Raw genomic sequence first — 59322 nt, 5'->3', positions numbered from 1 at the left:
TAAGGCGATTCTAGCTATTAGATTTAAGATAGTAAAAGAGATTATTAAAGTTATAGTTATAAAGGCTATAGGAGAATTTAAGAAAAATATTATTAAAGCTAGAAAGAAGTTTAGAAAGATCTAGAAGGTTAAAGTTAAGATAAGGAGGAAACGACCTATTAGATTATATAATCCAAGAGTTAATACTCTCTTTAAAAGAAAAGTAAATAAGATTAACCTTATTAACGATACTTTATTAAATAGCTCGACGCTAAAAGGGGACCTTAACTAAAAGAAGATTAAATAGAATACCGTTAAAGATAAGATATAGCCTAGACCCTACCTAAAATACTTAATAGGAAAATTCTTAAGTATATAGAAAGGAAAGCGGCTAATATAAGAAAGACTTAAAGTAATTTACGAATAATTTAAGGGCTTTCTTATAAAGGTAGAAATCTAGATCTTTAATAGTATTTTATTTAATAAGGAAGTAGCGTTATCCTAGGACTTTATAGAAAGAGGTAGAGTCGACCTAGCTATAGCCCTACTATAGGTTATTAAGATAATAGAATATAAGGTATAGTAAGTAGCCTTAATCTTAATCTTAAAAGCAATAGAGTAGAAAGTTATTAATATCCTTAAAATTAAACTAGAAATAGGAGTCCTTAAAAAAGGGTATAGGCCTTATAGGAACCCTTTTTTCCTAGTAGTAAAGAAAGATAAAGGACTATACTTAATTAATTCCGCTATATATATAAATACTATTATAATAAGAGATATAAACCTACCGCTAAATATAAATAAGTTTAGCGACTACTTCTCGATATATAAGATCCTTTCCCTCTTAGACCTTTTTTTAGGCTATAATTAGATCCCTCTTAATATTAAAAGCTATAACTTAACGATATTCGCGATACTTACTAGCCTCTTATATATATATATATACTCCCTTAAGGGGCTATAAACTTAGTTAGCTAATTTATAAGGATAATATAAAGAATCCTATAAGACCTTATACTAAATATCTATAGGAATTTCCTCGATAATATAGGTATTAAGGGGCCTAATATAATATATAATAATAAAGAGGTAGCGCTAATAGTAAGGAGATTTATCTTTAAATACCTTATTAACCTTAATAAAGTCTTAGTTAACGTTAAACTCTTTAGTTATATAATTATAAGGGCTAAATCGAAATTCTATTAGTAAGTAACTAAAGTTATTAGTTATATCTATAAAATAAATAGAAAGTGCCTTATAAAAGCTAAAGTTATTAAAATTAAAGAATAGATAAGATACTTTAATATAATATATATTAAAGCTTTCCTTAGTATCGTAGGATACTATTAAATCTAAATTAAATAGTTTACTATCTTAGTAAAACCCTTTATAGACCTATTAAAGAAAGAAGTTTATTAGGAATAAGGAGATAAATAAATAAAAGCGATAGCTACCCTTAAGGAAGCTATTACTAATCTAGTCTTTTTAGTATCCCTTAACGTTAGCTTAAGAACAGGAGATATTATTCTAATATATAATACTAGTTCGCTCGGCTAAGGGGCAGTCTTAATATAAATCGTCGACGGAAAGAGGCGCCCTATAAGGTTCGAAAGTAAAACGTAGTTACTAGTAGAAACTAAATATAATATAATAAAGAGGGAGTATAGGGCTATATTAAGTACGCTTAAGAGACTAAGAATATACCTATATAGCGTATATTTTATCCTAGAAACTAACGTATAGGTCTTAGTTAATTAATTAAAAGGTGCCCTTAAAGACGTCCTTAGAGCTATAGTAACTTACTAAATAAGCTATATTTTCCTCTTTAACTTTATTATATAATATATCGAAGGTAAGAAAAATAGTATAGCCGATAGACTCTTAAGAAAGCCTAAAGGACCTTCTAACATATTAGATAGGGAAATAAATGGCGATATTAAAGAATTTATAGACTTTTACTTAAACGTAGTATAAGGGACTAAGCTATAAGGGGACTACTTAAAGGAATCGAGGATAATTATAGACTTCCTTTAAACGTTAAAATAGCTAAAGGGCCTTTCTAAATAAGACTATAGGAAGCTACGTTTAAAGAGTCTAAATTTCTACGTTAAAGATTAAAAGCTTTAGCGACTCCCTAAGAAGGAAGAAAGGGGACCTATACTAGTTATAGATAACTTAAAAGAATAGAAAAGGATTATCGTAAAGTACTACGCGTAAATAGGATATAAAGGACAATAAGTTAAAAATATATTTATAAAGAATAGGTATTAGTAGGCTAGCCTTTAAAATAATATTTATAGCGTAATCTCTTCCTATAAAGAATACTAATACTTTATAACTAAGAGACCCTAGGAAGTTATAACTATAACCGCGCCTAGCTACCCTATAAGTAAGATTTACTTCGATAGCTAGTATATACTATTTAATTATAAGTATTTATACCTTATAAAAGTATAAGACGACCTTACTAAATAAGTAAAAGTAACCTTAGTTAAAGAAATTACCGCGGGAGCTATAACTAAATTTATACTCTTTATTATTTATAAGTATAGCGTAATACTATATAATATAATTAATAGAGGGCCTAAAATAAAGAAAGACTTTAAATATATCTTAAAAGATATAGGTATTAAAGTTATTTAAACTTTAGTATATAATCTAAAGGTAAATATAGTAGTAGAATAAGGGTACTAAAGGTTAATAATAATACTTATAAAAATAGCGGAGAAAAAAGGTAAGTAGATTAGATACCTTAACTAAGTAATCCTTATAAATTAAATAGTAGTTAAAGAGTCTTATAGAATATTAGCTTTCTACTTACTATATAGATAAGAACTAGTACTACCTCTTAAGGTAGAATACTTAACTTAGCGACTAATTAACTAAGATAAAGTAAAGATAAAAGAAGAATTATTTAAAGTATAAGTATAAGTTTTAAAAAAGAAAGAAAAAGATATAGAAGAAGCTAAGAAAAGAGTAATAAGATATTAAAATCGATTAATAGAGAGGATAAATAAAGCTAATAAGTATATAATAAGGAAAGAAAGCTTATAACTTAGAGACCTTATTTTACTATTTAACGTAAGATAATTAAATAATCTAAGAAGGTAAGCTAAGTATTAAATAAGGTAGAACGGTCCCTTTTAAGTAGTATTACGCTTAGAGTAGTCTAAGGCGTATAAGATTAAGACTTTAAATAGAATCGTACTTAATAAGATAATCTTAAGAGAGTATTTAAAGAAGTTTAAAAAGGATAAGGAAGGTTAATAGTACTTTACTAAGGACGATTAGTTACTTTAGGATAAGATTACTCTTAATAAGAGGAGGAAGGAGGAAATAATAAATAAAGTAAATAATTTACTACTCTTATTAAGTAGAGAAGCCTTAGATTAGATAATACTATAGTCGTAACGACTCCCTAATAAACCTTAGAAGGATTAAAGCTAAGAAGAGGAAGAAAAGTAACTATAGATACCTAAGAAAGGCCTAAGGCATATAATCGAGGTTCGGCTACTATAACTTAGTAAAGTAAAAAAGGACCTTTATATAAGAGCCCTAAAAACGCTAATTTAACGAGAAAAGGAGGAGGTAAAAAGAAGCTAGGGAGGAAAAAGTAGTAAAGATAAAAATCTATAACTATCGTAAGAAGCACGCTAGAACCTAACTAATAACTAGAGCACCGTCTAACTATTTAATCGAAGGATAACTATAGTAGCTAAGATATTTATAAGCGCTTTACCGACTACCTTATCGTTTTAAATTTTCTATTTAAAGCTCCTTAAGTAAATAAAGATAATATTTCCTACCCTTCCTTAATAATAACCTACCTTCTACTACCTTTAAGAAGATAAATAGAGATATAATTAAATAATAAAGTAAGAAAATAAATATTCTTACTACCTACCTCCTTTAAAAATAGGATTTTTTACTTTATAGATAGGAACGTCTATTCTTTATTATAAAGGGGGAGACCTACCGTAGTAAAAATAGACGTGCTTATAAAATAAATTTTAATATATTTTCGACTTACTAAATTAAACGTATATAACTTTAAGAGAAAAACTTTTACTACTAAAGATAGTAACTAAGCGAGACTACCTACTCTTAGTAAACCTACTATAGACTACTATAAAGTAAACTTAAAGACTATCTAATTATTACTTAAAAGAGAGCTTATTAAACTTATATAATCTCTTTTTAGGTAAAACGAGCGTAAGGTTAATTTCCTCCCTTTCCTTTAAATCCTTAGTAAGACTAAAGGGATTAGGGATATTATAAAGAAAATAAAGGGCGGTCTTATTACTAATATACTTATTATATAATTTATTAGTTTTAAGGTCGGTATAGAAATTATAACTATATATATAGTTAGCGAATCTATTAAGGTCGTAAGTAGCCCTATAGTATTTAGGGAAGTACTACTATTTATAAACGGGCGCCTTAATTAAATCCTAGACGTAGTTAGTATAAGAGCTACTAGTAGTACTTAAAAGAGAGATATACTTATAAAAAGGAAATATAACGTACTTATAAGCGGAAGTTATAGTTATTTAATAAGTTTAAATATACCCTTAATAAAGGCAAGGATTATAAGTTCTATATAAAGCAATTAAGATTACTTAAGAGTATTCTTACTATCTTAAACTAAGCTAAGAAAAAAAGTATCTACGTAGATAAGCGATTTCTATAAGGATATAAGTTACTAGCCGACGTTTATAATAAAAAGTATAAAAGATAATTTAATTATACCGACCTAGTATACTCTTAAGAAAGTAAGAGAGAGGAGAGCGACTACGCGCTTTAATCTTAATAATATTAAGAGCTTTTAATAGAATCTATAACTAAAAGGCAATTTCTACGTAAATTAAAAACCCTTAATAACTAATATTATTTTTACTATAGACCTAGGTCTTAAAGTAACTATAGATTTATAGAAAGAAGACGGTTAGAATAAGCTAAGTAAGATTAAATAAGTTAGATAGTTATTACTTAAAAGTACTCTATATAAAAAAGAAAGACCTTAGTACGATAATTCTAAGTAAGAAGAGTAGTAGTAATAAGGGAAGGTTATAGAAGAGTAGTTAAAGAGAGGTTAACGATATCTAATAGCTCTTTAGTTTTAAGTTTAGCGGTCTTATAAGATATAATAAGGAAGAAGAAGTAATCGTAAAAGGAGAAGATAAGAGGTAGTAGTCTAAAGAAATAAAGAAGAGAGAAGAGAGAAAAGGAGAAAAGAAGAAGAAGAAGAATAAAAAGAGTAAAAAAGAAAAGAAAAGAGCGGAGATTAAATAGCTCCTTAATTAATAACTAGTAAAAGAAGCTATTTAAGAATAACCCCTAAATACGCCTAAGACCTTACTATTATAGAGCCTAGCTAAAGTAACTAATAACTACGCGCTCTAATAACTATTTATTCCTCTTACTATACCTTCCTTCTTCCTTCCTTTTTCTTCCTTCTATATATATATATATACTCTATACGCTTCCTTACTTATAACGATCCCCTTTACTAATATAACTCCTATATATATATATAATACCCTTTTAGCCTTTTAGCGTTATAACTTAAAACTACTTACCCTAACTATTTAATCTTAGCTTCTCCCTCTCTTTTACTTACTTTACCCTTTCCTAAGATATAGCGGCGAACCTAAATAGTATCCTAGGCCTAGCTATAAACCTCCTTAAAAATACCGCTATCTTCTTTAGCGTACTACTATTTAAGAGTAAGAGCTCTATTTTACCTACTTACTACGGTAAAGTTAAAGTAAAAGGCGGCGAAGGGCGCTTTTACGCTAAAGATAAAGAAAGGTTTATAGACTAAGACCGATAAGACGTTTATAGGTAAAAGCAACCTCCTTAGTACGTTTATAGAGATCGTTAGTACCCGATACTAACGGGCCTTATTAAGAGGCGGGATATTACCCTCGAAGACACTTAGATAATATATAAAGGCGTTAAAAAGATAAACGGATTTACTAGGAATAAGGCCTACTAAGAAGAGTATATCGTTAATATATATAACTTTCTCTATAGAGCTATCGATAAACGATAGGCTATAAGCTTTAGCCTTAGCGTAATAATTAAAATCTTAATAAAAGGTATTAAGAATATAGTATACCCCTTACCTTACCCGCTATTAGTTTATACCGACTACTAAGGAGAACCTATTAAAGATATAAAAGATAGATATAAGAAGTACTATAAATACCTAAATAACGGGGAGTATTTAATTAAGTTTACCGCTCTTACCTTTAACCTTAGTTACTTTATATATAAATAAAAGTATATAACTAAAGTTATTAACTTTTTAGTAGGTATAAATAAAGGGGGACTTTACTAAGGGGCGTTCCTTTAAGACTATAGAGAAGGAAACCTAGTTATTTTTAATACTTAGAAAGAGGGACGATATACTAAACTCTATATATTCCTATAAGTATAGTAATAGTTTCTTTATATCCTTTAAGTTCCTTATAACTTTACCTATATACTAGTCCCTTATACCGCTTAGTAAGAAAGGTAGGAATATAGCTACTTAGCTTTAATAATAATCTAATACTAGGTTAAAGGTATAGTCGGGCTATACTTTAAGATAATTAAATAGTAATACCTAAAAGTTAGAGTAATCTTAGAGTAAAGGTATAGGGCAACGTAAGAAGCCCTATAAATAAATAAGATCTTATACTAAGACTAGTATTTCTTTAAGCTAAATAAGAGGATAAGTATAAAAGGCTATATTAATAGGCTAATATATAGAATCTAAGCTATTATAGCGAATAAGCTTAATTATATATAAGTAATATTATAGGGCGGTAGAGTTTCCTAGTAGTTTAATAGTAGGGTTAGATAACTATAAAGGATACTATTTAATTAAGGTTTAGCGACCTTTAGCGGAGTCTTTCTTACGAGGATTCTTAGGAGCAAGCGGATTTACTAATATAACCGTATTATCTTAGGAGACTAGGAAAAATAAGACCTCTAAGAAGTCCTAGAGGTAGTTAACCTCTTAGATAGGCTTATTAAATAGAGACTACCGCTCTAAAGAGATATAAAACTAGCTTATATAGTAAGGAAAGCGAGAAAGGAGCTATTTACGCTAGCTACCCTTATAGAGTAACTTAACCTAATCGCTTAAGCTACGCGCGGTTTCTTTATAAAACCCCTCCTTAAAAAGACCCTTAACTATTTAATTACGCTAATAGGAATCGAGAATAGACCTAGTCCTTTATTACCTTAAGCGTTAACCGAATTAAGCTCCTTATCTAAACTAAGTAGCCTCTCCTTAAGTAACCTTAAGATAGGATCCCTACCCTAGAGCCTATAAAGGAAAGAGCTAAGCGCCCTTACTAGTCTCTTTATCTATATAGAAATAATACCTTTATTCTCCCCCTTTAATATATAGCTAATTAAGCTTACTCCTTACCTACTACTAACGACTCCTTTAAACGTATAAAAGAGTAAAAGACTTATAACTATACCCCCGCTAATAACCTAATAAGGAGCTAGTAAGGAAGAAAGGTAGATAGCCCGACTACTAACTCGCCCTAGGACTCTAAAATTACTAAGCGCTCGGTTAATTACCCTAAGGCTAAAGACTTTAGTAATGCTTATAGTACGCCCTATTACTCCTTAGAAATAAAGTATAGTAATAGCCTCTCTAGCTATAGTCCCTATAAGTTTATACTAGGTTTTAAACCCTCTTACGTTAAAGGAGTTAAAAACCTAGGAATATATTAAAACTACCGCTAGGATATTAACGACTATAATTCTATATATTTATATAGGACTACTAGTAACGTAATAATAATTAGCCTATAAGACTTTATAGCTTATTTAATCTAGCTATACCTAAAGCTATAAACTAATAAAGACGCTAACTACTTTATTTCCTTAATACCCTTAGGAATAATAAGCGCGAATACTTAGGAGCGTATATAGGGGGTAGTAGATAATTATCTAAAGAAGAAAGTACGCGAGTAAAAATAAGAAAGAGCTAAATAAGTAGCTTATAAGTAAAGAGAGGAATAAAGGATATAAAGGGAAAGGATTATAATAAAGGAGAAAAGTTCTATCGATAGTTTATTTACTTACTTATATACTTAGGAAGAGAGCCTTACCTATTATTATCGTGCCCTTTCTATTAGTATCTTAGGTCGGAAAGTCGCTAAGGAGGAGTTTAATAAGTAAGATCGTACCCCTATAAATATTAGCCCGTTAAAAGGATAAGACCCTTAGTACTCCCCTTTTAACTTACTTCTAAGTATACTTAAAGGCGTTATAAAGACCTTAATTATCTAATTAGGTATCTTCCTTAATTATAGTTAATTTAAATTTTTATTTTTCCCCTTTAAAGTAAATACCGCTAGTTACGCGACTCTAGTAAAGATAAAGAGGTATAGAGTAAAGAAATCTCTAAGACTTATATTTATAACTTAAGGCCCTTAAAGCTATATATAGGACCGATAATTAGATAATTATATATTAATCCTTAGTTATATACTACGCGTGCTTTAGGTATATACCCTTATCCTTATTAAAGTAGCTACTTAGTATAGTATATTACCTATAGACTAATAAAGGGCCTAAAAGGGTTAACTAAGAGGTATAAGCTTACTTATAGGCTATTATAGCTTATAACTAAGTAAACTAAGACTAGTAGCTCCCTATAGCCTAACTTACTTTAAATAGTAAACTATATACCTCTATTAAGATAGCCCCTTTCTTTATAATATATAGCTTTAAACTACCCTTACTAGTTCCCTTTATTATAGATATAATAGCGGAGTAGTATAGTAATTTATTATTAAAGGGCCGCGCCTTTATATTTATATAAAAGCTATAAGAGACTATAGATTATTACTAATCTATAATAGCCGCCGCGGTATAAGATTAAGAGTAGTATACTAATAAGACTAAGGCCCTAGTAAATAGGTTTATAGTAAGAGATAAGGTATAGCTAGACCTTTATAACTATAGGTTAGTATAGCTAAAGAAGAAGCTTAACTAGCTATATATAAAGTTTATAGTATAAAGGGTTATTAGCCTATAAGTTATAAAGCTTAATAGTCTCTTTATAGGGGTCTATAATAAGATTAATATAGACCTCTTTTATAAAGCCTCCTTTAACCTACTACCTAGATAAGAAGTAGTAGATACTTAACCGCCTATAATTAAGGTAAAGGGAGAGGATAAGTTTAAGGTTAAAGAGATATAGGCCGCGCGCTAGAGAAAAGTTAGTAGGGGGAAACGCCGGGAGGTCTTTATTAAATAGTATAAGTATCTTAACCTTATATAAGAACTTATATATAAGTTTATAGGAACTATAGCCCTCGATAAGTTTAAAGCCTTATTTAGAATAGTAAATAAGAATAATAAACTAATAGACTATTAATAGTAGCTTAAGCTAAGACTATAAAGTAAGTAAAGTAAAGTAAGTAGTTATAATAACGTAAGTATAATAATATAAATAGAGATAAAAATAGCGTATATTTTAAGGTAAAGCCCTTAAACTACTTAGACCTACTCCTTATCCTTATTATTATTATTATCTTTATCCTCGTTATCCTCCTCTACCTTATTAGCGGCAGCGGCGCTTTCTTACCCCTTATACTAAAAAAGCTAATTTTTAATTAACTTTTCTACCCTTCCCTTATAATAATATTAAAAAATAACTCTACCGCCCTTATAGTTTATAAGACGATTCTTATAAAGCCTTAAGATTAAGATAAGTAGGTAAAGGAGTTATAAGCTTATATAAATAAAACTATTTATAATTTAGTTTTCTTTAATAAGTAGGACCTTCTTAAGCCCCTTTTTTATCTTAGGGTAACGGAAGTTATAAAAGGAGCTTCCCTCTTTTTTAAGCTAACCTCTATATAGTAAAAGGCTTTTTCTATTACCTTAGGTAACTATAAGAGTTACTATAAAAAATACCTTTAAAAGATAAAGCTACTAACTATTACTTATATAGTAATAATAGAATCCGTTAGTACTATAAAGCTAATCTCTTTTTAAGAGAAAGAGACCCTTAAGTAATAGCTTTTAAAGCTTAAGACCTTAATAGCTCCCTTAAAGGGCTATATAACTAACTATATTAAAAAGACTTATATAGTATACTTAGGAGCTTTTTCTACTAGGAATCTACTAGCTTCTTTATAGCTAGCTAAGTAAGAGGAAATCTTTAAGAAAGCTAACTAATACTTCTTAATAAAAGCTCTTTTTAGCTAGTAGCTATAAGATATATCTTTATTAATAAAGCCTATTAATAATAGTTACTTAACTATCTTTTAAGAAGCTAAATAAGAACTAAATAAAGAGGCTATTAAAGTATAATAATAAGTAGTCTTATTTCTTTATAGCTAGTACTTAACCTAGATAGCTAAACCTACTACCTTTATAGCTACTATAGCCCCTCTTACTATAGCCCTTACTACTATTACTACCTTAGCCCTAGCTCTACCTCTTACTCTAGGCCTAGCCTTAGTCTTATTAATTAGACCGGCCTAACTAGTCCCTTAATAGACCTTTTAGTTTATTAGTTAAAAAATTAAAGAACTAATTAAAATTAAACTATCGTAAAGCATAGCTTAATTTTATAGTTCTTAGAGATATCCCTTAGTAAGAGGGACTAAGGAAGCTAAAAAATAGGTTTTAAGGAAGGAGCTAAAAAGAGGTATAGAGAGGAGGGTAGGGGTAAGAGGGGAAGTAAAAGTAGCGATAGCTTCCTATAAAGGTAGCGAGAGATAAGATAGATATACTAGTAATAGCTATAAAAGAAGGGAAAAACTAGTAAAAAGCTTAGTAGTTAAAAGGATATTAATAGCTTCTTTAAGTAGGATCTTCTTTATTAATTAAGATACTAAATAAGTATAAAAAGAGGCGTTAGATAAAGGAAAGAAGGATAATTAAAGTAATATAATAATTACTCCCTTACTTTTATTACTACTCTTATAATAATTAAATCTCTCTACCTTACCTATTTAACCCCTTACTTTTAATTTTACCTTTATATATTTTTATATACTTCTTATATCTCTCTTTATAAGAGTTATAAGCCTAAAAGGAATAGTATTCCTATACCTTCTAGCTACTATAAGAGGCACCTTTCTTATATTCCTTATAGCTTCCTTTTACCCCTCTTACTAAAAAAGCCGATTTTTAACTAACTTTTCTACCCTTCCCCTATAATAATATTAAAAAACGACTCTACTACCCTTATAGTCTATAGGACGATTCTTATAGAGCCCTAAGATTAAGATAAGTAAGTAAAGGAGTTACGGGCTTATATAGATAGGACTATCTATAATTTAGTCTTCTTTAATAAGTAGGACCCTCTTAAGCCCCCTCTTTATCTTAAGGCAACGGAATTTATAAAGGGAGCTTCCCTTTTCTTTAAGCTAACCTCTATATAGTAAAAAGCTTTTTCTACTACCTTAAGTAACTATAAGAGTTACCGAAAGGAGTACCTTTATAAGATAAAGCTACTAACTACTATACGTATAGCGATAATAGAATCCGTTAGTATTATAAAGCTAATCTCTCTTTAAGAAAAAAAGACCCTTAAGTAGTAGCTTTTAAAGCTTAAGACCTTAATAGCTCCCTTAAGGGGCTATATAACTAATCGTATTAAGAAGACCTATATAGTATACTTAGGAGCCTTTTTAGCTAGGAACCTATTAGCTTCTTCGTAGCTAGCTAAGTAGGAAGAGATCCTTAAGGAAGCTAACTAATACTTCCTAATAGAAGCTCTTTCTAGCTAGTAGCTATAAGATATATCTCTGCTAATAAAGCCTATTAGTAACGGTTACTTAACTATCTTTCGAGAAGCTAGCTAAGAACTAAATAAAGAAGCTACTAAAGTATAAGAATAAGTAGTCTTATTCCTTTATAGCTAGTACTCGACTTAGATAGCTCGACCTATTACTATTATAGCTACTATAGCCCCTCCTATTACGGCTCCCGCTACTATTATAGCTATTACCCCTCTAGCTCTACCTCCCTTAAAAGCCTTAATACTATCTTTAACGGCTACCCTAGTCCCGGCCCTAGCTTTATATCTTACTCTAGGCCTAGCCCCGGCCCCGTTAGTCCGTTTAGCCTAACTAGTCCCTTAATAGACCTTTTAGTCTATTAGTCGAAAAATTAAGGAACTAGTTAAAATCGAACCTCTTTAATATTAGTAATAAGGTATAAAAAGGGGGGGTTTTTAAGTAGACCTTTTAAAAAGGGATAAGGATTCCTTAAAAAGATAACGTATAAAGAGGAATCGACCTACCTACTAAGTATATAAAAAGCCCTATTAGCTAGAAGACTACTAGTAGGTCTTTAAGGAAAACCGACCTAAAGGAGTTAACCCTTTAAAGAGGCTATAAGAAATAGTATAATAGTCTATTAAGGAGGACCCCTTATTATAGAAGAAGATAGACGAGATTTAGGTTACTAGGAAATAGTAACTAATACTACTACTATAAATTTAAGGAAAAATTATTAGTATAGTAAATCTAGTATTTATATTCCCTATAGATTAGTAAAACTAACCGTTAGGACCCTTTAACTATCCCCTACGAAAATTAGCTATCCTTAACTCTAGTACTTCTCTTAATATCTATAATATACTCTTATAATTCCGGTCCTTTAAAAAAGTATAAAGGGAACACCTTATTACTAGGGAGTTAATAGTATAGATAGAGGGATATAGAAGGGTGAATTTTACGATAAAATTACTTAATAGGTCTATATAAATTCTTCGACGAAAAAGGGTAGCTTTTTACCTTTAATTTTTAATAAGCTTAATTTCCTTCCGCTTTCTTTAAAAGGAAGGAATCTTTTAGGATATAAAGTCTAAGCCTATAAGGCTAGTCTAGAAGAATTAAACTATTAAGCTTATCGAGGAGAAATTCGGTTAATTTATTCTTAAATTCCGACCTATTCTTAAGAAGGAACCTATTAAGAAGTTAGCTTTCCCTACTAAGAGGAATAAGTCTATAATAAAGGACCCTCTTCTAGTAGCCTAAGGAGACAGCCTTTTTTAGTATATATAACTTAGTTACCTAGGCCCCCTAGCTTTATATAAGCTAGGCCTATAATAGGGCGTATAAATAAGGGGCCTAAAGACTATTAAATATAAATACTATAGCTAAGGAAAGACTAAGAGACGAATTTCTAAACGAACCCCTTTACGGCTAGACTAGCCGTATAAGGAAATTTAGGTCGACTAGACTAACGTCTCTAAGGACTAAGAAAGCTTTATTAAAGTAATGTTTTTTATAGACGCCTTTTTAAGGATAGTTTTCCCTTATTTCTTATAGACCTACCTAAGTAAGTATAACTAGTTTGCCCTCTAAGACTTCGTTAACTAGATAAAATCCTACTTTAGCTATAAGGTAAAGAAGATATAGTCTAACAGAGAGCTATTTATAAAGGATATCTTAAATTAGCTTCGAAAAAGGGGCATTTTACCCCTCCTATTAGCACCGAATACCTAGGCCTAGAATAAAGGGGTAGAAAGATTAGGGGGTACTATAATAGAAAGGGCCTATATAATAAGACTTACTATAAGGCTTCTATATAACTTTTAAAGAGAAGTCGTTAAGATTGCCTATTACCTTTAGAACTAGACCCTAAGGGACCCTAGGGGCCTAAGGGACTATAGAGACCTAGAGACCTTTATTAAGACCTAAGAAATAAACTAGAAATTACCCCTTAAGCTCTTTATAAAAAAGAGGGCCTCGCTAGCCTACCTTTATACCTATAGCTATAAGGTATACGCTATAACTACTAATATATAGCTAAAAAGGAAGAAGAAAAGAAAGCTTAATCTTAGAGCTTTTATTAGTTACCTTATTAGTTATAATTCTATAAATATCTTCTAGATCTAGATTCCTCTTTTATAGAAGGTTATTTTAACTAAGGATATAATTTTCGACGAATCTAGCTTTTTCGATAGAAAGAGGGATTAATAGCCCTTCTTACTCTTATAACGTTAGCTAATTTAAAAGATCTAAATCCCCCCTTCCTAATAGTTATAAGAAGAGGCCCTAGATAAGGAAACGGGAAAAGAAACTAATATCGAAGTAATTAAGGATAATACCGACTTTAAAGAAAAAAAGGAAGCTACTAGATTAAATAATCTAGACAAAGAAGGAGACTATAGGAAAGCGGTAGAGCTAGAATACGCCTACCTCCCTACGCCTCCTTCTATATAAGAAGAAGATCTAGAAGTAGCTTTCTTTATTAGTCTTCTTATCTTAACCCCTAAGGGGGTAGGAAAGGCACCTCTCTTAAAGGATTACCTAGCTACCTTTTTATCCCTACTTCGAGAAGTAAAGGAAGGTATAGGGCCCGATATAGTTACTAAAGAAGATTAACCTCTCTCCTATTTCGATTAGTTTTCTAACTTCTATTTAACGCTAATAAAAGACGGTTCCTATAGAGTATTTATAGTAAGCCGGCTTTTTAAGCTAATATTAGTAAGGAAGGTATATAAAAGAGACCTCCTAGACCTACTAGTAAACTAAAAGCAGCTAAAAAGACACCCTTTTAAAGACTAGTTTTACTAGGCCTAGAAAGATTACCTAGCTTTATATAAAGAGATAGGGTCTTTTAAAGAGGTCCTTAAGGAAAAAGTAAAAGGAAAATAGGTCCTTAGCTATAAGTAGGTCTTTATCTATAAGACTAATAAATATAGCTTCCTTTAAAAGTATAAGGCCTAGCTAGTTATCTATAAGAACTAGTAAGAAAAAGGGGATCTTCTTACTAAGGTAACTACCTTAATAGGGATATCTTTTTAGACCCTTATAGCTATAGTAGTAGAATTCGACCTCGAGCTTAATTAAATAGATATAGTTAACGCCTTTATTAACTACCTACTTAAGGAAGAAGAGGTTATCTATATACGCCTTCTACTAAGCTACTAATAGCTAGGAAAGGTTCTATAGCTTAGGAAAGCTCTATATAGACTATAAAGATTACCCCTTCTTTAGTAATAGTATTTAATAGGTTCCCTCGAAGCCCTAGGCTTTAAGAAAGTCCCTTAGGAACCGTGTATAATATAGAAGGGTAAAACCACGGTCTTCTTCTACGTCGACGATATTATCTAGGCCTACCTAAGAAAGGAAGAGGCTATTACTAGGGAGGCTATACGAGGCCTATAATAAAGGTATAAGATAACTAGGCTAGGGGAGCTAAAGTAGTTCCTAGGGATATAAATCCTTTAAAATAAGTCCTAATAGACTATCTAGCTTACCTAGGACGCTTATATTAATAAGGTTACTTATAAATTCCTCCTTAATTCCCTCGAAAAGAAGCTTCCCTCTACGCCTATATTAGATAAAGAGCTTTTGCCTAATCTATCCTTTTAAGCTAGGGAGTAAGAGAAACACTAATATTAATTAAAGGTAAGCTCCTTACTTTTTTTAGCTATTTCTACTAGACCGGATATCTCTTTTACGGTCTCTTAGCTAGCTAGGCATAACTAAAATCCTAGCCCTAGGTATTAAGAAGTAGTAGACCGAGCTATCCTTTATCTCTATTTAATAAGATTATATAGTCTACGCCTAGGAGGGTAGGGAAGGAAACTAGCTACTAAAATCTTCCTTATTTAAGCGATTCGTCCTTTATAGATAATTTATTAAATAGAAAGAGCTTATAAGGGTATATTATATCCCTTGTTAAAGGAACTATTACTTAAAGAGCTTTAAAGTAAGCTACTATTATAACTTTAAGTATAAAGGTAGAGCTACTAACTCTTTTAGAAGTATTAAAAGAAGCGATTTTCCTTAGCCGGCTACTAATATCTTTATAACTATAAATTCTATCCCTATTAGCTATAAAATATAATAATATATAAACTATACGAATTCTTATAGAAAACGTAAAGCTATTAACCTAGCTATAGTATATTAATATCTACTAGTATTAGTTATACTAAGAGGTCTAAAGGGGACTTATTTCCGTTTATTAGGTTTTAATAGTATCGATAAAAGCTAATAGTCTTATAAAGCCCCTACTAAAGTAGAAGCTAGCTATCTTTTTATAGTAAATTAAGCTAGAAGACGTTCGAGAAAAGCTATCCTTAGAGGCCCGCCTTAAGAGTCTACGAGAGGGGCTAATAGCCCGTATAAGAAGGTAACGTCTATAGCCGAAGAAGAAGGAAGAGGTTTTCCCTTTAAAGGGCCCCCTATTTAATTAGGTTTTTCCCTTCTAAGAAGGCCCCCTTTCTTATAGGACTTTCCCCTCTTTAGGCCCCTATTCCTTAAGTAGGTCTAAAAGAGCCTAGGGACCTAAAAGGGCCCTTACTTTCCTCGAGTAAAGGGAGAAGTATAGAGCTAAGAACCTCCTTTATATACTTACTAGCCCGAAGCCGTATTAGCTATGCCCTTAAGGGGCAGGCTATAGCTAAGGGGGTATATCGCGAAGCATAGCTTAATTTTATAGTTCTTAAAGATATCCCTTAGTAAGAGGGACTAAGGAAGCTAAAAACACTTAGTATAAAAAAAGGAAGAAGGAGCTAAAAAGAGGTATAAAAAGGAGGGTAGGAGTATAAAGGGAAGTATAAGTAGCGAGAGATAAGACGGATATACTAGTAACGGATAAAAAGGAAGGGAAAACCTAATAAAAAGCTTAGTAGTTAAAAGGATATTAGTAGCTTCTTTAAGTAGGATCTTCTTTATTAATTAAGATACTAGATAGGTATAAAAAGGGGCGTTAGATAGAGGAAAGAAGGATAATTAAGGTAATATAATAATTACTCCCTTACTTTAATTGCTACCCCTATAAGAATTAAATAGCTTAGCCCTACCTATCTATCCCCTTACTTTTAATTTTACCTTTATATATTTTATATATACTTCTTATATCTCTCTTTATAAGAAAGGTATAGTACTACTTTTATTCTTAGTTCCTTTAAAGGTAAAAGTAGTATTAATACGTTGCTTCTTATTAATAGTAGTATCTTAATATCGTTAAGCGACTTATATAAGCTTTTCTTATTAATAAGTATAAATAGGTATTAAATAAAAGTTAATTTAGTCTTAAAGTTATAGCTCTAGCTTAGTAAAAAATATAAGAGCACGCGCCTTTTTAATAAGCGTTCGAAATACCTTTTTAAGGAGATAAGGTATAAGCTAAACTTTAAGAGGAACTAGCCTTCTTATTAGCGAGCCTCCTTTAATTATATCGCTAATAGTATCTCCTTATTTATAGTATTCTTAATTAAGATAAGTATTTATTCTTTAAAGTATACTTAATTTATACTATATTTAGTTTAGTTAATTAGCGTTTATTCTTTAAGGTATTAGCGCTATCTTACTTTATAATCGCTATATATATAATCTACTATATAAAGGATCTTTATTTTATTATAACGAAAACGTTTTAGCACTACCTTTATAGTATCCTTTAAATCGTAAGTCTAGTCTAGATATTTTTATATATTAGTAGGTTAAGATAATTAAGCGATGTTTTTAATCTTAACCTTACTACTACGACTACCGTCCGATTTAAGGGAGTAAGACTATCGATGCTTTCCTAAATAAATAGTAATAGTACTAGCGCGTTTAGTAATTTCCGCTTTTAATTATATAACGCGGTCTTATAAGTATTTCGTTTCCTCTAGCTCCTTAATACGCGCTTATAGAGCTATAAGCTTTTTATTATAAGTTAATAGTCTTACGCTTATAAGTAGCGATATCTTTAATATAGTTAGAATATTATAATTAATAAGGGTCTATTTTAAGGATATATCTTTTAGTTCTTTATCTCTTAAGTAGATACTTAAGATATATAACGAAGAGGCCTTAACTAGTTAATTATTATATCGCGCTATAGGAGCGTTACGTAGTCTTCTTTAAGTAGCTATCTTTATTAAGTAACTAAAAAAAGAAGCTTTAGAAATTATAAGGGAATATATATTATAGTATAATTAGTTAGATAGTAGATATAGCTAGAGGTACTACGCTATATATATTATATTTTCCTTGTTATAAGACTAAAGCTTATAAGAAGAGGAATTTCTCCTTTTTAGTTAAGGTAGCGAGTAGTTTATAACTTATAAGTAAGGTAAGCACGATTCCCTATTAATACCCTACTAATACCTTAGTATAATATACCTAAGTACTTTATTAGCCTATACTTCTTAGTAGCGCTCTTATAGCCTATAAGTAAATATAACTTTATATCTTTATATATAGTCTTAACTAAGCTATTAACCCTTTAGCTAAAGTTACGATAGCGGCTAATATAGTAATAAGCTTACTACTCTCGCTATAGTATATATTCCTTAGAAATATATCTTATAATATAGCCTTAGTATTATCTATACTTATAATTAAGCGCCTACTAAGCTAACTAAAAGCCTACCTTAGTTAAGGTATAGATAACGGCCTTTTAAGTAGTAAATATCCCTTTATAGCTATAGTCTTTAAGTTATATAAGTTATATACTTAAGATCTTATCTTTAGCTTCTTTTTATATAGCGACTTTACTAAGGAAGATATTAATAAGATCGTTAGCGCTATTAACGCTATTAGCTTTAGTATTATTACTATTATTATTATTATTAATACCGCTAAGCTCCTTTTAATATAACTTAATTTTTACGTTAATATTAGCGTTAATATAATAAATATAAAGTTATTATTATAATAAAGGGAAAACGTATAAGAGTATATTTTTAAGGGCTTTTTCCTTATTTATAATAGCTATAAAAGGCGCTAGGATCTTAACTTTAAGTCGAAGCTTATTAAGGCGTTTATAAAGCTACTAAAACCCTTTCTCTTTCTTTATATTAATAAGGCTAAAAGCAAAGTTAGCTATAGACTATTAATTAGTAACTTTATAAGCTTAAAGGAGATATATCTTAAACTAGTTTATTTTATATATATTATTAAGTCCTAAGACTTTTAGAAAGCGCTTTTATATCTACTTATACTAAGGGTATATCTAAGAGATAGCCTCGACCTTTTACTTATCGTTATCGTCGCTAAATTTAACTATATACTTAAGGCTACCGCGTTAAAGGTAATCGATAAAGGCCTAGGTTATAGTCTTACTACTAAGGGCCGCAGTATAAATCTTCTAGCGGTCGTTATATATATCTCGCTAGCGGAAAAAGCTCTCTTTAATAGAGTCCTTAATAATTAAGGCTATCTCGCAAGCTAAGAGGGCACAATACTTAGAAAGGCTTCTCTTAAGCTCTTACTATACTTAGGTTCGGCGGCGATAGACGTTATAAGCTAAAGGGTCGATTAATTGCTTATAGTTATATTAACTATTATTAACGTAAAAAGTCTACTTTTAGTAGGATCTCTTTATTATAAATATAATAATCTTAATAAGGTAGTTAAGCTTTTATAAGGAAGCTTTATAAAGGCCGTTACTTAATAAAGCTCGCTAGAGGCTATAATTATAAATAAATATAATATATATAGGTAAGACCTACCCGTTAATCTTACGCTTATATAAGCTAGAGCTCTTAATAATAGCGGCGCTATAACTACGATAGAAGCTCTAGAGGAAGTTATAGAGCTCGTTAAAGGAGTTAAAGGTTAGCGAGGGCGGTAGAGGAGGAATTAGTAGCCTAACGAGCTCTTTAGTAGGCTCTTTAGCAGGCTCGTTAAGGATAAATCGTAGGTCTATCACGAATAGCTTTACTTTACGATATAGGTAGGAAGGGCAGATTTCTCCCTTAGCGGGGCTTTACGCTACGCTTAGCGCGGCTCCCTCCTTTACTACGTTAGTGCAGCTAAATTAGGTAGCGGGGCCTAAGCGGGCAGGGTATACGTAGAAAAAGTAGATTGTCTATATAAATAAAGACTTTTATCTATATAAATAGTAATACTTTAACTAGATTACTAACGGTTATAGAGACGAGTTATAAGGGAACGGGTTAGGCGAGGAAACTTAAGGTATTACTCCTAGACCCTCCCTTCTACTACTACCTAGTAGGGGCAGTAATACTACTTAACGCTAGCTTACTCTAGCTATAGTAAAGACGATTTTCCTTATTATAAAGGGGTTATAGCCCTTATAGCTTAGTACTACTAAGTAGCTAGAAGCTAGGGTATTACTAATCGCCTAAGACGAGGACTTACTATACTATTATAAAGCTAGAATCGGCCGTAGGTACGTAACGGGAACCTAGGCACCTATAATAGGCGAAAGGGCCTAGGAGCGATACCCCGCGGTTTTTATGCCTAACCTTCTCCCCCGAACTTCTCTTATACGACAGCTAGTAATTTAATATATTAAAAGGCTCGTACTATACTATATATATATACCGGGGTTCATGCAGAAAGACTAGCATCTATTATAGTAGTGGCTATAGTTCGATGTAGGCAAACATCCGCTAATATATAGGGAGAGGATATAACGGGGCTACGATCTGCAGCTGCAATGCCGTCTAGGATAACTCACACCCACCCGGGACAGTCAGAAGCACCCACTTGCAGCAACGCACATCCACCTTGCGGTCACCACCTCGCATTGAGAACCAACTATAGTATTAGGAGCAACACGGAACTATAGGTGACTATATACATGTACCTAAAAGTAGAGCTGCTAAAATGCATCTCGAAGCGGACGCCGTCTAGCAATGTAGATTCTGGCTGCTGGTCACTTTATTACCAACGACTCCGAGACCCCGCGTCGCCCAGCTTCCCTTCCTTCCTCCTCCTCTCTCCTGTTGTACTTCATAGTACCTCGATACCATTATATCTACATTGCCTCCCCCACTCTTCCCCTCTGCGTACACCGATACTACCATCAGGTCTCGATCCGGCAGCCGCAGGAGTGGCGCCGTCAAATCCGCTGAATGCGTTGCTACCTGCTCTGCCTAAAGGTCACATCGCATCTAGAGCATGCTCTAGATCGGCCAACCTGTCTCGTGCGTCGTTGGCGGTAACATTTTCACCTCGTCGCTGTGGCTTACCTATTGGGCTCGTAACAACCTTGGTGTCATGATCTTCCTCGGCGAACTCTGGCGCATCGCTCCATGTCTGGCCGTGACTGGCCGGCTCGTCACTCTGCCCTCGCTCAGTTCTGCCAACATATATATGCACCCCATGACGTCGTGTCAGGTGTTTAATCACCTTCGCGTCGCGTATGGCAGTGGGTCGTTGCGGCATGTAGGATTAGATAGGTACTGGTGCCATAGCCCCAAGAATGCGAGTTCAATGGTCAGAAAATATGAGCACTTTCAGAAGCTCATGATTATTGCAGTATTGGCTATCGAGTTGAATGCCTATCCAAGCCTCTCTGGTACGCAGGCAAAGCCCACCCTGTTATCCACTTTGATTCAAGCACCTCTTTTATATCCGGTCGCTCACTTGGCCTCCATGCAAGCATCCACTTCAGGAGCTCAAGCAGCGCATCCCGCTCGCCTTGAGCGATGGTTTCTATTTTTCTGGACTGTCGTGGGTTTTGCACCCACTGCTCGAACCGTCGATTCCACGACCAGATATCAGACGCATTACTCAGAGGCCGGCCTGCTTCGTCGTACCACTTGGGCCGCTTCTGCCATTTTCCCCACCACTCGGATGGCATGGGACCTTGCAGTTCTACCTGCTGCGCTACAATCTCGTCCTGTGGAGCGAGGAACCCGTCGATGAGGGACCTATGGGCGAGAAGCTCGAAAATAACACAGCCTAGACTCCAAATATCAGAGGAAAAGGTGAGAGGCGTTGTCGGTTCAAAGAATGCCTCGGGTGGACGGAGTACGAGGGGTGTATATGACTCGAATCGAGACCTGTCGCTTGGGCGAAAAGCAACTCCAAAGTCGCTCAGCGTTAAATTGGCCTCGCCTGGGGTGACATCGTTGCTTGGTAAGCCCAACCATACTGGAAGTACCGCGTGAGAAGGAACTCCGGGGTTAGTTGCTGCTGCCCCGGTGTCGAGACAAACCACCGGCTCTTGCTCTGGCTTTCCATAACGTTCGTACAGCTGCTCTATGGAAAACGCATTGAGGGATGAGGGCAGCTGTAAAAGAATATTGCCGAGATGAAGATCTTGAGCAAATAAGGTCAGCTGAGTTGCTGTCGTGTGAGGTAAAGGGATGCTCACCTCCATGGGCATACCCTGTAGCATGGACGAGGGACACGGCAATGGCTAGCTGCCCAGCAAGAGATCTGGCAACGTCAAGCTGAAACAAGGAGCTACCGGATGCCTCCTTCGCGTCTCGCAAGCTACATCGTGCCGGAAGGGTCACGAGGCATGTATGAGTGCCATTGGGCCCGCGAACTTGGAATCGATCAAGAACCACGGGAAGTAGTGACGACTTGTCTTGCCCGGTGCTGCAGCTGCTTGTGCTCTGTGTGATCTGAGAGAGAATATCAACCTCATTGCGATCTGCCTTTGCTGTGCTGAGTTTGATGGCGACATATTTTGCCGTCTTCTCGTCGACAGCGAGCCAGGCAGTGGAGAATGCGCCGTGCCCGAGCTTGTACACTATGCCATAGCGTTTGTCAAGTCGATGGTTGATGTGAACTAGATGATAGCCGCCCTTTCGATAGTCGCTGAGATGCTCTACCCCATGGATATACTCGTACTCGACCGGTGGTGCTGACATGGTTGTGTAATGCGACAGGACGAAGGTGGATTCTTTGCGCGGTTTACGGGTCGAGTTCAACGGGGAAATGCCAATGATTGTCGCGCGCGACGAGAAATTCCGACGCGATAATCGAAAACTCATTTGCAATGGATTCAAGTCTGTTCTTTCGTTGAATGGGACCTGGGTTTAAAATGTTGAGGCTCGTGCCAGGTGCATGTATTTGATGATTGAAGTAGGTAGGGTGTGTTGTGGAGAGAGTCCTGATGAACCACCCGTGGCCATTTTTGCGTGGCGCAGAAGGAAGGGCGGCATGGGTTACCTGCCAGGTCACGTGAGGCCTTTAGTTGAGATTTCTGCGGGCCCAAAAGGGGCACATTCCTAGCCGGAAGGGGGCATCACAAACATCGCTCTTACACCCACGCAACCGTGCCTATAGCTCCAATTTGGCCTCTTCTGTGTGCCCACTAATATCGTTGCCACCCTCCTCATTCGGACGAGCCGCAGAACCGCTGTTCTGACACGTGGGTACGAACGACCAGGCGCTAAAGTAAGACATGGCTAATCGTTTCGATTGGGTGCGAGGTGTCCCGACCCACATGGGCACCGTTCTTGTGTATATAACTGGGACCTTCGTCCCCTTCTTGACTTGGGCAGTGGTCAAGGCCAATAGGCTCTCTATAACCGTCATATGCATGGCATCTCTCATTTCCTTTTGACAACCACCTGGTATTGCGTAAGAGGTCATATCGGGTATTTAATAAGTAAGAGAGTTCCGTATCTTCAATATCCTTACTTGTTGAAGAAAAGATTGTTTTCATCATGTCGTCCATCAACATTGTCAAGTACTATTTCCAAGCTACCCAAGTCCCCAGAAGCGAAGTTCGGATGAGGCAACTCATTGCATTGGCGTATCAGACTGCACGCGACAAACAGCTCTACCCAAAGGCTGTAATTGTTCGGTATGCTCCCATGCCGAAATGAAGGACTGGGACAGTTCCTGGTCCAAAGCTCGTCCCACAGTGACTGACTGACAACAGGAGCGAAGTTCACGCAACAACGACCATCAACGGGAGACATCAGAAAGATCCCAAGGGCGACCACGTCACATTCAGCTACAAGACGCAGGATCACTTGGGTCGCGAGACTCATGTCGCCTTTCATGGCTATGTCAAGGACCCCGGTACGTTGGAGTTCAAGGAGGCGACCCATGCAGCTGAGAAGGCCGACTCAACCGTAAAGGGGAATAAGAAGCCGGCTTGGCCACAAGACGAAGACCTCTGGGAGGCGCCAGATGTAGGTTATGGACATATGCCTTGAAGTCACTGTGCTTTCTAAGGTATCTTTTCTTAAATACACATCTACCCACCCAGACCGTGCAGTGTTGCGAATAATATAAACAATACGTATATTGGCAATATGAGATCCTCGAAGTAATATTATATTGTCATGCGGCACATATTGTATGGCAATTGATATGCACGCCGAACCACTTTACTACGGACGCCGTCTTACGGACGCCGTGTGGCTGACCGTCCAAATCGGGCAAGTGTCTATTAGTCTCCAGCCACACCAATTTTGAGTCCATCCTTCTCCGGCACTGTGAGCCGCCCTCTATTTCTTTCCTACGTGGGAGGCGATCTGAAGAGCACGACGGAGGCTAAATCGAATTGGATTGGTTCAAGTTCGCTTCTAAACAGAACGCCGATATTTTGTCACAAACGCTCATTCTTCTCCCGTGTATACTATGGCTGCACATGGATGCAATCCTTGCGGTTCTCTTTATCACCTAAACCCGACGGAGCCGGATTCGCTGGAGCGGCAGGCTGTTTACGGGAGCTTCGCCGTCTGCGCTTCAGCCGAGCCTCCTGCTCCTCCTCATTCGATATAGTCTCCCATTCTGACCGCTGCCTCCGTAGGCTAGGTCGCCTCCTGCAGCCGGATTGTCTCACGCCGGTTTGCTTGCCCGACCCAAGTGCAGCTGACTTGCGCGCGGGCATACACCGGGTGATCGTCTTTAACGTCGTCGCTAATGTATCCTTGGAAGATCGGGATGGCGTACTCGTCGGGCCGTCGAAGCTTTTAGATCCAGCCGTCATAGTCGGAATCCTGCCTATCGAGAGAAATGTGAGACTCATCTTTAGCCTGGCCTTTCCAACGCACTAAGTAAATCATCGATATATAGTCATATAGATATAAGTCTCGTAGAACATGGCCGCGGTAGGCGTACGCGTCTAGGTATAAAAGGGTTCGCCCTCCTTGCCTTAGAGGGATTGTCTCCGGGGGCCGTTCTGCGTCCGTCAGCTCGCCGGCCCAGTGGCGGAGATGTGACCATAGCCGAAAGATTGTCCAGTAGAGGGCCGTTAAGTTTAGGAAGGACCAATGCGGCACGTTGGTAAAGTCGGTGTCGTATCCAAGGAGGTAGTAATAGACCTCTATAGCCGAGAGTTGTCGCTCGGAGAAGATCCGATTTGCCGTTCTTATTAGGAACTGACGGCTCTCGTTTAAAACTATCTGCTGCCTGTCGTCGGGCTGGGCGGGACCTGGCGTGCGACGCCTCGGACGACCGGCTTTACGAAGTTGGCGGGCAACCTCGGCGGCGAGAGCAATGCGTTTCTATATCGGCGTATCTAGTTTAGTAGCGTAGTTCGTGATATAGTATACTATAGCTAGACCCTTAGTTTTGGTTAAGATTATCGAGACGTCGTGATTATAGCGAAGGCCGACCGCTAATAACTTATTATAGCGATTAACGAGTAGATAGTTGCGCCGGATCTAAAGTAAGCCGTCCTCTATAAACCCCGTCTCGTCGACGATTTTCTAGGGTGCTTTAAAGCGGCAGGCCGTTCGTCTCTATAGACCTATACCCTATTCGACGATCCCCTTAGGAGAATACTTAAGGCAGGTGTATATATAGGAGTATACTTAGCAATAGTACGCGATAAAGTTAGATTCGTCTTTAAAGGCTATAGTAAGAGCCGAGGTGCTAGTTATAACCTCCTCTATAGGATAAATAGGCTTCCTCTCTTATCGCATAGCTTTCCCGGTATCTTTATTTAGATATTCGTAAAAGACGGAGTCTATATATCGGATCACTCGGGCACGGTATACTTCTTCCGCGGGGTTAGCTATATTATCTATTAGGTTCGGTAATCGTATATTGCCGTCTAGGTAAAGGAGTCCGTGTAAATAGAGGCTGCCTTATTCGTTCGTTTCTACTATTATATAGTAGTAGCTAACCTTCCCGAAGATAGACTCCTAGCCTATATTTATATACTTATTAAAGAATAATAATATTTCTAGATAAAAGAAAACGGCTAAGCTAGCTAGATCTATAGTACTAAAAGCGATTCTATTATATTTTCTATAAAGATCTACTAAAGCTCCTTAGTAGACTTATAATTATAGAGCCTATAAATAGTAAGTTTTATCTTAACTAGATTATTAATATTATAAGGATTAATAGTAATTTATAATATAGGTATACTAGCGCGGATATCTAGAGCTTATATCTTCCTTTATATAAGAAAATAGGACTTATTTAAGAGCGGCTATATATAACTAAAAATTAATAGCTCGCGAAGTAAGACTAATATATTAGGGTCTAATATAGTCCTTATCTCCTATATCTCTACCTTAGCCCTCTTTAGTTAGTCCTTAGTTAGGTTTATATATACCTATTTAAGTCTATAAAAGGAGTTTTTAGCAATATAGACTATATTAATATAGCGGTTAAAGGAGCGAAGAAGGGTATTAAATACTAGGAAATAAAAGATAGGGTATACGGTAATTCGGCTGCTATACTATTATAATATATATCTAGCCTAGTAACTAAGCGAATAATTTAGATAATAGTTAGTAGAGTCGCTTTATAGGTTAGGACTTAAGCTATACTTTAATTTTAAGCTGCCCCTTCCTTAAAGGAAAAGCTTTAAAAATGTTTAGAGAAAGAAGTCCTTATATAAGCTATCTATAAAATCTATACTATACTCTACTTAAATAAATAGCTGATCTCTTATAGTTTATACTTATATAACGTATAGTATAAGGCTACTATATAGATCCGGATTAGTATTAACGATATTACTTAAAAATAATAGTTTATTACTATCTATAAAAGCAGCTGGTCTATTAAGAGGAAATATACTAAACGTTAATATCTTATATATAGGGTTAACTTCCTAGCTAATAGTAGCTAAATCGCGGATAATAGTTATAGGCTTACTAAGCGAAGGTCGAGCTTATTTAGTAGATTAAGTTTAAGGATAGTCTATATTATAAGATTTAGCTACGAAAGTAAGATTAATAAAGTCTATAAGTTTATTAATACTTCTAACGCTATTTTTCTCTAGGCCTTAATTAGTATCTAAGACTATATAGTCTATTTATATCTTCTTAGTAGATAATAGTTCCTCTCTTTATATACGGTCTATAATAACGGTCGGAATACTAAAGCCGTCGGTATACTACTAGCTATCTATCTCCGCTTAGTTAATTATAATATCTTAGTAAAAAGGGTTATTCCTTTATAGCTATACTAAGGTAGCTACTACTTAAGATTTACGTACCTAAAGTAGGTGTTTAACGTCTATAGAGCTAGGCTTACCTAAGCCGCTCTAAGAGACGTAGATATTCTTAATAGCCTATAGTAAGAGATAAAGAAGAACTATAGCTATAAGGTCGTTTACTTTATTTAGGAAGATAGTAATATATCCTTTTATATACTTATAGTAGCTAATTCCTAAATAGGTTTTATTATTAACCGTAAACTTAGTAATATAGCTAAAAGGTATATATAGGGCAATAAGTTCCTCTTTAATAAGAGAGAGGTTATTAAGCTCTCTAAGGTACTAATACTTATAACTAATAGCTATATTATTAACCGAGCAAGCTTTAAGCAGCTGTCTACTATTAAAGCTAGCGCGATACTTATTATATATATTAACCCTAGCGCCCTTATATAGCGGAAGGCACGCCTTATACCCTTAGACGGTCCTAGTAGTCTATAGTAGGGAGGGCGATTAATAACCCCTCTACTATATAGTAGTAAGTTTACGAGGCGGCGTCTTTTAGTAGTAGAAAACGTAGTAAGAGATCGGTAACGTCCCCTTATCTATAAACGCTTAGTAGAATAACTTAAGAGCTCCTACCTAAAGGGCAGGTAGAACTTCTATTACGGGACACCCTACGGTCGATAATCTAGGTACCTATAACGACATCGGCCTCCCCTAGGGAAGTTACCCCTAACTCTATAAGGCTCCCCGCGGAAGAAGGAACCCGGAAGCCACTAGGCAAACTCCGGGAAATTACCTAGAAATCCTAGAAACGATAACCGAGCGGATTATATAGATATTTTATAGAGATTTCCCCTAGGGATATATTATATAGGGAATATACTACGATTTCCCGAGTAATAATAGTTTATTAAGGATTATACCGATATTTCCCTAAGAAGTTACTACGAGAATATAGCGGGGAAATTATAGAGAAATACCTATGCCTACCCGAGGAAAATACTAAGAAATGCCGCTAATACGCCGTACTACCGTCGCACGATTATAAGGTTAAGATATTACTCGGTTAAAGCCCCGAGTAAGGTCCTACGCTCGCTATAGTATATATAGAAGATAGAGAACCCGCTAGATCTTAGGCGGGTAGAGAAGAATATAGATAGTTATTACTACTCTTACTTTAACTCGTAAGACCGGTAGCTAGTCCGTATTTAACGCGCGTAATAACGTACGGTAGCTAGTCTATATAATACGTTTAATTACGTATAGTAGCTAGTCCGTTTAATTACCTATTAGACCCGCACCGGATCTAGGTAGACGGTAAGGTTAACGTACTAGCCCCGTACCAAGGGACTAGTATATAATAACTTCTTTATACTAGGACCTTATAGACGATACTTACTCCTTAGAGCGGAAATAAGTATTATAGAGTCTTATTATAGTTAAACAGTTTCTTATATTAGCCGGGGTCTTTATAGGTAGCTATTCTAGCTATAAATAGCTTTAAATATACCCTTTTTATATAGCTAGACTACTATTAGCGCGAGCAGCCTATCGATAGTATAGTCCGCCCTATATTCGACCCTAAGCCTAAACGAGGCTATAAGTTTACCCCCTTTTACGTTCCCGAGCGCGAGCTATAGCCCCGATAGCTACTACTAACGCTATTATTACTTTTCTAGTAATTCCTACCTAAATCCCTAGTTAAGGGCTAGGTCGGGTATATAAATAATAGTCTAAGGCTAGGCCTAGAGAGTTTAAAGTAGTAGTATTTTTAAGAGAATACCTAGATAGAGATATCTCTTAAAGAGGTCTTTTTCTAAGTTACTACTTTAATTTATATAGGTTTATATAAGGAAATAAGAGTCCGAAACTATTAAAGGACCTTTATAGCTAACTTAATAGTCCTTATATACTTAATCCTTTAATATATATTATTTAACCGCTTTTTTCTTTTCTAATAGTATATATAGATTAGCGACTTAAATAGTATCTTATATAGGCTCCTTATACTCTTTATATATACTAATAAGTAGGCAGAATATATATAGTAGGTATCTCTTACCCTCTATTAACTAAGTACTTATTTAGCTATAGATAAGTATATCGTTAGCTATATAAGTAAGTTAAAGTAGATAGTTATAGTTAAGAATAAGCCTATACCTATAAGCTTTAAAGTATAGGTTATAGCCTAAGTAAACTATTTTATTTAGTAGCTTTAGTATTAACCTTTTAATACCCTTAGCTTAGCTACTAGGAAGAAGAGGAAGAGAGGTATAGTAGAAGGTAGTATTTCTCTTAACTTAACTTAGAGCGTTATTATTACCTTACTTAAGTAACTACTAGAATAAATATACTATATCTTCTTTAATAACCTTTTTTCCTCGCTAAACCTCCTTAACGCTCTTTATTAGCTAGGGATTAAGGCTATAAGTATAGCCTAAATTAACTATAGCTTCTATAAGCCCTTTATAAAGGTAAAAAAGGCTAATATAAAGGGGGACTATTAGCCTTAAAGTATACTAAAGACTACGCTAACCCTTAACGGTTAAGTATAAGTACTAAAAGATAGGCTCTCTAGTAATTCCCTTACTAATTTGTCTTCTTCTTCTAGGTTAACTAATTCGCTTAGAAGGATAACGCCCTTATACTATTCCTCTTAATAGTCTATTCCGGCGAGTAATTTAAAGAGCGAATTCGGCGCCGGCCGATAATAATATAGCCCCGAGCACGCCTAATATAGCAAAAATTTAGTGCCGAGCCTATATTACGTCTTCCTATACCGTCTATCTCTATAGACTATCATAATTAAATAGGCGGTGTTAATATTAGTGACTAACTAAGAGCAGGGGGGGGGATTAGACCACCGTATTTATAGGGGAAATTAGCGGGCACTTACGTAGACCTTCCTACTTAAGACTGCTCTTGTTAACAGCTACCTTCTTTAGCTCTGGGGGCAGCCAAGCTGGTCACGAATAACCTCGCAGCGCGAGTGGCGGCAACGCATTGTAAGAGATCTTTGCGAGGCTTATGGAAAAGACGGCAGCTCTAGACAACGGTTTCGAGCTAGGGACATATTTACCCCTATTACGCAGCACAAACATGTCAACCGCGGCAAAAGCGTATCCTGCCTTACTTTAGGCAGCCAAGATCACAAAGTCAGCGCAAGCCGTTGGGCACAGCTAGCAGCAACAAGAAGCCGCCTACGAAGACTCGTAGGGGATGTGACCAGTGTGATGTAGCTATTTATACCCGGCCTAATTGCTGGGACTTCTACCATAGCCTAATTTGCTAGTTAAATTATGTACCCCTAATTATCTAGTGTCCTTATTGGCTAGTATCCCTGTCCGTGACCCCCTTGCTCCCTTCGGGCACTCAAAGGGATACCCGCCCGGATTGTTAGGACTTCTATTATAGCCTAATTTGCTAGTAAACTAAAGTATCCTTAATAGCGCGGTGTCCCTATTGGCTAATATCCCTGCTCGTGACTTAGGTGCGGTCCCTCCGCACTCAAAGGGATGACTATATATAACTATGCAAGGGAAGCCGAAGGAGTAAGGGCGAGGAGGCCCCGACTCTCACGACGATGGAACTTGGCAGCCTGATCACCTGTTTCCACAACGGTAGTGGCAAGCGAACCGACATTGTGTTTGCAGGGGACTTCCATTAATACGACCTGCTATAGGGAGGCACTTGCGTCACGTCGAGGGCACAGGTGGTGAGGGTCAGCCCTGAGCCAACCATCGACCTCATGAACGAACATGGCCTTTGCAGCCTGCTTCCCCGCGGCACGAAGACTTGGCACGTGTCAAATAAGGAAAGCACGATTGATCCTGAGGGCGCGACGCTCGGCCACCGCGAAGGATGCCTGTTCGACTTTCAGAGCGGGGGATCTCGTCGATTGGCATAGTTGCTGCGATAGGCCTTTGTCACGCGCCAGCTAAAGGCAGACCGCCGAGACATTTCGCAGGGAAGCCGTCAGAAAACAGAGGATGCCATTATGTTAAAAGGACACCGTCTCTCAAGTGTTGAACGGGCTCTTTGGAGATCAACTGCTGAATTATCAGTGTTGCTAATAATATGACAATAAAGTAGTATACTGCAGTATATACAATACAATACGCGATTTCTCATATTGTACCAATACAATATGCTCGCCGTCATATTGTGACGATACAATATGGCGCCTTCCATACTGGCAATATATGGCTTGTATTGTTTGTATTGGTTGGTGGTCATTCGCCTTTCCGTTCCCAATTCGCGCCAATATGATGACGCGTCAAAATACACGCGTAAATATAAGCATGTTCTATGTATTGTTTTTCGTCTGGCGGACCTCCAGGACGTAAAATCTTCCTATTGGCGCACGGAAACGCGTAAATGTATGTATAAATCCAGACCTACAGGGTAGCGGCTCGCCGTCCAAACACTGTTTTCCTCCTCAACCCCGCTTTCCCACCCCAGGACTTACAAGCAATCTCGATGCCTCAACAACGCCTGCCTTTTGTTCAAACATCGCCGCGACGGGATTCGTCAATATCAGACGAATACTCGGAGATTTCCAGCCCACGGTTGCATGATCCAGATGAGACCCAAACCACTGAATGCCAATCGTCGCAACCTCGCACGGCCTCCATAAACCCTTCGGCCAAGCCAAGAACATCATGGGTCTTTTCTCATATGCCAGACGAGGACATAGAGACGAAATACTACAATCAGCGGACCGGAAAAGAAGAATGGCGCTGCAAACACTGTGACAAAACGTATTGCTGTTCCGGTGGAACTGCGGCCCCAGCCAAGCACCTTACGGATCCTCCTCCTGACGGTCACGGCCTCCCAAAAGGCGCGCCACGAACAGCCAAAGTCACGAATATACGAACTATTCTCGAGATAGCTCGTGTTATGGCCAAAGAACATCCCCGAAAACGCCGTCGGCTCAACGATCAATCCGGAGACTCGATCGACCCAGACCAGCTCGAAGCTTTATACGTAAGGTTTATTACGTCCTGTTCTCTCCCATTTAGGCTTGTGGAATGCCCAGAATTCCGAGCATTCTTAGCCTACCTCAACGCCGATATCGATACTTGGCTTCCAGATACACACGAGACCATCAAGAAATGGATTATGCGGCAGTACGAAGGTCAGAAGGAGAAGGTCAAGCAGCGCATCCAGTCAGCAAAGTCAAAAATTCATATCAGCTGCGACCTATGGACTTCCCCAACTCTTTGGCCATCTTAGGCGTAGTTGCTCATTACGTTGCAGAAGACAGTCAGTTGGAACACCATGTCTTGGCTTTGAAAGACATCGACAGTGAGCACGACGGATATCACCTGGCAAGGGCAATTTGGAAGTGGTTGCTGACTGGGGTTTGCTTCAACCTTGGATATTTTGTGATGGACAATGCAGGCAATAACGATACAATGATGAGATCTCTTCCCTTGGTAAGTACGGCGCACTGTTTTTTCTGACTGGCCCTAACATCTACAGGCCTTCTACGTCGATATGACATTCGATACGATCCCAAATCTCACCGACTCGCTGCCAAGGTCACATTATCAACCTTGCCGCCAAAGCTTCCTCTCGTTACCGATAATGAGAATTTCAAAGACGACGAACGTGATGGGCATAATGTGACACTAAAAGAGATCGAGGCGTTGCGGAAAAGGGTCCCTTGGCAAGCTCCACAACTTCGTGGTTTTCGTCCAAAGTAGTGTTCAGCGTCGCCAAAAGTTTCTGGCCATCAGCCATAATCGCAAGCTTGCGCGAGATAATGACACGAGGTGGAGTTCGTGGTACACCATGCTACGAGCGGCCTTGCATCTTAGAGGCGCAGTCGAGGGATATTCAACAAATGGGTGGAAGGAGATTGTGCCGGAGACGAGCTCTCCCGAGGAGTGGGTCATCCTCGAGAAGATCAAGTCTTTCTGGAGAAGCTTAAAATGACGACAAAGGCCCTTGAGTCATCGTTTGCAACTCTTGACAATGTTCTCTTGGCTATGGACTTCGTATTGGCGCAATTTGAAGCAGGAAAAGAGGCACATATCGACGATCCGATTATGGCACCAATGTATAACTCGGGCTGGGCGAAGATGGATAAGTACTATTGTCTTACTGACGAATCGCCTGCCTACGTCGCTGCGATTGTGCTTCACCCTTCGCATAAATGGCACTACATACACGAAAACTGGAAGAAGGAGGGCTGACTCGTCAAAGAAGCTGATGGAGACACTGTGGGATGATTATAAACCTGTGGAGCCGCCTTCTATCTGAGGTTCCGTTGACGACCACGAACGAGTTCTTGAATTGGAGAAACAAGCACCTACAACCAGCACTTATCACAGACGAGTACGAGCGATATTGTAAGTCTGAACGGGTTTATGGGTTCACAAGCGCCCTCGCATGGTGGCTGGAGGAAACACAGCAAAAGAACTACCCATACCTGAGCAAAATGGCGGTGGATATACTGTCAATTCCGCAATGTCTGCTGAGCCCGAAAGACTCTTCTCTGGGGCAAAATAACCATCACAGACCGTCGAAATCGACTTGGGAGTGATGTAATTCAGGCATTGGAGTGCTTGAAGTCATGGTTTGGGATACAGGATTTTCAGGGTGACGATATTTCAGCAACGACGGTTGAATAATGAGGGTCACGTGGGATATACGGGATATATTGTTTTACTGGCAATATATTGGGTCACTGGCAATACAATACAATATGGACCAATGCCATATTGCGCAATACAATACGCACCTCTTGACAGTACAATAATATTGCGAGGGGTCCATATTGCCAATATACGTATTGTTTATATTATTAGCAACACTGTGAATTATTGGCCCCCGTACTTCACTCTCTGTTTCGTCGTGTTTGCGAGCTCCTTACAGTCGCCGGAGTAGCCAAGCCAACCATCGTATAATATCGCATGGCATAAAGAGTAATGCGGCGCGAGTGATCTCACCACCAAGTTCCGAAAAGTAGACCAAAAGCCCAAACGACAGACATTGTGTTGACTAGCTCCAGTCCTAGGCCTCGAATGGCTGACTTCGGTAATTTGGATTCGTCCTTCGGATAGGCAATCCCGATCGCATCTCGTTCAAGAAGATGCTCGCGATCCTGCATTGTCGGAGGGAAGACAGCGTACCAGGCTGGTCGCAAAAATGCTGCAGTGTAAGCTGGCCACATTGCAGCAACCCAGAATATCCTTGGAAGCAGATAGAGAAAGCAGCCATGCAGATCGCCTGGATGAAGGGCGCAGGCCCTTGTGATGTTCAAGAAAACCCCAAAAATAAAAGTCAAGGCGACAATTAAGTGAAAAGCGCCCCCATCTTTTATCAGAATTGATTTCAACCGTGTATACAGTGGTGATCTTAGCGCCTCTTTTCTTTCGTGTAGTTCGTCGGGCAAGCTTCCAGTCGATGGAAATCTTGCAGAGAAGGCAGTCGGACGGCCGCCCAACCATATTGGGAGCACAAACGTCCTCCAGTGATCAAGCGCAAAATCTGCCGTTCGCCTGGCTTAGCTGAGCCGGCCGGAGGCCTTATAGGTTTCACTTACACGTATTCATGAAATAAAGGCAGAATACTTCTCGGCAACTCGCTGCATACCCATTGACATATGCTACCAGGCATTGACGGACGAAGCCAAAGGTGTGACCTAGAGCAGCCACTCTGACAAGAGACGTGAGTTGGTGTTTGCCGGTGAAAACAACCATAGGCCAGCCGACAACCAGCATAAGCATGGTCTTTAGCACTTCCAGCATCTTTAAGGTAGCCGAGGCGTTCTGGAAGAGATACCAGAAACTGTATGCTCTTTGCCAGCCGTCGAGATGCCGCGAGAGATCTCCAAAGAGACACAACTTCATTATAAGACCTGCTTGTACGCCACCAGTACTCTAGATAGGGTGTGTGTTTAAAGTTAGACCCAACGTTTTGGCATAACTGATTCATTGCTAACCACTCACCCATCGTGTTCGTTGCCGGATGTGGGCGTGATACGTGTCCGGGACCAATCCCCACTGCAGCGTCTCCTGTATATATGCTGATCTCCAACCTGAAAACTAGTTAGAATGTCGTGCTGTGGACTTTGTCTTTGTGGCTCACCTCTACCGAGCAGGAGTTTGCCACAGAGAAGGTCCTCAGTGAGGGATTTCGCCGGGAATCCTCCTATTTCCGCCAGCGCAGTTCGCCGCATCACCCATCCAGACCCTGTGCACCAGGCGATCCCTGCCGAGTCCTTGACAAGTTCTTCAAACCTGTGAAAGGCAAAAAGAGACTGCGAAATAGGATCGTCCATCGGGACATTGTAGAAGCATGGTGGCGGACAAGTGAATGCCATTCGAGAATCCGAGAGCAGGTGCGGTAATTGTGCTCTAAGCCATCTCCTCTCCGGAATCATATCAGCGTCTAGTCCTGCTATGAACGGCGCATGTCCTCCTGGCATCGTAGCAGTGTACTCGAGCACATGGTTGAGGTTCCCTGCCTTGTGGCTATTTTCCGGGAATGTTGCTCGTGCAGTGTAAAACAGATGCTTATTGGGGTATCGATCTTGTAGTTGTCGAACACCCATCTCAACGCATTGTTGCGCTCCATCGTCTGAGACAATGACTCGCAGCCGGTCATCTGGGTAGTCGGTGTTGAGCGCTGCCTTGACTGTGTCCAATATCACAGATAGTTCTTCTTTGCAGCACACTATCGCCACATCAACTGATGGTACATCTTCGCCCTGTAACAACAGGCGAGGTCTCCATGCGCCTTTAGAGATGGCTAAAGCATCCAAGACCTTTTTCAAATAGTCCGGGACTACAAGTTTAGCATTCTTCGCCGTTGCTTTGTAGGGGGAAGAGAAACATACCGTTAGATATTGCCTCTAATACAAGGTAGGTCTTCCGCATACCCAAATTGATGTCCGAATGAGCAGCATCTGGCACAGAAAGAAACATGTACTGCATCCACCAATAGTAGAAACTCAGCAGCATTGGAATAAGCGTTGCCATCGGCGTCAGCTTAAGCGCGAGCTTTTGCTTTCTATTCAATGTGAACAAATCTTTCTCGTTCACATCGACAGTAACAATGTTGTGAAGGGAGATATCGGATTCATGGCGATTTCGGAACTTCGAAGCTGACGTTGTAGAGCGGTAGACCAGTTCGGGGTGTTGGGTTGTGGTAGTTGTAGACGCCTTTGCCATGTTTACTGGTTGTTTGATTAACAATAGTCAAATTGACTCTATGGACCACGAAAAGGATCTTGGCAGCAGTTCGACACCTGAAGGGAATTTACGGAACTGGGATGTTCATTTATCGTCCGCTGCGGGCTCTGATCACTCTAACATGCTGCAGGTTTTTTTTGTCTTGGGCAGATTTGGCTAGTGCAATCCTACAACGGTCGATTTCGGGTTATATAGTAAAATGAGGGTTCTCTATCCATCAGTCAGCTACGGATGGGGTTAAGGATTTAAGTCAGGGAACGGCCCTTAACGTCAAGCTTATAAAGCAGGAACAAAAAGCGCAGGAAAACGCTGCAACAAGTGAGCTGCTGCGAGAGAATGAGAGGGACATAAGCAATTCGGGGTCTCTTGCCGATCCCATCCCCCCATGTCACCTAACTGAGACAGGGAAAACGAGCCGGTCAGTGTCACGCCTGAGGACCTGGATCGCCAAGCATATCTCCCTTCGCTCTAGCGATTAACCCGCGAACTCGAGAGCTGCGCCTCGTAGATTCGGACAGTCTCCACGGCGTGGTGAGGTGCTTCGGCATCAGCCATCCTTGTTGACACCAATTTGAGCCTTTTGCACCCTTGAGTTTCTACGGCATCACTTGTAAAGGGAAATATGCGGCCAACCGGGTCTCAAACTTCATGCAGGGGGTCAAGAAGATAGACAGGATGTATGTTCGCTGTCTCCTGATGAGCCCTTGGGGACAGCATGCGGTGAAGCGTTGTCTCGGGGCCATGGCGCCTATTGGTGAGCATACCATGCATGATCTGGTTAAACATGCCTAAAGTACAGATGAAAAAAGAAAGCTCGGCTCATGAAGCTCCCTTGCACTGACCATTTTCCGGATACTGTCCAAATTCTTCATAGGCGACTCCAGCTCTCTATGCGGATCCTGTCCTGCTGCCGTCATACGTACAATATCCGATACAATATTTATCAAATCAATAACTGCTGCAGCACAGATAACCAGTGTGTGACCCCGGCAATAGGAGAGAATAAAAAGAGATGGTAGAACAGAATTCGTTTCAAATGCTGCTCCATGGTTCTTTCCCCTCCCTCTCCTGTTTCGTTATTCGGACCGATACTGTAACTTGCAAATCAGCCTCATAGTGAGGCAAATAGCGGTGTGGATAGGTAAATATATTGACTCTAACCTGGCTACATATGATGATCTGCCTTGAGGATGTCGACTGGATTGAATCATTGCTCGGTTGCCATTCGGATTGTGGAGGGAAGGAAGAGACGAGAACTTGATGCTGTGTCTCCGAGCAAAAGTCTGCATTCGGCGCTGCCACCAGCATGAGAGCTTTTTCAGTGTCGGCTTTGGTACTCATTGCGTTGGCTGTCAGCCCAAGATGCTCTGCAGTATATCGATTAAGGGATGATTACGCGCCGCCATCCTTTTTCGATATGTTCGACTTTTTCACGGTAAGCGTTCGCCTCCGACGAGCCAGTCTCATACCCGAACTGCAAGATTACGCACCCCATGGTAAGCCGCCATGATGTTAGGTAGACTAATGAAATAAGCTTATAGGATGATGACCCAACAGAGGGCTACGTTGACTACGTCTCAGAGGCTACTGCAAGAGCAAATGGACTTATTCAAACCACCGACACCAGCGTCTACATCGGTGTGGACCATGCAAATATATCCTTCGGTCGTGGAAGACGGAGTGTTCGGATAGAATCGAAGAATTCCTACAACCATGGCTTATTTCTCTTGGACGTATACCATATGCCAGCCTCGATCTGTGGCGTGTGGCCTGCCTTGTAAGTTTTGTCCCCAAGGCCTGTTCTCGGCAAAGGTTGGAGGCCCCAACCCTTAAATGGCTAGCTAAAGCAAGCTATCACAACCTTTCCAGCCGGTATGTTAACTGTTTTTAATGATTACAGTTGGACAATGGCAGCACATCGGCCCTGGCCCGAACTCGGAGAACTCGATATCATCGAAGGGGTGAATTCTCAAGGTCACAACAACATCGCACTCCATACTCGCGAAGGCTGCCAAATAGCAAACAGTGGAGACTTCACCGGTTGGGTAGATACATACAATTGCTACGTGTATGCCCCCAATCAACACAAGAACATTGGTTGTAAGATCATCGCAGACCAACCAAATGTTTATGGCAATGCCTTCAACACCGAACGTGGAGGAATATACGCAGTCGACTGGACAAGCAAAGCCATCAAGGTCTGGTTTTTCCCTCGTCAATCCATCCCTGCCGATATCGCATCTGGTCGTCCGGCGCCGCCTACCTGGGGTTTGCCGTTAGCTAGCTTCTCCGGAGCATGCAACATCGACTCATATGTACAAAACCAGACGCTGATCATGAACACGGCGTTTTGTGGAGGCTGGGCTGGTGGTGTTTGGGATGAAGATCCAGTATGCAGCCAGAAAGCTCGAACATGCGAGGAATTCGTGCATATGCACCCCGAAGAATTCCAAGACGCGTTTTGGGGTATTAACAGCTTGAAGGTTTACGAAGATGACTTGATAGAGCAGCCCGGCTCCTCGCATTTCATTCCGCTAGGGTTATGCTTCTGCGCAGCCACATTCTTGGCTGTCATCTGGCATACGTACCAGGCCGCACCTGCACCCAGAGGCTGTAAAACGAAGTTGAGAATATAATTGGTTTTAATCCGCGCGTATCCCACGGAGGATGAGCAAAACAAGCAAAGCATAGAGGTTGGGAACTGGTTATTAGCTTTTTCTCTTCTATAAGAATACTAAGAATACTAAAATTGTAATTGGTTAAACTATTGACTCGAGTATTAAAATCCAGGGTTTAGTTATATAGACCAGATAGTATAACTAGATAAAGATAAAACTTGCTACTTGGAAAACTATGAACTATAAGAGGCTTTAAAATGACTAATTAAAGAGCAGGATCTTTAGTCCTAGTCTCTTTAAGGTGTATAAAAATAAGACCTTTTATTGCTTTATTTCTCAAGGTAATTAAATGCTTCCCTAGAAAAGCACCTCAGACTCCCGGTGTCCTTTCCACCCTTCTCCTGCTGTTTGCCCTCGCAATGCTATCCCAATAGAGAATTTCGTAACAGATTGGCTCCTTATTTATCGTATTCTGAACATTTGGCAGCTCGAGCCCGCCAGTGCACCCTTCGGCGCAGCGTCCGTATTCGTGTCCATATCCCGCTGCGATTTGACTTCAGGGGAGACAAAAAGTCACATGTGATGCAACCTCGGCCAATCGGTTTATATCGTATATCGCGTACCGTAAGCCGCAGTATGGGAGGGTATGTACGTAAGAAAGAGGGTGTCATTTATGATGAATATATATTGCAATGGCATTATCTCGTAGTGCTTTGTCTGATGAGGTCCCATGGAATCACGGGCTTCGTAGCATGGTAACTGCAACGCACCTGACGATACTACGAGTGGTGTGACTGGTACGCCCCGTCATTGCAGAGGGGCTCAATATGCAACACGGGACTTTTGGCAGCCTGCTTGCTGCAAACAGTTCGCTTAGAAGCAGACAGGCAGCCTGGTGTCCTAGGAGAGACCAACCCGCCAAGCGATGCCAAAGGCGGAGGGGCGGCACCAGTATCATGTTCATAATTTGGTATGCATGTCCTTGTTCAAGTCCAGCCGGCTGCATATACTTGTTTTACAGCATGCTGTGGTGACTGCTGTCTTCTTATCTATCATGTGGCCGGCAAGTTGCTGCGGCATGTCTACTTGCCGAGACTTCTCAGTGAGTGACGTCCACGCCTCGAGGAACGCGGTTGAGTGCGCATGAATCAGTATTAAAAGGGAGCACGAGTCCGTCCCCATTTGCGTTATTCGAGTCGGCATCTCCCGATCCTTGTTAGCTGATCACTCGACTTGAGCCCTGTCTTCTAAAACCTCACCTGGTTGACTTTCAGTCCATTCCAACTTGCCATGTCTATCCCCGAAAGCTGCACGGTGCTTGTGATTGGCGGTGGCCCGGCGGGATCATTTGCGGCTGCGGCGTTGGCGCGTGAAGGTATCGATGTGGTAGTTCTGGAAATGGATAAGTTCCCCAGGTTCGTCATGATTTTCTCAGTATATCTATCGTTTGCACCTCTTTGTGCGCTAACTCGGCCGCGGTAGATATCACATTGGAGAAAGCATGCTTCCTTCGATGCGTCACTTTCTCAAGGTCATAGATTTCTACGACACTTTCAACACTCATGGATTCACTAAGAAGGTTAGTCCCATGCTGCTTGCCAGAGGAGTCTTGTACGTGGAGAATGATATTCACCGGACGATAGAACGGCGCAGCTTTCCGCATTCATCCATCTCAGCCTGATGCCCGCAAGTCTCTCCAATCCTGCTCCCCCTCGCCCAAGTGCCTATATGCCCTTGAGTCGTAGAGGAGCTAACATCTACCGCAGAACTCGACTTTCTTGCGGCCGGCGGACCCGAGAGTTATGCCTGGAATGTGATCCGATCTGAAGCTGATGAGATGCTCTTCAGACACGCCATTGCGTGCGGCGCCCACGCTTTCGACGCCACGAAGGTTGACGCCATCCAGTTCGAGCCGGCTACGAATGGGGCAATCCAAGTTGATAGCAGTCAAGAACCGAAACTTGGCCGCCCTGCGTCGGCCACCTGGGCTCGTGGAGACGGCAGTTCCGGGACCATCAGCTTCCGGTACCTCGTTGATGCCAGCGGAAGGCATGGCATTCTGAGTACTAGATACTTCAAGAATAGGAAGTTCAACACAAATCTCAAGAACGTTGCCAGCTGGGGCTACTGGAAAGGTAGTGGCAAATATGGTTCAGGGACACGCCAAGAGAATATGCCCTACTTCGAGACTCTACAAGGTAATTGGGAAATCGTTATCCTAGGTTTTTGACTCTGGTGACAAACACTTACTCATGACCAACATAAGACGCCAGCGGCTGGTGTTGGCACATTCCGCTACACGATGGCACACACTCAGTTGGCATCGTCCTGAACCAAGAGTTGGCTACTGCGAAGAAGCAAGAGCTGGGATCTCCGTCAACTAAGGATTTCTATTTGAAATCACTCGATTTGGTGCCCAGGACCAAGCAACTACTTTCCGAGGCGGAGCTCGTCAGCGATATCAAGTCAGCTTCGGACTGGTCCTACTGTGCGTCAGCCTATTCCTTCCCGTATATACGCATTGTCGGAGACGCTGGCTGCTTCATTGACCCATACTTTTCCTCGGGCGTGCACCTGGCCATCACGGGCGGCCTCTCAGCGGCGGTCACGATTTCAGCCTCGATTAGGGGGGACTGCAACGAGCAGGCGGCGGCCTCTTGGCATTCTAAGAAGATAACGGAGAGCTATAATCGTTTCTTCATGGTGGTCAGCTACATGACGAAGCTCATGCTCTCTCAGGAGAAGCCCGAGATACAAGGGGCTTACAATGAGGGCGTTCAAAACGCTTTTGACATCCTGCAGCCAGGTAAGGCATGAAATGGCGCCAAAGGCGATGCCCGTCGGTTTCTTGATTAACCAGATGGTGCTCCATAGTCCTGCAGGGAACCACGGATGCCGACGACACCGGCAAGCTGTCTCTTACAGAAATTTTCAAAATGTTCAAATTCATCCTCGTGGCGTTGACAGGCAGCTCATCTGATCAGGTGGATGCCCTTGTCGAGAAGCTCGAGAATCCTGGCTTCGACGGCGGAGTCGATGCGTCAGTGGCCAAGGCGGTGCAAGGCTTCCAGGCAAGCCTATCCATCGAAGAGTCGCATGTGCTCGATTTACTGCAGAACATGCGCTGGTACCTCAAAGACTACTACACCATTGATAGCTTTACCCTCAACCCCATCGACGGGCTGGTGACAAATATGGAACAGGGGAAGCTCGGCCTCGTCCCCGCGGAGGAGGGGTGAAAGCCACTCGACTCAATCCACCGGGCTAGCCACTCGAGGGCAGTAGGTAGATGATAATGCACTCATTATCTCGGTGTAGTGAGTCCACCGGGAGCCATCGTGGACTGGTCACTGGATGGAATGGCGTGGATTGGGTAGAAGGGCCAGTGCTTCATTCGTTGCGTTGAAGCTATGGTAAGAGGTGAAAGGCTGAACCTCTTTCCGACCTACACGGCCTGCCTGGCCTGATCCATATCCTACGTGAGATCAAGACGGGCTGGATTCGGCCTCCTCCTTGGCACTGCAGGCAGCAGAGGATCACCGCAGCAATCCCGCTTTTGATCAGCAGCGGACTGGCGCAGAAGGTAAAAGTGTCCGACTGAGAGCCTGGCGAATGAAGCTCGCCATGACAAAAGGGTGTTGTCTTGTAATATTTGTTCTGCCCAAGTCAAAATCTCGTTTCCAATCCCGACCCAATTGTCGTTTCCCCCTTCCCCAGTTCATAGCTGTCGCATCAGCGGCCAGTGGGTCTATAATTCTATAAGCCCGGTAGTACCGCAACTGTGTGTGAGCTTGGCGACTAGTACCGTAGTAGTAGTAGTAGTATTGATTACCGTCTGGGACATCCCTATAAGGGCAAAAGACGTGCTAGGCTAGAGAAGACTAGATACATAGAATATCCCGAGTACCTGGACTAAGGACCGTGTGTAGCACCTAACCACTCCATCTAGCAATTCTGAGGCTCTGAGGCCGGTCGGAAATTCGGGGCCCTTCCCCCGTCAGCGGGTTCCAGGCACGGCAGTGAAGCCGTAATAGTAGTCAGTCTTTGGCCGAGGCCGGGTGACTGAGAAAGCCCACGAAGTCATGGGCCGGCCGCAAGCCCCCTCGAGGAGGGCCTACGGGGCAGAAAGAAAAAGAAAAGAAAAAGGAAGCAGAGAGTGTAGCAATGTTAGTCGGGGATTCGCCCCGATGGCGATTGTCTTCTCCCGCAGGAGTATTCGATCCGGGCCACTTCGTGGTCATGACAGTTGGCGAAGTCCCCGTGCCTGCTCCTCGTAGCAAGCAGGTGGTGGAGGTGTTGTCGATTGGTGTGCAGCTCCGGGGACACCGGGTGAGGCCTTGAGCTCTAGGCTCTTGTAGCTCCTCGGGGCCCCGCGGCCCACCAGTCCAGAGGAAGTCGGGCCGCTGGGCGGCAGAAAGGCCGCAAGGCGGCAAGTTCGGAGCCGCGAGACGGCAGAAGGAGGCAGAGCCGCAAGGCGGCAGAAGGCGAGGCCAGCCAGTAAAGGCGGCAGAGGGTGCGAGGCAGCGCGAGGCGTGCCAGGAAGGGCGAGAAGAAGTTGGGCCGCGAGGCGGCAGAAGAGGTCGGGGCCGCGAGGCGGCAGAAGTCGAGGCCAGCCAGTAAAGGCGGCAGAAGAAGGCGATGCCGCGAGGCGGCAGAAGGCGAGGCAGCGCGAGGCATGCCGTTATTCGAGACCAGCTTCCCAAGAGGAGACGAACTCTCCAAAGTCTGCTTTTGGTGCTTGCTAGAGCCCCGTTAGGGCTAGAGAGGCAGAAGCATGGTCGGGTGACCTGAAAATAATTATCCACTAACAGGCTGCTAACAGCCCGCAGAAGAGAAGAATTTTTACAGGGGAGAGTTGGGCGACTAGTACCGTAGTTAATACCTGTAGGCACTTTACAGTGGAGGTCAATGACGTGACACTACTGTAGGTTAGGTTAGGTAGGTACCTAGTATCCGTAGTTACTAGTAGTACAGTACTTGCCAGGCTCACGCGCTACCACACACGTGGGGGCGGGGAGGGCTGGCGCGGGTACAGCACAGTACTCCGTACCCGTACATGGTTTAAAAATGGGGCGTGCCTGCAAATAGAGATACGTACGTACAGTAACTTACAGTATTAACTGGTGTGTGAGTGCAAATCACTAGGGTCTGCACAGCAATACCCGTTGATCTTGGTGTGGGGCCACAGCAGCCCAACTAAGTGTCTTCGCCACTTAGTTGGCCCAAAAAATCCGGCACAGCCCAAAAAATCCGGCACAGCAGCCCACCTCCAAAACGTCAACCCTATGCATCTCAACCGCGTTTTCTCGCGCAACTTGACTTTATTTACGTATCTTTTTGCCGGAATACATTATGACAGATAACATGGCTACCCTGGAGGCAGCAAAGCCGTTCTGGCGTCTCGTCGCGACCCCAGAGCCGATGTTCGTCGCTCAACAACACCAAAAGAACGCCTCTTTCCGTGCGAGATGCGGCCATCCGTTACAATGTGAAGAGCTCATCCGTACAGAGAGCCATTAATTTCATAAGAAACCCCTTTTCCCGTGCTCCAGGGCGTCCATTGGCGCTGACGGAGGACGAAGACGACGCCCTGGTTGCGTATGTACAGTGGATGGAACGCACCGGCATGCCCGCCACGAGAGAGCAACTTGAAGCTGTTGCAAATGCAATAAGAATGCGTCGAGATCCCAATGCCCGCCCGGTCTCGTCAAGTTGGCTTGACAATTGGCGTGGAAGTCATCCTGCGATCGCGAAGACGTATCTCAAAGCAGTTGAACGAGCCCGGAAGTCCTTTGAAGCCCACGGGTAGAAGAAGTCGAATTTTTCTACTCAAAGCTTCGAGAAATCATCACCAGCTACCGTATTGGCAGTTCAGAGATCTGGAATGAAGACGAGGCCGGAATACGCATTGGGTGCCTGCGAGAACGCATCCAAGTTCTCATCACGCGCACCACTAGAGTCAAGAGCACCCGGCCCCGAGTTTTAGACCCAGCAAACCGAGAATCCTGCACGGTAATTGCCTCAGTTAACGCAGTGGGGGACTCTCTTCCACCCTGGCTTGTTTTCCAACATTACCCTACCACCAACTGGGCCGGCATCGACATCATGACAGGCGTACGGTTTGCCCAGTCGCCAACTGGCTTTTCCAACGCAGAGATACACCTTGAGTGGGCAAGGCATTTCAACTGCTGGTCTTGGGCATCGTCAGCGCAAGCAAAACAGTCAGGAAATTCGCTGGAAGAGTGGTTCGGCTGTGACGAGCATCTTCGGCGCCCCAACATGGGGATGAGTCGCGTGGAGGCGCCGCCAAACCAACGGCCTGACGACGAGAAGATCTACCGATTGCTTGTTGTGGATGGCTTTACAGGGCATACCACCCTTGACTTTGCTGAGTATTGTATCAAGTTTGATATCATCATTGCTATTTCCCTCCACATTCCACCCACCTCACGCAGCCGCTTGATGTTGGGGTCTTCCAGCCACTACAGCCAGTACATCAGAAAGCGCTTCGAACCTCCCTCGCAGAAGGCAACATATCATTTTCGCGGGTCAACTTCCTCACAGCTTTTCAGGACGTATATGAGGCTGGCTTCACGCGGCATAACATTATGGCGGCATTTGAAAAACAGGCCTCTTTCCTGTCGACCCAGCGCCGGTGATCACCAAGATCCTCCACGAGCAGCTACGACAACAGCAGCCGATCAATCCTGCATACGCCTCGCTCCTACCCTCGGAGACGCGTTTCCAAGTCGCCGCGGATGCCTCAATGATATCCGGCAACGGTATGGGCCCTCATGAGCTCGCCATCACGAGAAAACTTGCGGGTTCTTGCGAAAGTGAACACCGAGTCTATCGCGATGGCGTCACATTCCCAGGGCATAGTCAGCGATAAGAATAGCCGAACCCAGGCGTATGCGAATCGAATGAAGAGAGGCAAGATTGTCAGGCCGCGCGGAGAGTTTATCACGAGCTCCAGCATGGCCGACATCACCCGGGAGTATGAGGAGCTCCAGGCAAAGCAAACCCGGCTTCAAACGCGCCAGGAGATAAGGATGCATCTTAAACGAGTTCGTGGAGAGATGCAGAAGATCCGAGAAGACTATAAAGTCGGGAAGAAGCAGTTAGTCAATGGCAGAGTCAAGACATTGAACTTTAAGCCCTGGCTAGAGTTTACGGGACGAGACGTTGAGTTCTACACTCTGGAGCAAAGTTGCGATACCCTCATGCGGGAGCTCAAAGAGCCATCCAAGGAATCCTTTTCTATGATACCACGAAGAGAAATAACTCCGCCAGAGATGTCAGGGCGCGCAGCGACCCGACCTCGCCCACTTACAGATATGTCGTCGTTGCCCGGCAGTGACGATACCGTCTATTTCACAGGCCTCGATCTTGACAAACATAGTGAGGATGGCGCCGACGATGAAGACGAGGACAATTTACTCGACACGCAAGAGAATATACCTCATCGCCGCCGTTAGCAGCGGTTGAAGCGGTAGTCGATACACCATGCCCTCGACCGCGCACCCGATCGTCCAACAAGATACAGCAGACGCTCCAGGAACACAGGTATGGATAAAATAGCTCTCAGAGACGCACAACAGGCGAAATTACTACATAATACGTCTATTTGGACTCACAAACGCGGTCTTCCTATCTCTTCGACTGGAAGGCGGCAGCTCCTAAATAGGCCCAAAGACGTGATTTTTTCACTTTTCGTTGTTACTTGCGTCTTTAGGTGATCCGCAGCTATTGATCACATGTATATTTTAGCTATTTGAAGTCGCATTGACGGCACCATGAAGCGAAGCGTAGAATTTCCCTTGATTTTGCACCCCAAATTGAGGACCCTGCTGTGCCGGATTTTTTGGGCTGTGCCGGATTTTTTGGGCCAACTAAGTGGCGAAGACACTTAGTTGGGCTGCTGTGGCCCCACACCAAGATCAACGGGTAATACTCTAGACAAAATCATCCAGTGCAAATAGGTAGTGAGATCCTCCTTTCTTTTTCTCGTCCAATTTCTTTAGCCTGTCTCATCTGAAAGCAGAAAGCAGCGGCTCGAGGCCCGCTGCGGGCACTTGTTGGCTTGTTGGTCCGTGGGTACCGTACCCAAGTCGCCAGCTCCTTCCTGAACACGGCCGGCCGCCAGCTTGCTGCCTCGTGTCGTGTCGCTCACGCACTCAGCCTCATTCCCCACCTCGAAGCTCCTTCTCCATCCATCTCCCTCTCTCTCCCTCTCTCCCATCGCCCATCGCCATCGCCATCGCCAGCGTCATCGCGTCACTGCTTCCATCTCGCTCCCGACATCGAGCGGAGCGTCTACCCATACATACCATACGTCCACCATACGTCCACCATACGTCCACCATACGTCCACCATGGTATCCACGGCAGGCGCAATCGTCATCGCCATCGTTGTGCTGCTCGTCATAGCGGCCGCCGCCTGGCTCGTCTTTGCCCACCTGCGCGCACGCAAGCTCGGCGTAAGTCCCGCCATGAGCCGTCTCCCCATGAGCCGTCTCCCTGCGAGGCGCTCAACCACACTGTCCCTTCAAAAGTCCCGCGCGTCGAGTCCATCTGCTCCAGCTGACCCAACGCCGCTGCAGCTGCCGCCCCCCAGCCTATCGTCGTATCTTCCCTGGCGCCAACGAGACAACCCATTTGGCCCGCCGCGACCTGCCCCCGGCGGCGTCGTCGGCTGGCTCAACGACCAGATGCGCAAGTTCAAGGACCGCAACAACCGCTCCGCCGGCGGCGCCTACGAGCAGCCCCTTCAAGGCGGCGCAGGCCGCGGGCGCCACGGCTTCGGGGCCCTTGACCCGGACGAAGCATGGGATGCGCGCGTGGGCCACGAGGCCGACGGCTACGGCTACTACGAGGAGCAGGAGCTCAGCGGCACTGGTCGTGGCCGTAGCACAGAGTACGCCGGCGGCGGGGGCTACAACTCAAACCTCGCCGCGACGCCAGCTGCCGGCTACGACGTCGAGGCCAGCAGGGGCCGCCCGCCAACGCGCAGTCCCGGCGGGCAACGGAATCCGTTTGACGACGACGCTGAGATAGGTCTCCGAGGAATGAGCCCCCGACCCATCGACACGACTACGGCACAGAAGCACAAGTCCAAGAAAGACCCCGATAGTGGCGGGAGCAGCCCGGCGGAGAGGAGATCGGTCTTTCGAGAAAACGTATGAGGGACGATGACGACGAGTTTGTCCCCCGGTGCAACAGGGACGCTTCAGCAAAGAAGCCAGACGGCGATTCGTGGCAAAACGCAGTGGTTCCGTGGCTGTCTGCAGGAAGCACATAGCCGGGACCGCGACCGACCGGGATTGGCTTGCTTGGAGAAATTTCTTGTGCTGCATCGGAGCCCGAGTCCCATTGTGCTGCAAATGATAGCATGAGGCACGCTATTGGGTGGTCCGCGACGCACCTCGGGTCCAAGTCTTGTTGGAGTCAGCTGGCCAGCTGTGCAGAACCCGTCTGCCTTGTATCATCTGCTGCGCCCTGACTGGGCGAGTGGAAGGGTGGGCAGCGATGCAGGAGCGCAAGGAGACACCCAACGCTATCGAGCTCTGCTCATTCGCGTGCAAGAGAGCGGGCGCGAGAGACGAGGGGACGCGGGACGCGGGACGAAGCGAGAAGCGGCCGCAGGTGGTGACGATGGACGGCTTGCGCTGTTGTGCGCGCATCAGGCCGACTCGAGGGGGGCGGTTGGGATGCCACGGGGATTCATCTGCGCGCCGTGGGGGGCTGGGCGAGCGAGGAGAAGAATGAGCGGCAAGGAGAAAGGAGAGAGTCGGCTGTGTCTGCAGAGTGTACGAATAGATTCTCGACCCGCCATGAGCAAGGCGCTACTTGGAGAGTACATTGACGAGCCGAGATTGCATGTACACTCGGGTCTCCGCCGACGTCAGAGCCCCTCGATTTGCAGTGCTGCACACTGTGGCTGCCCCTAGCCTTCAATCTCGGTTCCCAAGGGTACCTGGCGATCACTTGCCGTTGGGTACAACCTCTCACCTCGTCACGTCCAACCTCACATCACCATCTTCCCTCCCTCACCTTTATTAACCCTCCTCACATCACCATCTTCTCTCCCTCACCTTTTTAACTCTCCTCACATCACCCGTGATCTTCCCTCCCTCACCTTATTAACCCTCTTGTTCATCTACCACCCAACCCCAATCATCACATCTTCTTCAAGCACGCAGCGCAAACATGGCGGATCTCAACCTCGAGGCGGTCCATGACGAGATGGTGACGCTGGCCTACGAGGCCGGACGCATGATCCTGGCGGCCAACCCGGCCAGCATCGATACCGGCACCAAGCTCAACTGTACGTCCGCCCCTTGCTGCCCCGTCCAGCCGCGGGCCAGCCGGCTGCTGACCGCAGGAGCCCTCGTCGCCTCCTCCTGCAGCCGTGGACATTGTCACCGAGGTGGACCAAGCGGTCGAGAAGATGGTCTCGACTCGCCTCTCCGCCGCCTTCCCCTCGGTTGCCTTTATGGGTGAAGAGACGTACAAGCCCGGCACCAGGCTTGGCCCGGAGCCTACCTTTGTCGTCGATCCCATCGACGGTATGTTCCCATGCAACAACGTCGCCTTCACCTCCCCCTATTCTTGGCCGTGACACCGGGCAGCAGCCACGTGCTGATCATCAACCGGCCGCAAGGCACGACCAACTTTGTCCACTCGGTGCCAAACGCTTGCACCTCGCTGGGCCTCGCCATTGACCGCTCCCCCGTCGTTGGCGTCATCTACAACCCGTGGCAAGATCTCCTCTTCACGGCCATCAAGGGCCGCGGCGCCTTCATGACCCGCATCAGAGGCACCGCTCCCCGGAAGCTACCGCTGGCCGAGACGCCGCGGCCGCTCGGGGGCCTCGGGACCGCGCTCCTCGGCGTCGAGTGGGGCTCCGGCCGGGACGGGCCCAACTTCGATCTCAAGATGGACGTCTTTCAGAAGCTGGCGAGGAGCAAGGAGACGGGGGGCGCCATGGTGCATTCGCTGCGGTCCATGGGCTCCGCCGCGCTCAACATCGCTGCCGTGGCCGCCGGCCAGCTCGACGCCTTCTGGGAAGGCGGGTGTTGGGCGTGGGATGTGTGTGCCGGCTGGTGCATCCTCAACGAGGCCGGTGGCAGGATGGTGAGCGGCAACCCGGGCGGGTGGGACCCGGCGCTCGACGGGAGGGTGTATCTCGCCGTCAGGGCGGCGCCCAAGGGCCAAGAGGAGCTGGTGCACGAGATATGGGACGTTATCGGAGACCGTAAGATGGAGTATACGATATAAGGGTGATGGATGGGACGCAGGATGGCGTTGCGTGGGATGACGGGCGGGCGAACTTGGACGACGTACATATAGGCTTGTCAGAGGCCGTGATTGGACTTGGAAAGATCAGGGGGTGCACACGGTGCTGCCTGTCTGGTGGTTGGGATCCGAGAGAAGGAGACTAATAAGGGCACACGGTTCATAACCATGCGGTATTCATTCTAGGTCATCTATTTTAATGCTCATCTTCATCTCCGTTCTTTTCAATAAGTTTTCAAGTTCCTCGTCATGATCCGGCTACGCAGGAAGACTATTGAAGAAAACACTTCATCGCCAGACTCGTCATCGTGTTGCTCCAGGCCCAGACAAGGGGGTCAACGGCGCATCGAGGCACTTCCCGCCCGCCCCGTGGCGGAGAAATCAGGAGCTCAGGCGCTAAACTTGCTCTTGGCCCTCAGCCTGGCCCCGTACACCCACAGCAGCAGCGGACTCGGCCAGCCGACGGCGACGGCGCAGGCGGCCAGCACGGTGCCGCCCCTGCCGTAGCCGAGGGCGGCGTACATGGCCGGGGCGAAGAGGGGGAAGCCAAAGCCGGCGAGGCTGCGGAGGACGGTGATTGCGCCGACGGCGCTGGCGGCGTAGCGGGTGTACGAGTCGACGATGTAGCCCTGGACGCACTGGAAGCCGATGATGGTGCCGGCAGCGTAGAGGGCGGCGCCGACGTTGGGGCCGATCCAGTGTGTGCCCGCCTCGGCCGTCCACGAGTAGATGAGCAGGCCGGCGGGGACGAGGACGGCGCCGGGCACCATCATGGGCACGCGGAACTCGGGCCGCCCCGGTCCGCCGTCGGGCACGTAGCGCCGCTTGAGGGCGACGTAGATGCGGTCCTGCAGCGGGGCGCACACCTGGGCGCCGAGGAAGAAGCCGATGCCGAGCGAGATGTAGTTGAGGCCCTGGATGCCCGTCGACTCGTGGTACTTGGTCGCCCACAGCGCCGGGAACGTCGACAGCACAAGGTAGAGCATGCCGTACAAGTACATCATGTACAGCGACAGCATCTGGACAATGGGCTGCGTCGCGAGCAGGCGGAACGGCCTCGTCAGCGCCACAGCCAGCGTCCGCGCCAGCGTCCGGTGGCTGCCGCCGCCGCCCTCGTCGTCGTCGTCGTACTCAGTCCGGAGCGCCGCGTTGCCCGTCTCCTTCATCAGCAGCCTCTTCTTGCGATGCAGCAGCACGGGCGCATACGTCTCCTGCAGGAACAAGAGGCCGGCCGCTTGGATGACGCCGCAGGCAATGGTGGTGCTGTAAAACACCCAGCGCCAGCTCGTCCGCTCGGCGATCCAGCCGCCGGCTATGGGCCCGACGGCCGGCCCCAGCAGCGGCATGAGCGAGTAGACGCTGATGGCCCGGCCGCGCTCCTCGGCGGCGAAGAGGTCGCTCAGCAGCCCGCCGCCAATGGCCAGCGGCGCCGACCCGCCGATGCCGGCCAGGAAGCGGAAGGCAATCATCTGGCTCCCGGTGCGCGCCAGGCCGCACCCCAGGTTGAAGAGGAGGAAGACGACGTTAGACGTCTGGATGATGATGACGCGCCCGTACAGCTCCGAAAGCGGGCCCCAAAGCAGCGGGCCCAGGGCAAAGGCGGCCACGAAGATGGACAGGACGAGCGCCTGTTTCAGCTCGCTGGTGATGTCGAGGTCTCGCCCGATGGCTTCGAGGTCGGGCGCCACCATGGAAGACGCCATGGGGGAAATGAGGGTGAAAAGAGAGACTATGGGGGTTAGAGAAGCACGTTTGCATTTCATGACCACCTTGGCACCACAAGGTATAGCGCTGGGAGCACTGAGACCTACCACAGAAGACGGCTGCCCACTTCCTCTTGATGGGCCAGCACTTTGGATTCTCGGGGTCACTCGGCCCATCCCACTGCACCAGATCGGCATCGACGCGATCCGGGCCCTCGTCCCTGGCGAGTTCCGGGTCTCGCTGGTTCTGGATCCCGTCCCTCACTTCCGACACGCTCCTCGACAGGGGTTGGCCCGCCCGCGCGAACCCGGGCCCGCAGCCGTGGCCCGACGATGAGTCGTCGCTGCTGCCTCCCCACTCGACCGAGCTCACCGGCTTCTCGTGCTTCTCTGCGTCCGTCGAGGCTTCCGAGCCGAAGCGGTTGCCAGGCTCGACCGTGGCAGACAGGGCCTTGTCGTGTGCATGCTCGACTTTGACCATGGCTTCATGGCATTCGGGGGGTCTGCCGTTCTGTTGATCGAAAGCATCCGGTCAACAGAGATCGCTGGTTTGGCTGATGGCTCTGTATGCGGTCGTCTGTGTGGCCGTGGAGCCAGGGTCAAGGTGAGGTGACGAGGATCGACTTCTGAGAACTGCCCAATGGAAGCGCTCGATCTGAGATGGGCAACCCCCTTGATAAGGCCTCAATATGGAGATGTGAAATAGGAAGACAAACAAAGAAAGGGGCTAAACAGGAGAACGGACAGGACCGTTCTCGCTGCCCAGTAAGCTAATGGCAGGTCGGTGCCGATGCGGCGACCAAATTCGAGACGCTTCGTCGGCAGGCAATTAATTGCCTTTGCTAGCGCCGCCGATTCAAATCGTCGGTGCGCAAGCCGGCCCTTTTGCCACGGCAGCTCCATGGGCTCAGCCGCGGCCGTTCGGACATGTCCGTCTTGTCTCCGCACGGCCTCACTCAGACTTTGGCGCCCGGACTTGACTGCGACTCTATTCGACAATGGAAGCTAGCCACTCTCCTTTCCATGCGAGAGCAGGGGCTGGCAGAGTCTTTCCGCGTGTCATATACACTCCTTGGTCCATGCCCGCGCTTTCTTCACCTGGCCAATATCAGCCGACGCTGCCGGAAAAAACGGTCAAGAGTAAGTCGCTGCTCCGTTTCCCTCTTGACAAGCAGAGCGGTATTCACAAACGTCGTCCAGAAAGCATTCGCCCTGCTCTCTATGTCGCCTCTGTCTTGACTTCCTCCTTGACATCAACCTTCTTTGCAGCCGGGGCGCCGTCCCCAGGCCCCTCCTCGTCGCGAGCTCGCTTGCCGTTGGCTGCAGCCGGTGCGTCTTGGCTATCGTCCGCGGTGGACTGGATGCGAGGTTTGGTACTGGAACGATGGATGGGTCAGTCACTGTCTCCATGCAAATCAGCACCAGGTGGGTGGGCCTACTCGTTGGTGTTTTCCCGATGCCCTCCATTGTCCCGGCGGCTGTCTCGGTCTCTGCCGCCCCCGTCGCGGCCACCGCGGCCGAATCCCCGGCCCCGGCCACCGCCACGGCCACCGCGCCCCCTTCCGCCACCGCGCCGGTCCTGGAAACCGTGCTTTTGATCGTGCTCGCGTCGTGCCTTCCAGTCGTCGCCATCGCGACCACCCCGGTGATTTCCGCGCGTTCCCTTCCTGCTGGGATCTCTGCCTTCGAAGAATTTCTTCTGCGAGGTGCTGTTGGGCTCCAGCTTGCCCTGACGGATGAGCTCGCTCTTTTCCTCGCAATAGTCGCGCTTGGACATGATCTTGAGCTCGTGCTCCTTGTAGGTCGGCGCTGGGTCCAGTTCCACAAACTTTTTCGCGGCCTCCTCGTCGGGGAAAGTGACAAAGACGGAGCCCTTGAAGAGACCCTCGTTGGTTCGACGCAGCTTGAGACCCTTGATCTCACCGAACTTGGCGAAGAAGCTCTCGAGGTCGAACTGGGTGTCGGGATTCTCGTCACCAAAGCCCTTGACGTAGACAGTGGAGGACTCGACCTTGAGTCGTCCCTCGGCCATGGGCTTGTAAGCGACCTTGCGCTTGACCGTTTCCTCTCCCTCTTCGCCCTCAACGTCGAGGGTCTTGCTGTCGCGCAAGGCCGCGACTATGGCGCTATAAGGCTGGAAAGAGCGCATGCGCTTGAAGGAGTGAATCTTGGAGATGGGCATCGGCTTGTTGGCCATTCCCTCGCAGGTTTCCCACATGAACTTATCCTGGGGAAAGTTCCAGTCTCCAAAGTAAAACTCGACCTGACGCAAGAGCCATTAGCCACCAGGTTGCTCCCAAGGAGCCAGCGGCAACGTTACCTGCTTGCGGATGGCATCCGGGTCATCAGTGACCTCGCGAACGCTGGGATCAAACTTGCGATTATTCCGGACGTTGTCGAGGTCGATCTTGGCCGTCGTCTTGAGCATCTTGGACTCGTCATCCCGTGCATCTTCTGGCTTGGCCTCGGCACCTGCTTCTGCCACCTCGGGCTTTTCCTCTGTAGCCTCGGCCTTGACTTGATCAGGCTCGAGCGCCTCATCGGCAGACACAGGCTTTGCCTCGGTGGATTCCGCTTCGGCAGGCTCTGACTTGACTTGGACGGGCTCAGGCTTCTCGATCGCGGGCTGGGCGGCCTCTGCCGGCTGGGTCGCGGCGTCCGTCTCGCTCATATTGGCGTCGCAAGGCAGATTCGCGGGCTTTGCGACGGAGCTCCGGGAGGCGCAGGTCGAGATTCGTGATGAAAGAGAGAAAAGTCGAAAATAAGGGCGAAGATCGGTTGAATCAACAGCAGGTGGCGAGACTGGCAAAGTAGTTCAGCCGCTTGCGAGATGTCGATGCGCACTTGCCGAAACCAACCAGTTGACTTTGCGGAGCAGAGGGAAAAGGAAATGGCCACGGGGGCCCGGAGAGCAGGCTGAGGAATTGAGTGCAGCGGCCAAGAAGTCGTCGTCAAGGTGGACAGAGGGAAAAAATGGCGGGAAATTTTGCCGCGTCGGGGAAAAGTGCAGCCTGCAGAATTCTTGCTCACCGCCTGCCGGCTGGGGCCGGCTGGGGCCGGCTGGGAGTGTGCAAATGTAGGTACTTACAGTGGACCGTACTGTAGGCCTGCGAGGTACAGGTACCTCTTGAGCGCGGTAGTCATTCGCCGCCCCGCCGGTTCTTCTCTGGCTGCGGTAAAACCACCCTTAGGTCACTCACTTGTAAGGATACCAACGAATCAGACTCAATCTGCAAGAAGTACAAGGCTGTGGCCGACCATCTCACCAAAAAAGGTTGTATCCATAGCAGAGACAGTACAAGCAGCATATCGTAGCTCTTCTGTTCTGTTGCGAGTTTCTAGCTCTTCGCGTTAGGCTATGAGTAGCTGCTGACAAAGGCGGGGCTGTGGGTCCAGCTACTTAGGGGTGGCCTTAATACCGCAGCGGCGCAACCAAAGGGATTTGGTGCCCTGCAGGCTGCCGGCAATTGGATGAATAGATCTACTGTGCTGGGTTAGTTGATACAGTACCTAGGTAGGTACATAGACATGCGTAAATAGGTACCTAGGCACACCGTAAATATGAATGACGAGGAACATTATCAAGGTATTAGAGGTAGGCACGTCCGGTAGAACGAAGCTCTGGTTCAAGAAAGCCACGTCCCCCAGCCATCTTATCCTATATGCCCCAGCTTGCACCACCCGAGATCTCCCTCGACACTCTTTTTCCTCCTCCTCCACCGCCAGAGCAGCAACAGCTGGGGCTGGCTCAACCGCCGGACGTCGATTCAGCTCTATTCATGCCGAATATCGTCTCCATGTAAACCTGCGCTCCTGATATAACCAGCGAGATCCCATTCGCAGCTGCGGCGGCTCACACGAAGCAAGTCTTCCACAGCCCCCCCGATCTCGCAAACGAGAGGCTGTCCACAAAAGCGGCCAGCTTGCACCGTCCCAGCTCGTCCGCACCGCAGCTCTGCAGGGGCACCACGCGATCGTTGACGAGAACCCTCACCAGCTCCTCCTCCTCGTGTCCGCACTGCATCTTCTCCACGTACATGCGCGCCGCAAACGGAACCGTCCACGACGCCGAGTAGCCGTGCGTCTCGCGTGGCGACAGCTTGTGCCTGGCTGGCAGGTCGCCCGTCATGTTGTACAGCCCCAGCGCGGCATACACTGACATCATCGAGTTGTCGTGGGTGAAGTCGGCGTACAGCTTCCGTGAGAGGGGGAACGTCTCGGGCGATGAATCGAGCGTCGAGTTGGTCGTCGTCCCGTCGCGTACCGCATCGCCAGTTAGCCGTGCAATGACTTCGTTGACGTATCCAACCCCCTGCGTCGAGCCGAGCGGGTTGCCGTTGCCGTAGCCGTACCATTTCCCCAGTGACCGGAAGTAATCATAGCCTCGCCACTCATCTTGCGAGAAGAGCTTGCAGAAGCCAGGTGTAGTTGCGTTTGGAGTGACCACACTGTTGAAGGGGCAGAGGTCCATCATAAAGACCGTTTCCTCGAGTGTCAGGTTCGCCCTAGGCAGATTCTCATTGAGCCTCGTCACGATGGGTGTTGCCCAGGTTTCACTCCATATTCCCTCTTTCTCATCGGCAATGTCGGACCCCGGACCGTCCTCAAAGGCTGGGCATGACCCGTGCTCCAGCGAATTGTTGAAGGCACGGCCCTCCGGTAACACCAGAATCTGGGCAATCGGGTCAGAAGCACCCCTGCCTTGGGCGTCGAAGAAGCCCTGCGTGAAATTCTGGGCTGACATGACGACGCGGTCGGAGCCAGACGCCCTAATAAACGGATCCGCGTCGCGAGCCAGCCCTTGATAGCGGCGAAGAAAGGCGATGCCGGAATTGACCAATTCCATCTGGCCCAAGGGTGTCAGCTCATCGGAGCCTAGACCGTAGACGAAGTCTTTGATGAACTCGTAGCCAACACCATACTCTTGGACCGAGCTCTGTACACGGTCGAGCAAGGACCTGTACGCCTCTGTCTTGGACGCGGTAGGAAATCGTGAACCGTGCCGGGAAAGCACGAGGCCAAACGTTAATCGGCAGTCTGTGGGCGTAGTTGCGTCAATGGTCGAGGGAGCCGAAAAGAAGGGCGAGTACTGTCCCCAGACATGCGGCGAAGGGTCTGGGCAGTATCCCGAGGCGCCGCAGCCCTCGACTTTGGGCGGCGCGAGTCTGGCCGCGGAGGTGACTTGTCAGTGCTTGTCAGTGCCCGCGCAAGGGAGCACGCGGTGACGATGGTCTCCATCGAAACATACCCGTAGATGGGCGCCAGAGCCAAGACGGCCAGCAGTACTGCGGCCCCCGCGAACAGCTTCAACGACTTCGATCGCCTCAAGGTGCGGTCGTTGGCATGGCATTTGATGCCATATTCCTGCGACGAGGGGGCCGGGACGGCGCTATACGTGTAGCCTTTCTTGCCCATGACCGCCCCTCGGAGAGAAGCAATCATGTTGCACACGGCCATGACAGCTGCTTGCGACAGCTGGCTCGAGGGGAAGGGCGGTCTGGATGGAGATTCAGGACTCGGAGGCGTCAGCGAGGATGGCCATACATGGAAGGCAACGGTGCACCTACCGACCACAAAACGCAGCCCGCCCTTGCCATGGATGTGCGGTTCATTTGCAAACACGAGTCTGGAGGGTTCTTGGGTCGTCACGCGTACCAGGTGTCGTTCAAGTCTTCGAATAGGAGGCAGCGGACTCGATACAAGGGAGCCGACTCATGCATTTGTACATTGGTACCTGCCCAAGGCCCCTGGGACAGACCACGTGCCTCAGTCGGCAAGCTTCCCTCGACTGCGCTGCGTTTCAGCTGCCTCGAAAACCCACGTCATGCACCTCCATAGTCCATACCGCAGTGGCACGGGGCGTTTCTTGTTTCCAAAGTGCCTGCATGTGCCGGTATCTAGGTATTTGTAATGCCCCCGAGCTTATTACGTGCTGGTCGGTACTAAAAATAATTTCGGGAAGAAGTCTCCATACAAAACATCGTTGCTCCGTTTCATGCGCCGGAGTGGCCTCCTCTGCGCAGGCGCACCGCCATCTGGACAGCACTCAGGGTATCCATCATCACGGCTGTCTGGGCACGCCTTGTCACACCGCAACTCCGACCGTCGACCTCCCTCGTCGTGTGTCGTTTTTGCCAAACGTTGCGCTTCGCTCCATGGGAAACATCTGCTCTTGTCGAGCTGCCGAGCTGCTCCCCGGAGACCATGTCGTCGTCGGCGCCGTCCGCTCCCCGTCATCGGTGTCCCATGTTGACGCGTACTCGAGCGAATCGTAGCTTTGCCGCCCCATGCCATTTGTGGCGGCCGCGGACCGGCTAAGCCCATCACTCTCGACGACGGGTTTCGCCACAGCTGCAGTAGAACCGGCAAGGTCTTCACTATTCTGCTCGGCACCAGTGAAAAGCCAATTGGACACGTGAGTAAACGATTTCTTCTTGCGCAAAGGTGGGCGAAGTGTGAGAGGCGGCGGCGGAGCCAAAGCTTGTCCATCATGGTGGAAATGAGGCGGCCTCGTGCAAGCTATACAGTCGTCGTCCAAAGAATTGAAGGCGTTGGCCGTGAGTGACCCTGGCACGACCGTCGCCGTCAACGACCGCTGTGCGTCGAGGTTGAGACGCTCTGCAAAAGAAGGTGCCGCTGGGGGTAGCGCAGGAATGGAGGGCATTGGTTCCATTGCTATTGATCAAGATTCAACCTAATAAGCCAAGATCCTGGAGACGGAGCTCGGATATTCTTACCAGGCCCTGCGCGCAAAGTCGGGTGAGGTGTCGATGGCCGGCTGTTGGAGTACAGACTCTGGCGCTCAATAATCTCATCAATTTGCTGCTGCAGTCTTTCTGCCTCAATCATGGCACCGGCAACACGCTCCTTGATGGCTTCCACGTGTGGCGCGGTGTAGGGACGGGCTCGCCCCTGCGCTCTCGGCGGAATTCTAGGGGGGGTCCCTTCCTGAGTGTCGGTCGAGGGAGAGCCTGCCATGACCTGTCGACGGGGAACATGGAAGGACATGGGTGAATAGTTGCTTTGATTGAGCAGCCGGTGATCCTCCTCATCAGCCTGGCTGGCGATATAAGCCGGAGGAGGCGGGGTCATGGCTCCAACGAAGTCAACAGGCAGCACGCGGCTGTCTGGCTCATGTACGCTCCTGCCCAGAGATCGCAATGAGGGCTCATGTTGCGTGAAACACGGTGGATTCTGAGGCGGGGAGTGAAGGCCAAGAGATTCATGGAAAGGACCGGAATGCAAATGGCGAAAATTACTCGGTGCAGAGATCAGCGGCCGGCGCGATGCTGCATCTGGACAAACTCTTTCCCTCCCCGAACATCTCATTCGCACTTGTCGGCGGGCTTTCCTAGACTCTTCCTGTTTCCAGCCAGACTCACGAGACTCAACCTCGGGCACTGGCGAAGGAGTTGGTTGAAGGAGCGGCTGTCCCTGCACGACAGGAGATGGGCTCCCGTTGACTTG

At 44.8% G+C, this 59322-nt stretch overlaps 10 protein-coding genes across 10 annotated transcripts; 5 read left to right on the top strand and 5 right to left on the bottom strand.

The window, feature by feature from the left end:
- Positions 1–21844: 21844 nt before the first annotated feature.
- Positions 21845–22540, bottom strand: HRG_04931 (uncharacterized protein; the record flags this gene model as incomplete). Its single annotated transcript, XM_044863402.1, has 4 exons — positions 21845–21854; positions 21914–21980; positions 22036–22114; positions 22181–22540. The coding sequence occupies 4 exons, from the start codon at positions 22538–22540 to the stop codon at positions 21845–21847; spliced, it is 516 nt and encodes a 171-aa protein (XP_044722016.1).
- Positions 22541–23341: 801 nt separating this feature from the next.
- HRG_04930 (uncharacterized protein) lies at positions 23342–23839 on the top strand (the record flags this gene model as incomplete). The annotated part of the gene is made up of 2 exons (XM_044863401.1): positions 23342–23481; positions 23560–23839. 2 exons carry the CDS (start codon positions 23342–23344, stop codon positions 23837–23839), a joined length of 420 nt encoding a protein of 139 aa, XP_044722015.1.
- A 10214-nt stretch (positions 23840–34053) lies between these two features.
- On the bottom strand, positions 34054–35365 carry HRG_04929 (glycosyl transferase family group 2 domain-containing protein; the record flags this gene model as incomplete). The annotated part of the gene is made up of 5 exons (XM_044863400.1): positions 34054–34144; positions 34488–34530; positions 34586–34922; positions 34992–35080; positions 35131–35365. 5 exons carry the CDS (start codon positions 35363–35365, stop codon positions 34054–34056), a joined length of 795 nt encoding a protein of 264 aa, XP_044722014.1.
- Positions 35366–37729: 2364 nt separating this feature from the next.
- HRG_04928 (glycosyl hydrolases family 16 domain-containing protein) lies at positions 37730–38872 on the top strand (the record flags this gene model as incomplete). The annotated part of the gene is made up of 3 exons (XM_044863399.1): positions 37730–37732; positions 37778–38013; positions 38137–38872. The coding sequence occupies 3 exons, from the start codon at positions 37730–37732 to the stop codon at positions 38870–38872; spliced, it is 975 nt and encodes a 324-aa protein (XP_044722013.1).
- Positions 38873–40144: 1272 nt separating this feature from the next.
- Positions 40145–42093, top strand: HRG_04927 (tryptophan halogenase domain-containing protein; the record flags this gene model as incomplete). Its single annotated transcript, XM_044863398.1, has 6 exons — positions 40145–40269; positions 40337–40433; positions 40498–40540; positions 40621–41052; positions 41121–41660; positions 41729–42093. 6 exons carry the CDS (start codon positions 40145–40147, stop codon positions 42091–42093), a joined length of 1602 nt encoding a protein of 533 aa, XP_044722012.1.
- Positions 42094–47229: 5136 nt separating this feature from the next.
- On the top strand, positions 47230–48039 carry HRG_04926 (acid phosphatase-like protein; the record flags this gene model as incomplete). Its single annotated transcript, XM_044863397.1, has 2 exons — positions 47230–47334; positions 47458–48039. 2 exons carry the CDS (start codon positions 47230–47232, stop codon positions 48037–48039), a joined length of 687 nt encoding a protein of 228 aa, XP_044722011.1.
- Positions 48040–49063: 1024 nt separating this feature from the next.
- Positions 49064–50134, top strand: HRG_04925 (inositol monophosphatase family domain-containing protein; the record flags this gene model as incomplete). The annotated part of the gene is made up of 3 exons (XM_044863396.1): positions 49064–49181; positions 49264–49422; positions 49518–50134. 3 exons carry the CDS (start codon positions 49064–49066, stop codon positions 50132–50134), a joined length of 894 nt encoding a protein of 297 aa, XP_044722010.1.
- A 407-nt stretch (positions 50135–50541) lies between these two features.
- HRG_04924 (major facilitator superfamily domain-containing protein) lies at positions 50542–52336 on the bottom strand (the record flags this gene model as incomplete). Its single annotated transcript, XM_044863395.1, has 2 exons — positions 50542–51881; positions 51964–52336. The coding sequence occupies 2 exons, from the start codon at positions 52334–52336 to the stop codon at positions 50542–50544; spliced, it is 1713 nt and encodes a 570-aa protein (XP_044722009.1).
- A 738-nt stretch (positions 52337–53074) lies between these two features.
- HRG_04923 (la domain-containing protein) lies at positions 53075–54526 on the bottom strand (the record flags this gene model as incomplete). The annotated part of the gene is made up of 4 exons (XM_044863394.1): positions 53075–53231; positions 53295–53345; positions 53412–54118; positions 54176–54526. 4 exons carry the CDS (start codon positions 54524–54526, stop codon positions 53075–53077), a joined length of 1266 nt encoding a protein of 421 aa, XP_044722008.1.
- A 1182-nt stretch (positions 54527–55708) lies between these two features.
- On the bottom strand, positions 55709–57270 carry HRG_04922 (histidine phosphatase superfamily (branch 2) domain-containing protein; the record flags this gene model as incomplete). The annotated part of the gene is made up of 2 exons (XM_044863393.1): positions 55709–57020; positions 57104–57270. 2 exons carry the CDS (start codon positions 57268–57270, stop codon positions 55709–55711), a joined length of 1479 nt encoding a protein of 492 aa, XP_044722007.1.
- Positions 57271–59322: the final 2052 nt, after the last annotated feature.

This window comes from Hirsutella rhossiliensis, assembly GCF_020360975.1.
Source record: "Hirsutella rhossiliensis strain HR02 chromosome Unknown scaffold00004, whole genome shotgun sequence".
NCBI lineage: Eukaryota > Fungi > Ascomycota > Sordariomycetes > Hypocreales > Ophiocordycipitaceae > Hirsutella > Hirsutella rhossiliensis.
Note: the sequence above shows the minus strand (reverse complement) of the source record. Positions and strands in the feature narration are given on the sequence as shown.